The sequence below is a fragment of the Lepidochelys kempii genome, chromosome 8 (genome assembly GCF_965140285.1).
Source record: "Lepidochelys kempii isolate rLepKem1 chromosome 8, rLepKem1.hap1, whole genome shotgun sequence".
NCBI lineage: Eukaryota > Metazoa > Chordata > Testudines > Cheloniidae > Lepidochelys > Lepidochelys kempii.
Window position 1 is genome coordinate 92991400 of NC_136387.1, and position 72089 is coordinate 93063488.

The 72089-nt window shown below is 40.4% G+C and overlaps 3 protein-coding genes across 8 annotated transcripts; all 3 read left to right on the forward strand.

The window, feature by feature from the left end:
• The first annotated feature begins 9094 nt into the window (after positions 1-9094).
• Positions 9095-11362, forward strand: LOC140916638 (CARD- and ANK-domain containing inflammasome adapter protein). The gene has a single exon (XM_073358310.2). It carries the CDS (start codon positions 9095-9097, stop codon positions 11360-11362), a length of 2268 nt encoding a protein of 755 aa, XP_073214411.2.
• Positions 11363-14416: 3054 nt separating this feature from the next.
• Positions 14417-45670, forward strand: MYSM1 (Myb like, SWIRM and MPN domains 1). 5 transcript variants are annotated; one of them, XM_073357541.2, is made up of 21 exons: positions 14418-14533; positions 17834-17909; positions 18149-18219; positions 19498-19575; positions 19706-19732; positions 20271-20349; positions 23996-24094; positions 25001-25779; positions 27319-27449; positions 30304-30407; positions 31840-31917; positions 33841-33929; positions 34280-34334; positions 34421-34471; positions 35252-35326; positions 35680-35868; positions 36133-36265; positions 39032-39137; positions 39280-39337; positions 40388-40420; positions 44640-45670. In XM_073357541.2, the coding sequence occupies exons 1-21, from the start codon at positions 14457-14459 to the stop codon at positions 44667-44669; spliced, it is 2418 nt and encodes an 805-aa protein (XP_073213642.1). In that variant the 5' UTR covers positions 14418-14456; the 3' UTR covers positions 44670-45670. The 5 variants fall into 5 exon arrangements, with proteins under 5 accessions (XP_073213637.2, XP_073213642.1, XP_078710244.1 ...); XM_073357536.2 differs by lacking the exon at positions 44640-45670 and having other exon boundaries at positions 14417-14533; positions 39283-39337; positions 40388-44268; XM_078854118.1 differs by lacking the exon at positions 44640-45670 and having other exon boundaries at positions 40388-44268.
• Positions 45671-46596: 926 nt separating this feature from the next.
• TACSTD2 (tumor associated calcium signal transducer 2) lies at positions 46597-54445 on the forward strand. Of its 2 annotated transcripts, none has more exons than XM_073357543.2 (2): positions 46597-51977; positions 52891-54445. In XM_073357543.2, exons 1-2 carry the CDS (start codon positions 51972-51974, stop codon positions 53845-53847), a joined length of 963 nt encoding a protein of 320 aa, XP_073213644.1. In that variant the 5' UTR covers positions 46597-51971; the 3' UTR covers positions 53848-54445. The 2 variants fall into 2 exon arrangements, with proteins under 2 accessions (XP_073213644.1, XP_073213645.1); XM_073357544.2 differs by having other exon boundaries at positions 46598-51960.
• Positions 54446-72089: the final 17644 nt, after the last annotated feature.

Here is a 72089-nt window from a genome sequence, read left to right on the forward strand (position 1 = left end):
GGGGAATCTGAACTATGTATGCAACCAGGATGTGTTACAGATCAGGAGACTTACAGATCAGGAGACTAGAATGGTTTTGGAGATTTTATGTTGATGGATATTTTAATATAAAGAAAATATTAATTGAAGATAAGTGGGACACCTTTAAATATTATGATATCCATTTAACTTGAAAGGATGGTGCATATATACAGACTTCTCTAAGAATGGGAGTCTAGACAAAAATATAAGTCAAGCTACAACTACAGTTGCCACTGTTGAGCAGTCTCTCATTATTGAATTTCCTTGTTTCTCTATATTAAAGTAAAATTGAGTACCCAGTGATATTATATTGCCCAATGATATTATAAGTTGAGTTAAAAAACTAATGCCTGAGTTATCCTGATCAGAGGACTACAAATATTCTTGCAGAGAGTTCTTTTTTATAATAACTACTCTCCAAAAAGCACCTGTCAAATTAAGGTAATGAGTAACAAATTAAGAATCAACAATATGTATTAGCAATCAGTCAGGGCTCAGAGGGAGGGAAAGAACTTTGGACTTTATAAAGGTAAACAAATAGAGGCATGACATGAAGCTGAAATATTAGAAACTATTCATAAAACTTGTAGAGGCCTGAACAGGGGAGGGATTGACAGAAAATGGCAAGAAAAAATTAATTGTCTTTTTAGGAGGCCTAAGGGCATATAGTCACCATTTTGAGAGCTAGGGAAAAACAATTAAAGAAGTCAGTCAGTTCCAGTTGCTCTTTCCACCCCACTAATATGATTAGCTAGTAAGAAACAGTTGATTCTGTCTTTAATGTCTATTCACTCAGTTATGTAACTGAAGCATCTTTCTGCCTTGGTGGTGTTACTGGAACCTAATGCTACTATTATAATTGAAGAGTCAGTGACTTTTTTTAGACTAATTATGAAACCATATTTCTGACCAGAATGAATAATGATGTTGTGCTTGTCTACATTTAGTTCAGAAAGTCTTGCAACTGTATTTCTTCAGCTTCTGAAAAGAAAACCCAGCTGTGGAACTATAAAAATGCTTTCAAATTCTTCTGACAGAATAAATAAAACTCTCATACAATTTACTGTAAATGGATTTCCTCCAGAGAGAGGCAAAATCATCAGGGAGGTGGGGGAACTTGAGGTAGTTCTACTGTACTGGCAGGGCTTTGTTTAGGTGAATGCCTGCATTGCATCCAGTGCTTGACATCTAACTGTAATAACTTAATAAATAATAGTAATTACAACTGGTTTACAGTGTGACAGAACATTATTTCCTTTTAAAGTTACATTAGATTGGGTTAGATTTGTAAAATAGCTATGGGCATTTTATAAGACCAAAGGATCAAATTCTGCTTGCAAACTGGGGTAAACCCAGAACAACTCCATTCGTTTTGATGGAATTGCTCTAGTTTACAGAGCAGAATGTGACCAAAAACCTTTTATGCAAGTTGTCTTGCTTCATTTTGCTCCTCTTCTGGAATGAATACTTATAGAAATGTCAGTCTTAAGAACTCAAGAAATCGCAGAAGGAACCTGGTCTTACAGGATTAAAACAGGGAACTCTTATAAAATATTTCCTTCTGTAAAATTTCATTAACAAAGTGTATATTCCTTACACAAAATCACAAGAGTTTATTCAGTTTTAAAGGGGGAAAAAAAATCTGCCCCTTTTGAAAAAACTGGTGCTCTCTCCATTTGGTTCTGCTGATCCTTGAAGCTTCCTCAGCATTTAGTAAACTAATACTTTTGCATCATTTAAATTGTATGTTAATAGCTCAATGAAAAACATTTTGCTCTAGCTGCTTTATATTAAGATTTGCCTAAAAGGACACATTTAGACTGAAGAAGGCAATTGTTATTTACAGGTTTAGGCCTGATCTAATCACAAAATTGCATTGGTTTAATTAAAGGTATGATTTTATAACAAGCTTAAACTCTACGAGTAGGTACTCTTCAATTTAATCCTGATTTGTATCTGTTTAGCTTTGATACATAAATTTACAGGTGCAAGCTGAACCAATTGATCCAGTTTTAAATCAATATTAGTGTCCACATATAGGTTTGTACTAGTTTAACTAAATTATTTTTTAAACCACTTTAAGTTAAACCAGCGCAGCTTCTGGGTGTATAGAAGTCCTTAGTTCATAAATAACTATGAAAAACAAATTTAAGCAACATATATGCATAAAGTAATTGAAAATCATAATAAATTACCAGTTTTTGGTGATTATTTTTTCAGAATTTTTTGTATTATGCAAATTATTAATCAATTTCATTGTTGATAGTTACGAATAATGCTTTTTAAAAGCATTTTAGTACAAGTTTTCATTCCAGTTAAAATTTTTCCAATATACAGAATGCTGCCTTCTTAACTCAGGGCTGCAAAACTCAACTAGATAGCTTTTCTTTTTTTAAACCATTTATTATTTAGCTTCTCAGCAAAACATTTGGCAACACAATGTCACAGAAAACTTGAAAAGAGAATTTCAAAAATAGCAAAATCTTTTATGCATAGTCCTCACTTTTTAAGAAACAAAACTGTGAAGAATAGTTTCATAGTAGTTTGATAATTTCTCTTAATCAGTTCAACTGGAAATTCAGATGATAATATATTGTTTTTCAAATACACATTTATTTAGTATTCTGTTGATATTTAACTTTGGTCCTGCATTATCGTATGTGCAGACAGACTGTCCCATAACAGTCTTCAGTGGGACTCTGCGTGGAAACAGCAGTCTGTCTGTGAGGAACACTGTGCAGGATCAGAACCTTAAAGAGTTAATTTGGGATGGGAACCATTTTTTCACTATATGTAAGTGCAGTACCTAGTACAATGGGGCCCTGATCCCCATTTATTTATAATTAAATAAACTCGATAGTAAAGTAAAAGCTTTGTTATCCAGCATGTTGGCAGAATGGGGGGTGCTGGTTAGTCAAAAATTCCGGTTAACTAAGAGTTATACTTACCAATTTTCAAAGAATTAGAATAAAGTAAAATGAATAAACGTTCCTATTCTTTCCCTTTTCAAGATGGGTACAAATATCTATTTTCTGTTTTAATGTCAACATAACTCTCTTACGCTTCTCTCCTTTGCTTTTCGCTGGTATTTTGGATGCCATAATGGTAGGGTGGCATTGATATTTTATGATAAACACAGGACAATACCCCAAGTAATAAACCAACTGATCACAACGGCGGATGCAAACAGAAAGAACAGTATTCAGCTCTTCTCAGCTAACTCATGCGTAGTCTGACTGCTCTTGGAAATACTCGGGTCCCGAATAGCTTCAGCATCGGTCCTGTTACTAGACTGAAGATTTGTATTGGGAGATATCAGAAATGCTGGTTTCTAGAGCTTTCCAGTTGGTAAACTGCTGAATAATGCAGCTTTTATTGTATTCGGATATTATCATCAGCTATTCAAACAAGAACCGATAGAATAAAAGTATACCAGTTGTAACATTATATTTTATCATTAATACTCAAGAGTGCATATGCATTTTATAGAATAAACAGAAACTATCCCTGCTGCAATGAGCTTGCAATATACAGCCCCACTCCTGCACCAGGATTTGCTAGTCCATACCCCTGCAACACAGCAATCTACATTGCAGGTCTGGGATATTGGATCCCGTTGCAGGAACAGGACCTAAATTAAGACATGACATAGTAAGGGTGACCAATAGTAGAAAATGGGGCTGGGTGAAGAAAGAACAGAATTACAGCAATAACCATGCCAGTACAGACCTTCCAGTGCCTTCAGTGGCTTTGGGTCAGGCCCCTGGTACTGTGTATGCTCATGATGCCACAACAGCACTTGGAACACCAATTGATGTGGCAGTGTATTAATGGACACTGCTTATTCAAATACCAACTGGCCCCCACCTCTGGAATTCTTTCTTTGTGGAGATATGACTAAGCACAACACTGGACACATCCGATGAAGTGAGCTGTAGCTCATGAAAGCTTATGCTCAAATAAATTGGTTAGTCTCTAAGGTGCCACAAGTCCTCCTTTTCTTTTTGCGAATACAGACTAACACGGCTGCTACTCTGAAACACTGGACACTGGAAAACATCCCTCTTTGCCCTGACTTTCCCAACTGATTAAATTCTGATTTCCTACCTGAGTCATAAATCAGTATGTAAAAGGGGAGCATGGTCTCTCTGAGTGAGTAGTGAATAATACTCTTCAGATACTAGTGATGGAGCCAAATAAATTCTAATCCTAATTAACACTTCCAACACTGAGGCTATGCATTTTCTATATCTAGACATATTCCAACCTCAACTAGCCAAGCCTTAGTTAAACCCCTAGTTATTCAAAACAATGGTATATCCCCGATTTATGTCTATGAATTAATCCCCTTTATTATCTAACAGTATTCCATGTCCTTTGTGATGTTGAAATAATGGTGTGGGTGCTGTATCTATTATACACTGCTTATTCAACAAAAGATATGTTTTTAATAAACAGTTGGCATTTGTTTTGCTGAACTGAAATTAAAATGCACATTGGGAAACATTAATAACACAATTTCACTTACTGTTGATATTTTTATGTTTGGTGTTTCCAACAGTTTTATCAGGAAAATGCCCTAGAGAATATAAGAAGTTTTTGGAAGTCTTTTGGTTACATTACATTTAGTTTTAACAGAAGACAGTAACCACAGCTGGAGGTTCTGGGCCTTGGATGATTAATTATAGAACACCCTGCCAGGTTCTGCCCACCAAACATGATCAATAGAGACACAGTGTCCTCTGCTGGTCACTTCCAAGTGAAACAGCATTTGCCACAATGTTGATTTAACACATTGCACGGTGTAGATTTATTTGCTTTCATTAAAAACAAGAAGAATAAAATTAAATGTTTTATGATGACGTGGTATATTCTGCTGAGACAATGGGCCCTAGTGTTCTCTGAAGAAATAAAACTTCATCTTTGAAAAGTCAGAAAACAATAATACTTCAAAGCACAACTACCAGGTACCGTATAAATATTAAACAATTACTTATAACCATGCTTGTGAGGTAGATAAACATTTTTCTCTTATAACAGAAGAGGTAAATAAGGCACAGAGATTAATTAATTTACCCAAATTGTTACAAGTTAGTAGCAGAGCTGAGAATAGAATTCAGAAGTTACTTGCTCTAGGACCAGCTACACTTGGTTAAACAGACAAGATGGTTTAATGTGGTGATCAGAAGCTCCGAAAAGATAAATTAATCTAGCTCAGGCTACAACTAAAGACCTTTGCTGTTCATGGAGTCACCTCACCTTTTTAGGGCCTGCTCAATAAGATCTACAAGGTTGACCCCCGCCAACTGCCCACAGAGTCAATAATGGATTGCCCACATCCTACATTCAGATGTTACAGATACTTCATAGCCATGTCTCCACTAGGAAAATTTTGCAAAAATTTTACACTGTAGCTAACGCCAGTGGTGTTAGATCCACTGAGAGACGTAGTGTGTGTGGGCTGCTCACATTTTAAGTATTATGTTATCTAACCCTCAGCCTATATTTAATTGACATGTTGCTTAATATACCACCTGCAGCCCATCTTCACTAGGGCTCAGAAGACTGCTATCACTAATGAAGCTGAATTGGTATTAGCAATGGTAGGAAATTCCTCCAACATTTCCCAAATGTAAATAAACTATGCTGTTAAAGCCCCATGATGCCACACACAAAGGTCCTGACATGATATATAACAATGAGGGGTGGTAAGGGAGGAAGTCAGTCATTTACTTTTCTTTTTTAAAGTTATCTGAATGAGGAATTGTCCTCACAGGCATGGAACTACAGAAGCCTGTAGAGTTAAAGCTTCCCTTGAAAGGACTTTTTAAAAAATTGGGCTTATGTCTTTTATTTTGTATTTATTTGTTATATAAGGAAGGGCAGAAAAGTTGTCTCCCCCTCCTACTGGCTTCTTTCTTAGATATATCAGGAATATCAAGCTTGGTTTTCCCTGGTTTTGTTGAAGAGCCTTGTGGATGTCTTTAAGCACGTGGTCTCATGTTTAATTGAAAGGACAAGGATACTGAATTTTTAACATAGATCTCCATTCTCCAAATATCAGTAAGTTAAATAGATACCACTATATACATTAAAATTCTTTTTGTTAATATCCATTTAAATAGTCTAGGAATGCCTGTCCCTCTCAGTTTCTCAATAACTCAGTTTTTATGATCTTTTGTGATGTCGTCATTTCACTGAGGCTTTCAGGACAAAGAAAGACTTAATTTCCAGTAGAAAAAGAAGCAGAAAAAAATAATTAGGGGAAATATTTCAAGTCCTTTTCATACATCACGAAGAAAACACCAACAAAAAATGGCACAAGTTAACTTTTAAAGGGATTAACCTTCCTGACATCTGATGAATAGAAAACAATATATCCAGTCCCCATCAGAGACAATTGTGAAGACAACTTATTACAGTACAGGATTACTTTTTTTAAAAAAATGCAACCCTAAAATGTAATTCATAAAATAATATGGGTATTTCTAGTTATTTTCTTACTTTTCTTAGCAAACCTGTGGTTCTTGTCCTGATGGTGAATGCTAATATGATGGTAGCTAATATGGCCACAGATTCACATGCATGATACAGAAGTAATTGAAAGGTATTCGGTAATATGTAACAGATTATGATTTTCATCCAGTAGGTTGTATATTATTTTTTCCAAACTACATTTAATAGCCTTTCTCCCAACAGAAGCAGGGCATAAATTGTCCAAATGTTCCACCCAGAGGCCAGCTAGGTGTATTTCACCATAGATTCACTTAATATTCACAGTTGGAGGTTTAATTACTGTACTTACAGCAGATCTGAAGAGTATCACCACATTGATCAAACTACTAAAGATTTTTCTAATTTCCCTCTTTGGATTTTTTTCATGGATTCCTTCCAAGTAATTTTGTAGAGTATTTTATAACTATGAAGAGTCCGGTGGCACCTTAAAGACTAACAGATTTATTTGGGCATAAGCTTTCATGGGTGTGGTGTGTAGTCTTTAAGGTGCCACTGGACTCCTTGTTGTTTTTGTGGATACAGACTAACACAGCTAACCCTCTGATATTTTATAACTATAATACTTGGCATTTGCACCACACTTTCCCCATCTCTGACTCTCACAGGGCTTAACAAATGTGTGGAAGTATTATTACCCTGTTTTACAGATGGGATAACTAAGGCACAGAGGTCCCTATTCAGCAAGGTGGATATCAGTGGGACTATTCACATGCTTAAAAAGAGGCATCTTGCTAAATCGGGGCCAGAGGCCAAGTACTTTGCAGATTATAAAGGGAGTCATTGGTTGATTTAGGAGCAGAATTCAGGTCACCTGAATCCTAGGCCTGTGATTAGTTCACTAGACTACAGCTATTCCTATTATGTGGTAATACAATGATTAACTACTGCAAATGGTACAGGTTTCACTATCTGTGGTGTGTCAGCAGTTTTTGTAATTCAGGGGAATTATTGAGTTCTGAAACTGGCTGCTATACCTGCTGAATAGCTTGCTTGGCTTGTTGTCAAAATATATATTAAAAAACCTTTTAATGCATATTTCTTCCATAAACCATTTCCCTACTAAAATACCCTTTACAAACTTATTTATGAAAATTAAAAGAGATAGAGTTAAAAATTAGTAACAGGTCATACATACTCAGAAAATATTTCTTTTACAGGCAGCATAATCCAGTAGTTAGGGCACTGGACTGAAAGACAGGAGACATGGAGTGAAATCCTGCTGTCACTGAAGTCAATAACAAAACTCCCATTGGCTTTAATAAAGATTCTGTTTCCAACTCTGCTTTTGACCTGGTGTGTGACTTTGGGCATGTCATGTCATCTCTCAGCCTCAGTTTCCCAATCTTTAAAATTGGGATCATGGTACCCACCTTCCTCTGTAAAGTACTCTGAAATCTATGGATAAAAAGTATTAAATAAGAGCTAAATTCAATGGGACTACTCCTTAAATTAACCACTTTAAGTGTTTTCAGGTTTGGGGCCTTATTTACTTTTGTTCTAGACCCAACACAATGAATCACACCTTGATCCACCGCTGTTGGTCAAACACGTGACTAGAAAATTATCTGATGAGTACTGCAGGGTCATTAATTGTGGCTTCAATTAAAAGAAGGTAGAGCTAAAAGGTCTATATCAGGATGGGAAGCAGAAGGTAATCTCCCTTCCTGAAAAATCTGACACACCAATTTAGTGTCCTTTCAGGATGCCAAGGTGCAGAAGTCTAAGGAACTGATGAAGTCAGCACTACATATGGACCCAAATTTACTGATGAATAAAGTCCTATGAAATAAGTTGAGAAGACTTGAAGTTTAGTCATGAGTTAAACATAAGCTTATATTAAATGTGCATCATTATGTGATAAATGTAAAATATTTTAAATGTTTTATGATCTTGAAATTATAAAACAAATTTGGAATGGCTGTATCTTTTTTAATCGCTTGTTTTTTTGTTTAGTGTTTTGTTATTATTTGAATTCTTGTATGTTCTGGGGTTTCCCCCTACGTAGCTATCAGTGTGTACAATTTTATCTAACTTTACACAAAGGCTAATGTAATTATAGCAACAGTAACTATGCTGCTGATTTTCTTTTGTCACATTTGACAAATTGGTTACATTGCCGCCTACAAGAAGCAAACAAAAAAGTTTATACCTTAAGAGGAACCTGGTAAACAAAGATATGCTGCTTACCTACCAACTTCAGAAAAGCAGTTTTTCCTCTTTAATTTTATGAGCCATCTTTTGCCAAATAGCCGTAATTGGACAGAATACATTTATTATTTGGATTTGTGTTTTGTTTTGTTATGTTACTCAACTCTACTTGTTGCTAAGGAATAGCAAAGAGAATCAGAGAACTTCTAACAAAGATGGAAAACTAAAGGTGAGGCGTTTTGGATTTCTTTCCCAGTATTCTTCAGAGATTTCTAATTGAACTACAGTTGTTGGTATAGTTATTTATGAAAGAATTTGTGAAATAATGTGATCCTGCTCTGCTGTTCCACTGTCAAGCTCAACTTCAAATGATAGTTTAATCAATTTTTGAGAAGTTACTCATATCATCATGTATTTAAACAGCTTGTTTACAAATCCATATGCCATAGAAGTGCTAAAGACAAAAAAGGAAGAACTGGTAGAAGGCATAAACAACCCAGACCATATTCTTAACTGGATGATAGACAATGGTATTTTTACACCAGAGAAAAAAATAGTTATGTCCTACTACAGAACACGAATAGCAAAGAACTCCCGGGTTTTGGATATCCTGGTTTCTCAAGGTGAGCGAGCTTGCAGGCTGTTTTTTTATCCATGTCTAAAACAAGTGGAGCCAAATCTATATAACAGAGTAAAAAAGTATGTCAGTGATGTGAATGAAAGTATTGGAGATGCTAGAAGACAACTGGTAGGGTATCTACTTGAAAAGGACAAGGAATGGCTTGAAACGACCAGTGAACAACATCAAGAGAAGAAAGATATTCCTAGACAGATTTTATCAAAGCAAGAAAGAGCAACTAAAGAGAAAGTTAAACAAACACAAAATGTACCTGCAGCAAAGCCTAAGAAAGATGATTCTAATGCTGTTAGTATCTTTGATGCAGCTGCTAAAGGTGATCTTTCTGATCTAGCAAAAGTATTGAAGGAGAATGATATTAATGCAGTAAACGCCTCAAATAAAACACTTCTGCATATTGCAGCTGCTAATGGACATGTTGCAATAATTGAATATTTAATTAACAAAGGTGCTAAACTAGATGTAAAGGATAAAAAAGGAAGAACACCACTGCACAGGGCCGTTGAAAAATGCCAGGATGATGCAGTGAAAGTGCTTCTCCAAGCTGATGCCTACATATACAGTTTGGATAAAGAAGCCAAGACCCCACTTCATTTGGCTGCTCAGAACCACCACACTCACATACTGAAGAGGATCCTGAAAGAAGAAGCAAGATGCTACAAGAACCGGCAAAACTTCTTACACAAGGCAGCTCTCAAAGATGAGAGCAACCTGGCACAAATGCTTTTAAAGAATGGTGCCCCAGCTAATGCAAAGGACGAGAAGGGACAGACTGCTTTGGGTTATGCCATTTCCCAGGGATCTGAGAAAACTGTAAAGGTGTTGCTTGAAGCTGGAGCCAGCATTGACTCTAACATCATTGATGTAGCCTTCAATAATCACAAACAATCCATAGTCAGAATACTGCTGGAATATTCTAAAGGATTGTCCCCTGAAATGATGGTGTCAGCTCTTTTTAAAGCTGTCCAGAAGAACCTGCATGGCATTGTAGCAGCTTTAGTTGACAGAGGAACAGATATCAATGCCCACAATGAAATGCAGTCCACACCTTTACTCATGGCATGTGAAATGGGTAAAACAGAGACTGCAGAAGTTCTCATTGCAAAGGGGGCTAGTTTGGAGGAGAAGATGCCCAACTCAAACACGGTTTTACACGTGGCAGTTCAAGCGGGGGCAGTCTCCATCACAAACTTGCTTCTCCGCAAAGGGATGGATGCTAACATCACAAGCCAGGGAGAGCAAACCCCACTTCATGTTGCTGCATTTCATAATAAGGGGTCAATAGTTGACATTTTAATCAATGCTGGGGCCAAAATTAATGCTGTCACTAAGGAATTAGTCACTCCCTTGCATGTCGCAAGCCAAAGAGGGAATGTTGATTTTGCTCAACAGCTGCTGCATCACAAAGCCAACGTTAATGTAAAGGATAAGCAGTCAAAGACACCCTTACATCTTGCTGCTGAAAAGGGAGATTATGCAATGGTGGAGCTGCTTTTTAGTTTTAATGCTGATCCCAATGCAATGGACAAGGAGAAAAAGACCCCACTTCACACTGCAGCTATGGGAGGTCATCTCAATACAGTTAAAGTTCTGTTAGCCCAGAAGGCCAAAGTTGGAATTAAAGACATGGATGGCTGCACACCAATGCACTATGCAACCATCAAAGGCAATGCAGAGATTGTACAGATCCTTTTGACAGCAGCGAAGAATAAAAATATTGATGATAAAAATATCTGGAGAAAGACTCCACTGCATCTTGCAGCAGAACATGGACACAGTGACTTGATACATTTGTTGTTGAGCAATGGGTCAACCATTAATGCTTTAGACAACAACAAGGATACCCCATTGCATTGTGCTTGCAAGGCTGGTCATTTTAACGCCGTAAACTCACTTGTCAGCTGGTCTCAGGGAGAGAAAGCAAATTTACAAGCCACTAATAACCTCAAAAAGACTCCACTGCAAGTTGCAGAATTTAGTACAAGTGACAACCAAGCTCAGATTGTAACTCTTTTGAAAAAGAAAAAGTTAGTAAGATGAATTTGTGATGAGGAATACATTAAAAATGTTTATGTGCAAGATTATAATTTCATACAATCTGGATATATAGGATACCACTTCTTTACTTCAGACTTTAAAATCATATATACATGGCCACGGTTGATTGATATAGGGATAACTAAGAATGAAGCTGGGGCTAGTAAAAATAAGCTAATGATCAGAGATGGTAAATATATACATATACATAAAGATATAAAGCTCATTGTTGACCTACTGTGTGTTGCCAACTCTCTTGATTTTATTATGAATCTCATGATATTTGGTGACTTTCTTAGAGACCCAGCTTTAAGAGTCAAGTGAGCACGAAAGAATCTCATTTTTTAGGTTAAAAAATAAGTAGGTTTCTAGCCCTTGCTGAGGAGAAGTAAAGCTTGAAGATGTGAACAGTACAGGCTCAAAAATCAGAATAAAATAAGAATCCCAGATTTATTATTTTTTAAAATCTCATGACTTTTAAGATGATCTATCAAGATTTTCTGGAGCCTGGCTCAAGATTTTTGAATGGTTGGGGTTGGCCAATGATGGTTGGGGTTAGTCAAAAAGTGCTAAATATTTAAATACAATATTAACCAGTATATTTAAGTTTAATTAAAGTGTTACTGTTTGGTTAAAATCATGTTTGTTACACGAATTTCCTTTCCTATGTTACAAGCAGCAACTAAGATTATAAAAATAAATTTTTGTTTTACATGTCACTATGCCGTTTATTTACTTTTTGCTTTTCTCAGCATGGACAGTGAAAACACACTAGTTAGTTTCACAGTTGTTTGCAATGAGTTTCTTTCAAGCTCACATGTTCTAGCACAAAGCTGAAATGTTTAGACTGCGTATACTGAAGTGAAGTGTTCATTCATTTTAGTATTTCCTGTGGATTTTTCTTTAAATTGGACATATTTTTATTGGTCGGTAATTGTGTAAAAGCTTTTTAATAGAACCAAATCTGAAGTCATATTTTACCTGATAACGATCCTTACCCTTGCTGTATTTTGCCATCCCCATCATTATCCCTGTTGATCTAATTAGCACAAAGGGTAAAAGGTCTCTTATGGAGCTGAAAAACAGATCTGGAAAGCCAAGACCATCTGAAAAAAACAATTCCTCCAGGGTTCAAAACTAAAATAACCAGAGGAAAGAGGCTTCATGCAGCCAGAGCTCCCTAAATAAAAACAAAAAGCTTCTCACAGCCTCACTTCCAATGAAAGTGAAAGGGCTCCTTGTGCCAGAGTTTTATTCCAAGACAACAGGGGCATTTCATAGCCAAGGTTCATAGTCTCAGCCCAGGGTGAGTGGAGTCTTTGATCATCCTACAGCATAAGACTTATTAGAGATCACACTCCTTGGGATGTAATTTACTCTAGCCGAGACAACCCATGTTCCCCTTTTGGCAGGGCTCACTGGCAATCCCTACAATGAGGGCAGACAGTTGGAATGTTTTTTTATTTTCAATTCAGAGAAGACAATGCTAAATGTCCATTCACCCGGTCAGGAACTCCCATTATATTATAAGCTAATGCCTTCACAAATCCAAAGATGAACCTAATAGAATGGAGCACATTTTAACCAAGTATTCTCTATTTCATTTATTTATTTAGGTTAAATTTATAAAAAGGTTAGAAAGTGCACCTGTCCAAATGCTTTTTTTTTTTTTTTTTTTGCAGGATACATTGATATAGCTGCACAGATGGAAACCCTTACTGTAGATATGCTGCACTGATGTAAAAAGTTACACGCACTGGTATGGCTTACTACACTAAGGTCATGCTTGGGAGTAGCTATGTTAGCACATCTAGCTTCGGACAGGAATTCCTGACCTCCAGTTCTGTTTCTAATGTCCTCTATGCCCATGATCATTCACTTATGCTGTACATACACTACTGACTTGCATCACTCATTATTGAACCACTTAAAGCACAAACAATTCAGCAATCTACACTAGCCATGCTGAATCAGAACCTTTGCCTCATATCCACATTATCACCGTCCTAAACTGTCTCAGTTACAGTACTCTCTGGGTACCTGTCCCTTAGTTTTGAGAAGCACATGACTGAAGCAGTGGATTCTAGATTTCCATCCCCCTTTTGCGCACTGTTGGATAGCGATAGGAAGACCAGGGTCTTGCCTACATTGGGAAAATTTGCACCACTGCAACTATATTGATGTAGACCCTAACGTAGATAACTAGCGGAATAAACTGCATTGATATAAGCTCTGCTTTATATTGTTGCAGTCTTAGTCATACTGGAGTACAAGGAGGACAGAGATCAGGACCCCCTTGTGCTTGGCACTTTACAATGTCTACTTTAGAAGTTTGCGCTATTCTAACTACATCAGTAGGAAATAACCAGACCAGACCAGTTCCTAAACCTGCCAGGAGCCTAATCTACTTCCAAGTCTTTGACACTTTCATCTCCAGCCACAGTGACTCTGATTTAGGATTCAAACAGCTCCAAGTGGAGCAGAGAGGCGAACGGCACTGGACAGCCGCTGTTTCAATTGCACGGCACTTCTACCCTGCAGCCAGCAAGACGTGGCAGAGGTAGGGGGAACACTGGGCTGGTGCATTGGGCGGAGACCTATCCTGAAAGGAGGGTGCTGGATTTGAACATCTGGGGATGAACATCTGAGGGTGAGCTGGAGAAGACGGGGGGGGGGGGGGTTGCGGGGGAGAGGAGAGAATCAGCAACAAACCTGAACTTCTGCACCTTCCGCTGCCCCTCTCTTCTCCCCCTCCCCTGGGTATTTGCCCCTCTCTTCTCCCCCTCCCCTGGGTATTTGCCCCTCTCCTCCCCTTCCCTTAGGGCGTCGCTCCCCTTTCCCCCGGTGTTTGCCCCTCCCCCCTCTCCTCCGCCAGGCGAGGAGAGTCAGATACTGACTCAGGGAGCGAAGAGGGTAGAAAGAGAATCATGGAAGGGCACTGTGAGCATCGGGCACGGCTTCAAGCGTTGTCCTGCGCATGCTCAAAGTGTTGCGCCTGCTCAGTTGCATCGGGTGGGGGGGGGCGGACGTGCGGGAGAGGGGGTGGTCCTGTGGCCCCGCCTGTCTCGCGCGATCAGACGGCGGCCGCGGCGGAACCATGGCGGCCGCGGAGGAGGCGGATGTGGATGTCGAAGGGGATGCGGCGGCAGCCGCGGCCGGCGGGGCGCTGCGGGGGTGAGCGGTGGGGGAGGGGAGACTCCGCCCCCGGGAGAGCTCGGCTCTCGTCCCCTCCCCTCCCCCGAGACACCGCTCACCCGCGCGGGGAGACTCCCTCCGCGCCCTGCCCCCTGTGGGGAGATCGGGGCTCCCTCCTCTTCAGCCCCCTCGCGGCTGCAGGCCCCGGGCGCCCCTCGCTCCGAGGCGGGCTGGCTGGCTGGACAGCGCACGGGCGAGGGGATGCCCGGGTGGGAACTGGCCTCTCCCCCGGGACGGCAGGGCCACGGCATCCTCCCATGGCCCAGCCCGTCGGGGGGGGCCAGAGCGTCCCCCTCCCTCCCCGGGCCCTGCGCTTCGGTGTGTCAGTGGCCCCGGTGGAGAGCGCTTGGGGGCAGAAGGTGCCATAGAAACGCCATTGCCTGCCCCAGGCGTGTGAAAAGCCGGAGTCAGGCCTCAGACCCCATAGGTGTGAAAGTAACGATTTTGAAAAAGAACAATCCATTCTGGGCCAGTTGTGTTTACTGGCTGGTTTCTGAGCCTTCAGGGGGCCACTCAGGTCACGTTTTCGAGCTTTGGGCGCAACCATGAGGGTTAGAAACGTCCCCTCTGATTTCAAAGGGGAGGAGAGGTTTTGAGCTAAGCACGTGAATCCAGAAGCTGGGGCTTTATGAAAAAATATAGCAAGACGTGAGAGTTGGCAAAACTGAATATGACCTGCCCATTTGTAGCTCTGCTTCACTTGTCTCACCTTTCCTGTTTTAGACTTCTTAATTTTTCTCTTGCTCATATTAATAAGCTGCTTCTGCATCTATGCTGAACACTCCAGAGCAACTTTGGGATGAAGAGTATGTCTACACTACACCGGCATAACTATTGAGGCATAGTCCTGTAGTATAGAGATGACCTTTGCCAACACAAGTTTTTCTGTCTGCATAGAACACCACCTCCTGGAATAAAGTTAGCTATGTCAATAGAAGCCCTCCTTTGTCAACATGGCTGCATCCCTAGTGGGGTTTTGTTGGCATGGATACCTCAGTCAGGGGTGTGTTTTTTCACACCCCTAACTGAGACATCTATGCCAATATAACTTTTTAGTATAGACCAAGCCATAGTGTGTGTGACAGGTGCTTTATAAAATAAAACTGTTTTGTATAAGGAGCCCATGTGGGATGTTTGTAACCTGGGGTGTGTATTGCATGCATTGCCCATCTTCATGGTTCTCAAATTTTCTGATGCCTAAAATCACATTTTTTGTATATGTCCTGAAAAGATTGTCCTGGGTCAAATGTATTTTATGTAGGTAGTTGAATTTTTTTTTTAAAGTATGTACGAAGGGGACCTGTAATTAGAGCTTTCTCCACTCTAAGAAACTGATATATTGTCTGCATTGGGGTACCTGGAACTGGTGGGAGAAAAGAGTTTAGTCTTGTTTAGCAGTTAAACTGTTTTCAGCAGCACTTCAGGGGGGCATGTGGCTAATAATTGTTTTCAGGGAAGGGTGAGTTTCCTAGTAATTAGATGAAGTTGAACTAAGTAACTCTTATGCTGAATATCAGGGAACGTTTTTCAGCAGTAAAATATTAGTTTGTATGGTAATTTCCCCAGGGCGATAGTAATTGCCTCACTTAGGCCTGGTCTAGACGACAAACTTATTTCAGTATAACTATGTCACTCAGGGTGTGAAAAATCTACACCTCTGAGTGATGCAGTTGTACTGACCTAACCCCTGGCGTAGACAGCACTATGTTGACAGGAGAGCTTCTCCTATCAACATAGCTACTGCCTCTCAAGGAGGAGGATTACACCAACAGGAGAAGCATAATAGCATTCTCAAAAATGTGCTACATCAGTGCAGCTACGCTGCTGCTGCTTTTTATGTGTAGACCTGCCCTGAGAATGACAGGATTACACTGGACAAAGCAACGACAGATATAACAATCCTGGAGTGACAGGATGTTGGGGTAAATGAGCTAATAGTTTTTCACAGAATCATTGAAAGAGATGGAGAAGTTTAAAAAACTCTTTACTCGTTGTTACTTTTTATGATCATAAAGGAAGTCCAGGCACTTTAGGATTTTGCTTTCCCTTTATTGAAAGGATTTGCATGTGCATTGGGACCCCACAGTCCTCAGTCTCTTTCCCCTTTTGTAATCTCAGTGCAATTTTTTATGCTTAGCGGAAGGTGATGCTACTTTACCCTCATCATCAACCTCAAGTGATGGCTTCTAAGTGAATCAAATGCTGATGTGTTTATTTTTCATACAGCAGCAGCATCTTAAACTCAGAATACTTTCAGAAGATTTGTCCCTTTCTGAAGGGGAATGTAAAAGCTTTTAAGAATACATAATATTTTCCAAAACAGTTCTCTGAGGAATTGTCCTTTTTCCTCTCAATTACAGTAATATTTCTTACTTAATGCAGCTAAACCAAAAAAAAAAAAAAAGCTTATTAGTCGAAAGTGTTCCTTCCACTACCTTACTTAGCATACATATGCAGCATACTAAAATGAGAGCTTCTATAACCATAGGACTTGTTTCTGGATTTCTTAAAGTATTAATGCCATGAGGTATATCATTGTACAGCTGAGCCCTAAATACTAGTACATGTGAAGGTTATCAGTCTTGTTTATTTGTTTTTTATTAAAGACTGATATTTGATTTTCCTTAAGAATTACATTTTTCTAAAATAGCACCTTTCCTCCAGGGATCTTGCACCTTTACCAAGGGGGTTATTATTCCTATTTTACAGATGGGGAAATTGAGGGATAGAGAGGTTAAATGAGGATCACACAAGAAGGCAGTGACAGCTGAAAATAAAACTTCTGTCTTCTAGCAACTACGAGACTCTGTTGCCTGTGTTGTGTTTTTATACTTCACAGCTTTGCTCCCACTTTGTTTTCAGTCTTTTTTGGAAGAAAATTTTTAACTTTTCAGTAAAACAGAAATTGATTTTGCTGATACTTTATGCATAATTCTACAGCATGAAGGGAGAGATAGTAAGAGCCCTAACAGTTTGAAAAATATTGAAGAAAAGGTTAGGTCCCTTTCTGTGAGGGGGCCATTTACACTTTGCCCAATGGAAAACTTATGAAAGGCTAGCCCTACATAATATTTCTACAAAATATAAGTGACCCCTTTTAATTTTAGAATCTCTCTGTCATTCTTATGTTAATGAATACAAGTAACACTATAAAAGTCCAAATTTTTATGTCAGTTCTGACAAGGTTACCTGTTTTCTTTTAAAGTGTTTGCATTACTGACTATATGAACTTTCAAAACTTTTTTTCCTTCTTTAAAATGATTGAAAATTTTATTACAGAGACTATGAAAACATAGCTTCTGGCTTATTGCAAGATCACTACCTTGATTCATCTTGGAGAACAGATAACAGCCTTGTAAGTAGTTTATAGGAAATAGTCTTTTTGGTTTGTTTGTCTGTTTTAAATGAATGGTATATCTTTCACAGAGATTTTCAAAACTTTGTATTTCTTCCCCAGCCACTTGAGAACATAAATTAATGTTTTTATCTTTTCTAAAAAAAAAAAAAATCAACCTGTGATTGGTTTTGCTTTAGAGGAAGTATTAGATATTTGTGTGTCAAAGAAGATAATTGAAAAATGTCTGTCATTTCCAGCCATGGACACTGGATAGCAACATTAGTGAAGAGAACAGGGCCGTGATTGAGAAAATGTTGTTGGAAGAAGAGTATCCTTTTATCAAATTGCTTATATGTCTGTTCCTTTCTTAGGGCAAAATAAAATCCTCTGTCCTAGTAGGAAGCAGATATATAGTGGATTCTTTTTAAAGAGATTAGTGTTTACTGAACTTGAAGCATTGTGCTCCAGTAGTTAGAGCATGGAAGTATGAGATAGTACACCTGAATTCAGTACCCTGTTCAGCCACTCTGCAACCCTCAGCTTCCTCAGGCTTTGGCGAGTCTCATAGGGTACGTCCACACTGCAATGAAAGACCTGGAACACCGACTTTCAGAGCCTGGGTCAATTGACTCGGGCTCATGGAGCTCATGTTGCGGAGATAAAAATAGCAGTGTAGACGGTCCTACTTGGGCTGGAGCCCAGGCTCTGAGACCTCCCTCCTTACGGGTTGTGGGAAACTTCTACACTGCTATTTTTAGCCCCTCAGCCCTAGCTCCACAAGCCTGAGTCAATTAATCTGGGTTCTGAGACTTGGTGTCACAGGTTTTTCTTTTCAGCGTAGATGTACCCTTAGCCTTTTTGTGCCCATTTCCCATCTTTAAAATGGGTTTGGTAGTAATACCTCATATGGGTGTTGTGAGGATTATTAATGCATAAAAAGCACATTTCATTTCTCAGATGACAGAGTCTATATAACTGCAAAGTATTTTATTTCAAGGGAATTTTCATATACACATCCATAAAGTTCAGGTGCCCCAAACTTCATGAGTCTCCTGATTTTTTCACTTCACATTCACTCATATCTTGAGTGGTAAAAAATACCCATTCATTGCAAGAGCTCTTTTAATGCCACTTCTGAGAAACACTTCACGCTTCTTGACAATATGAGAGCTCCTAATGTTGCTGAGATACTTAATCCCAAATAGTTGGTGACCCTATTAACAAATGTGAGTTACCTCAGTTTTCCTGTCCTTTTTCCTTTGAAGTGAAGTACTTTACAGAGGAACAACAAAATGTCAGTACAGAATGTTTTTGCCATGGGAATAAATTATTCAGATTTGAATTGCAAAAAGGCTGTGGCGTTTGACATTGATGAGAAGAAAATGTCCTACTACTGTGTCAAAGTCATAAGGGAAAACAGGCTGTGGAGGAAGCAGAATGTCTAGTTTATTTGTAAACAACATACTCACATTATTTCTAAGTCAAACAGTCACTTCCTCCTTTGTTTAACTCAATAGTATTTTAAACCGGTGACAATTTTATCAGAATTTTTGTGTGTATATAGTTCTGTTCTGTGTATCCAAAAATTCCTTAGTAAAGATTACAGGTATTACTTATCTAATAAATCGCTTCCAGAAAAAATATGGCTTGATCAAAAGGAAGGTGACAAAAAATCTGTGAAAAGGTAAAATTGCTTTTGGGGAGGGTGGAAGAAATGATGAAATAGTAGAAATTTGGGGCAGGAATGAGACTTTCTTTAAAATATATATTTGCTTAGATGATCAGCAGTCACCGTTATTTTTTTTGTTTTACAGTCCACATAAGAAAACGGGAAAAGTCATGTAGGTACTTTTTGAATAATTGAGTTGTATTTTTAAGTGCTCTTTTTCATTTATGTTAAGTTACAGAACACTAGCATAAAAAGTCAGTTTTACCTCCCCTTTAACATTTAGTCTTGTTTCTTTACTTGTGTAAGATAGTTAAAGGGACATTGTCAACCTGACAGACATTGCCATTTGACCGTTAAATGGCCTGTATTAAATTAATTGGATTTCTGAAGGACACATGTCCACATCACAAAAAAGAACAATTACAGTTGGCTTCCTAGTGCTTGCAGTTTCCTTGTTGCATGTGTCCCCCACATTCTCCCCTCCATCCAACCTCTGCAAAATAAGTTGTGGATGGGTGTTGTGCTGCCTTGAATTAGCTTCTGTAATACAAAAACCTGGAAGAATTAGTTCTCTCATCAAGAGTATAAACGTTTAAAACAAATCCTATAAGTTTCCATTGAAGAAATATAATCCACATTTCAGAAATTGTTGCAATCTTTTGGAGATGCACATTCATTAAAAAGGCACTTCCATTTTCTTATTCTTTTAGGGTTCGCTCACCGACAAAATCAACTAGCTGCTCACTAAAGTGGACAATCGAAGAAAAAGAGCTATTTGAACAAGGACTGGTAAATATTGTATTTTTCAGTGTTCAGTTTTCTGTAAAAAACAAACCAAAAAAACTAGCTTAATTTAAAAAAAAATGCAATATTAACCCTTTTTCATAAAAAATGAATGGAGTTCTCATTGCAAAATAAAAATAATTGCAGCGCACTAAGTTGCTAATTTTTCATTTTTAACTTGTTAAAAATAATTTCCAATTGCTAACAGTGGAATAGTAAATCAGGCACACTCAGACCTTGGTCACACAGTCACATAGCTTGCGAATCTCCATCGAAATCAACACAGCTTGGTTTGTCCACAAGGGTCTGCCTGCCCAGATCCAGTTGCAGGATTTGGGCCTTAGACTGTCCCACGGGCTACTGATTTGTCTATTGCAGTGTTACAATAGCAGTGCTGTAGTTTACAAAGGAAGTGTCAAACGTGAAGGGGTGCCCTGAAATCTAGTAAACTGAAAAAAACTGATTTTTTTCCTCAGACGCTAATATACGCACTTTGGAGCTTTTTTTTATATGTTGGTAAAGAGTACAACACAGTGGTTCCCCAGCCTGGTTGTTGCCTCTAGACATTACTATAACATATGTAATAAATACACCAATCCCTGAATCGTCCTGCTAATTTTTGTGACTTCCAGTCAGATTTTCTAAAACTATTTTTCTCTTACCTATTGCTCTGCGAAAAAACGACAATAAACAGACACAGGCCCCTGACAATACGAGGAGATCCAGGTGGGTGAATCCCTGGACCTTCACAGTCTCATTGATTTTAACAAGGCTTTGCTAGCTCGTTGCTTGAAAACAGAGGGCTTTGCTGTTTTTTGGATGATATATCTAATCTGACATGTAAAACACGTCAGAATTAGTTTTAATTACTACTTGGATGGATGATTGCAAGTTGTGTCCTTGTAGTGTCATTGCAATGATTACGTCTAATGATTTTTGTAAGCATGCTTTTCTTTTGAAAGCTTGTATATATGTAATATAATAGAAGGTGCACTAACAGCAGCTAAAGTAAAGGCTGCTGTAGCATTTCTATTCTAATCTCATGTTGTTCATAACTTTAGCAAACATCAGCCTGACAGGTGAAAGTTTTTCAGCCCTGGTTTCTTCAAAACATTAATATTGTCTTGAAAGTTTGAGAAAAAATATTGAATCAATTTTTTCTTATAAAGACAATGTAAAAAATAAATTTTCGCCATTAAAAAAATTCTAACTCTTGTAACTTTCTTTTAAACATCTCCAACTAAAATAGCGGGGTATAGAAAGTTGTATTTTGTCAAGCAAACAGCCCTTTACAAGCAGTGCCTTTGAATGTTGTAGTGGACATGGCTTTTTAATGGGCCTACTTTGACTTTGAAAATCATATTGCTATAGAATATTGAAAGTAATACTACTTAAACAGTATTTAGATGGATGCAAAGTATTATGCCTCCCTACATGGGAACTTCAGACCCCAGACCTGCAACGGTGCCTGGGTCCTCTAATGGGGAGCTTCTTGAATAACTGGGGGCCTGTGTTCCCTGTAAGTTGTGCAGTTGGACATCTGCCCAGGAGAGATTCAAGTGCCATGCAGTTGATTAGCAGAGCCAGGCACTTCCAGCCAGCAGCTTGTATTCAGGTGCCCCTCCACCCCCACTGCTTTGCAGCCACATTGCTCCTGCAGCTGCTCCTGGGACCCTCCTGCTGGCTGTGCAGAGTGGGGGGGAAGGAAGGTGCTTATGTCAGGGTATCCCCCAGCCCCTGTACCCCATCTCCACAGAGCAGGGTAGAGGGGACAGGGCTCAGAACTTACAGCAGCTCTGAGGTCTGAACAAGCCTTCAGGTGAGTGAGTGCCTTAAAGAGACAGCACACGTCTCTCAGAGACTTCTGCAGCAGCCAGCACACACACACACTCACTTACTCACTCACACTCTCTCTCCCCCTGCCCATGTACCCCACTTCTGCAGAGTGGGGGAGGGGAGACATGGTTCAGGAGGAGGAGAGCTTTCAGTGAGTGCCTTAAAGAGAAACTGTGTACGGGAGTCTTTCAGAAACTTCCCTAGCAGTCAGCACGCACAGTCTGTGTCACACACCTGTTGTTGTTACTTCTTGGTACTTCCTGCAGTACACTTATATTCTCTGTAATTATAGTCTTTCAAAGTGTGTTATTTTAGTTTTTTGACTGGTCTGTGCATTTCATAATTTTTATTTCTCTCTTACACTTAAATTGAATTCTTTGAGTAGTGAATTCTAAAATGCCTGTCTTGTCCTGGCTGGAGTAGTTATCCCTATTGGTAACTTTTAAAAAATATATATATTATATCTAGGTTTTTTATTTCTACTGGTGGTGCACGTCCGCACATTACCTTGGTGCACATAACAAAATTTATTCCGTATATGGGTGGAAAAAATTAGAGGGAACGTTGTTGGGGACTTAGCTTCATAGTAAGCATTCACCTTTAACGTGAACCAATGCAGCCTTCCTGATTAGATTCACTCATCTGATATTATAACACCCTCAGTCTAGCACAGATACATATGTGTCAATTTGCATTTAGACTCAATGGAAGAATTTGGCATGGGCAGAATTAGGCCTGCTGTATATCTATCTGTTATAGGTGGTAATGTATGTAAAGGAAAGAACCGAGTTTGACTTTTAGAACCTGGGGTAAATGTGTTGGACTGGCAGTTAGGAAAAATAATCTTTTCACTTTAAAATGAGCACATTTGACATGGGGCCACAATAAATTTTGATTTCCCCCAATGCAGCTTTTAATCGTTTTCAAGTAGAACCATATTTTAAAGTTTGAAAAATCTTAATCTTGAGGTTGCATTAGCATTGCCTTTTGTGCATAATTAAAGACCCCGATCCTGCAGAAACTCAACGTATATTCTTAATTCTGTGAGTAGTTCCATTGACTTTGGTGGGACACTAAGTGCATAAAATTAAGCATGTGCATAAATCTTTGCGAGATCAGAGTCTAAATCTGGTCTTTTATTCATTCAGAGGATTTGGAATGGATGTCACATACATGAACTTTTGGGTTTTTACTTTTTATATACAGTGTAGTTAAGAAATGGCATGAGGTGGGTATGTTCAACTATGGACCTGTTTGGAAGGAGCAGGACCAGAGTTCCAAAAGGCTTATTTAAATTTAGAGTAGTGTTTTAATTTAATGAGACTTCTATAATTCAGTATTTAACTCTTAAAAGGGAAAAAGGTCAGTTGATTTTGTAGCAAGCTATTGTATGCTGTGAACGCCTCTCTGAGGAAACTTTTAATTTAAGCAACTTAGATGCAGATTTAAGTTGTGGTTCAGACTTCGAGTAAGTTGAGCTCTTTTGTGTGCAAGAGTGGAATGCAGAATACTACAGTATTACACAAATGCATGACCCAGTCCTGCAAATGCTTAATTAGCTTCAGTGGGACTCCTCAAGGTAGTAAGCATTATGTTTTTTAGTGCTTTCAAGATCGGGGCAGTGAATTAATAACACTTACTGCTTAAACATAATTTCTGGCTGTCCAGTGTCTAGGTAATGGGACTTTTCGCAAGGATCGAGTAGTATTTTTTATTTCTAATAAATAATTACTTCTGTAAAACTTTCTTCTTACATAAAGAATGATACCTAGATGTAGAAAAGATTGGTTGATTTTAATTCGTTTTGTCACACTAGGCTAAATTTGGCCGAAGATGGACAAAAATTGCCAAGTTGATTGGAAGTCGCACTGTTCTACAAGTAAAGAGCTATGCCAGGCAATACTTTAAGAACAAGGTAAACATGAAATGTCATTTTCTGTTAGTAAAAAAGGCAGTGAGGCAAGTATGCTCCTATCATATATTTTGAATGCAAACATGCATTTATGGGATATTATCATTGAAATATTGCTTATCTGCTGATTTTTAAATCTGAAATTTGACTTGGTTTGGAATTATTCTAATCTTGTTGGGAATTTTAAATGCTCTAACAAGCAATAAACAATATGGTTTGTTTTATTGGACACCCACATACTTGGAGTATATTGCTAGACTGAAAACAGATTGGCCTCTGACTACTTAGAAGTTGCAACTGTCCAGTGTAATGTAATTTCCGACTGCCAGTTGAACTCTTCTGGGACCTTTTTTTAAAAGACAATTGTGTGTACTTTAGCTACTAATAAATACATACATTAATATCCTTTGGACCGGTCTTATTTTGAATATAAAGTGTCATGCACATCTATAATGCTGCATAAGTTCCTTAAAGTCTGCATTTTTTCAATGTTTTACTTTTTAAAACAAAAATCAGTAAGAAAAACCTGAAGATGATTTCCTTAATGTATAGTTTCTTATAAGTAAAATGAGCTGAGAGAAGATGAATTAGCCGATGAATGCTAACTGTAATGCTAGATGTCCACAATTCTGGAAGCTTTGCCAGTCAGTCCTGTCTTAATCCCTTTTTTATATATATAAGTATAAAATAATGAAATATAGGACTGCCCTTTGAAGGAGAACATCATGAAAATTGAACGTTGAACCCAATTTGACAAAGGCAAGCTTTGTAAATTAATACATAAAACTTAATGATCCCTCTAGACTGAACCAAATTGATTATGCCATTGATTTTAATAGTGTTCTTTTACATTTAAACTTCATTATTGGGGTATGCTTAATTTTTCTTATAATCCATTTATACTTTAAGGCAAAAACTGATGACTCTGAAAAAGAGGAACAAAGTCAGTATAGCAGCAATAGTCTTCCTGTTGAGGATGAAGGAGAGAAGGTGGTGGCATGGGCACCGGCAAACCTGAGGGGCCGTGCAGACCCCAACCTGAATGTAGTGAAAATTGAAAAGCTATCGGATGATGAAGAAGTAGATATCACGGATGAAATGGATGAGCTGCTTTCTCATGCACCCCCACCGGAACCTGGCAAATCTAAATTAACTGATATTCCGAAGAGTCCAATTCAAGAAACCAGAGGAAGAGAACACACTTTTTGGTCTGCTGGATACAATTTTGCAATTCCCCAGTTTGCAGAAGACAACTTTCAAAAGGCCGAGCAAGGCAAGGTAGAAGCACTGGAGTTTCCAGACATTGCAGCCACATGCTCTGAGAAACAGAGCGTGAATGGTGATGAATCTGTGAAATCAGTTTATCTGCAATTTAATGAATTTACAGAGAAAAGTGAGCAAGACAGGAAAGGGACCTTTGATGACACCAAGCAATTAGTTGATCAAGAACTTAATGAAGAGCAGAAGGACTTAGTTAATAATGAAATGCTTTTCCATCCTTCTTGCCAATTGGATGAAGAAAATCAAGAAGAAGCAGAGGAGCTTAAGCCACCTGATCAAGAAGTGGAAATTGATAGAAATATCATTCTGGGAGAAGAAAAGCAAGCTATTCCAGAATTTTTTGAGGGACGTCAGGCCAAAACACCAGAGCGCTATCTGAAAATTAGAAATTACATTTTAGATCAGTGGTAAGATAAATTGATTTCATTTTATAACATATGTGATTAAGGCTGCTGATGTGCTGTTTTGATGCAGTTAGAACAGTCATGGAATTAATGGCCTAGCTCAGAATGCTGCCAAAATGCTGATATTTTAGCTGTTTTCACAAGATTGAGAAGTAACAGCATTGGCTGTGGATGGGGTATCCCTCCCCTCTTCCCTTTTTTCTTAAATATAAAGGAACATTCTACATTTCAACAATTAAAAAGTTTTGAAGCATTATGAAAATGGGTGTCCATTTTCAAAACACATGGCTAGAATTTATTCTAGAATTCTTTCTCCAGTTTTGTCAATTTAGCGTATTACACCAAAAGAGGAAAGAGAAAATAGAGTAATACTGGTTAGTGCACTACTTTGCAGTTATTATCACACAGTAATGGTATGTAGATGGGATGCATATCACAATATATTCATGGGTCTGGTATATGTCTTCTATATTCTGGATCCTGTCCTTCAGACCTTACATAAAATTCCCACGCAAGTTGTTCTCTAGTGATGTCGGTAATGTGTGTCTGTTCTTCAGTCTGGGACAGGTAGGAGACTGAATTTATAGAATTTATAGAAATAGAAACTCTTTAGTGGCTATGTTAGAGCAAAAAGTGATAATCAAAACCATTTTTAAAATGGGTTCTTCTCAACAGGGAGCACTATTCAGAGTCTTGAATATTGTACAGTATATCTTCATGAAACCATTTTAAGGAACCCATGTTTTTACTATGACAGGCTAATTTGCCGTGCAATTTGTTCTCCTGTAGCTTTGTTTTCTGAGTTTAACTGTACTCACTTTAAAAATATTACAATATTCTCTCAGCTCTAGTTTAATTGCCTTATAAATTGATAACCTATTCACTAGTTCTGGAGTAGTTGTAAGCTCCCATTTTTCTAGGGAAATTTTTGACAGACTTCAAAGCAGTAAATGTGCATGAAAGATAAAAAACAGGATTATCCCACATTAACCTACAAGTTGTTTATGCAGTTACTAAAATAATTGTTTAATACAGTAGAACATGTGACACGGAATGGACACAAGTATTTTATTTTAACAAGATCATTTCATTTCAATAACTTGCTGCTCCCTGGCACCATTCATTTCCAGGGCTTATATTTTATGCTGTGTGGGGATATCTTTTTCCCTATGCATGTATTTGAATAAATCTGCACAGCCTCAAACACCATCATAAATTTGCATTTTTTTATTAAACTTAGATATCTGTATGAATACTCTGACTATTCCATATTTTGTTTTTCATAGAATGTACTTTAGAAAACAACCACTCAAACAGTACAATCCTACTTCATGAGTAGCTTTTTGGGGGTGATTATAAGCCTGATACCACTAGCATTCTTTGTCAGAGTGCTACACATGTTAAATAGTCAGAATCTTCCAATAATTCCTGTAGAAAAAATACAAGGAAATTCAAATGGCTTCACAGGACAATTAAGCTATCTTTTTTCTTTTTACTGATCCATTTTCTTTTTGTTTGAAAATGTTCTATGGTTTATTTTAGGGAGCGATGTAAACCTAAATACCTGAATAAGACTTCAGTACGGCCAGGCCTTAAGAACTGTGGTGATGTTAACTGTATTGGACGGATACACACGTACCTGGAGTTAATAGGAGCAATTAACTTTGGTTGTGGTAAAAAAAAACATTTTAATCTGCATCCATTCAAATTATAACCACGATGTTAACAATATCTGTAATTGGTCAGAAACCATTTTGATAAGCTGTGTATGTTACATGAGATATAAAAATCAAGGGAGAGAAAAAATTGTATTTTTCAAAAGAATTTTTCGAGTTAAATTCATTGCTGAGTACCTTCTGCATTCAGTCCAATCAAAACTATACATGTGGGTAGTCTTCATTCCATCTCCCTTTTTCTCTGAAGTCTCCAGTCACCCTTGTTTCATGTAAGCTCTTTGGGGCAGATACCTCACATAATGGCATTGTGACCTGTTTGACCTCCCAACCCTGTCATCATGTAAATCCTAATGGGCTACTTGTAAGAGTAGGTACTAGTAGGTATCAAGGTTGCAGACTCTGGCTCTAAGATTATAGACCTTCTGAAAGAAAATAAATTGTGCTTTTGATTTGCTTTTAAATTTTCAAAATACTTGGTATCTTCAAGTACGGATTTTATTTATTGACTGCACTTTCTCATAAGATGGGAGAAGCATAACTTATTGAAAACTAGCAGTTTAACCTGTTTCTTTAGCTAACCTGGTATATAGTTTGAAGGAACCACAGGTGTCTTGTGCGTGAACGTACATAATTCTCAGAGCCCCTCCTCATGTCCTACAGTCTGTACCATGCAATGTTCCTCCTCACTCTGTTGGTTGATGGCAGAACAAAGATTGACAGCCAGCCTGGGGCCAGGACAGCCTCTTTGTGGATAACTTGAGTTCTCTGCCTCCACTCCTGGGCAAACATGGGGTCTCCTTGTTGTAGCAAAGCCTTCAGGATTGGACTAGCAAAAACGTCTTGAATTTGACTAACTGGAGACTCCTAGAACTATGGGTTTCTAAGCAAGGTTTGCTTCAGACCATGTCTGGGGCCCCACTTCCAAGAAGACCTCTTAACTTGGGAAGAGGCTTCAGAAATTTACCCAGATATGGGAGACATGTACTTTGGACAAATGGATGCTACAGGCAATTCTACAGGGTTATGCCATCAAACTTAGCAGTTCCCCAGAGATACATTCAAATTTCCCAGATCAAACAACTTAACCAAACACCAAAAAGTAAAAGCCTTCTTGGCATTAGGGCGGTATAGCTGGAACCAACAAGACAGATTTTATGGGGTGTACTTGGTACTCTAGTGACCCTAAAGAATGGGGACATGAGCCATCTTAGATCTCAAATCCTTCAGCAAATCCACCGGGTCTCTGAAGTTCTGATTGAAAACACTAAAGTCTATCATTACAACTCTATCACTCCAGTATTTAATGACTTCAGTAAATCTCAAGGAGGCTTACCTTCATGTGATAATCAGGGCGAGTCACTGGAAATTTCTGCCCTTCTGTTATAATGGGAAGCATTTTCAGTACAGGGCTCCCCCCATTCTTACTAATGTCAGCCCCACGAGTCTTCACAAAGATCCTGGTGGTCTTGCATTCTCAGAGAAAGGGGGTATATGTTTCTCCCTGCTTTGGACAAGTACCTGAAAAGGAGACTATCAGATCGCCCTTCAGCATCTACAGGAGATTGTAATCTGCATCTGGGACGATGGGTTTCTGATGAACATGCAGAAGACTCTTCTCTAGCTATTTCAGTGACTTTTGCTTTTAGGAGTGATCATAGACACCATTTCAGAGGAGAGACAACAGGAGACCTCTTTAATTCACCAAGTGTCATGTGGTCATCAGACATCCCTAGAAGTCCTTGATACAGCTCCTCAGTATGCTAGTTCCATGTGTAGATACTCTACAGCAGACCAGATTTCATCTAAGGAAGCTTAGATGATTTTCTCTTATCATAGGAAGAAATTGCAATCAATCAGAAACAGAGAATCACAGTTCCAAAGTGAATCACTTCCTCCCTCAAGTGGTGGACTGAATCATCCTTAAAGATTCCAACAGTGTGTCCAGTATCAGAACTGGTGAAATTCATGATCACCATCACAGCAAACTTTCATACATGGGGAGCATTCCTCAACAGGACAGTGGCTCACGGGACTTTGTCCAGTTTGGAGAAGAAGAGGTATGTAAATGAGCTAGAGCTCAGGATCATCAGGCTAACCCTCCTCTACTTTCAAAAGCCAGTGCACCAGCCTCGTGTATCTCACAGCTGATGACACCACTACAGTTGCATACATCAGCCAACAAGGAACTAAATCTTTGTCCGTCCACAAGGAAGTGATACATTTTTTGACTTTCTCAGAGAGTTATCTTCCCCCCTCTAAGCTATCCACATAAAGGCTCAGCAGGAAGGACCTGGAGCTTGAATCTTTCTCTATTTCAGGAGGTGTAGAAAAAGTTCAGGGCTCCAATCACAGATCTTTGCCTCAAGGGAAGGAATCAATGTTCCGTCTCAAAGGTGGCCCTAATGCTTACTTTATGGCTTTCTCCACGTACCTCTACTGGCAAGGATGAGAAAAAAGATAGTAAAGGAAAAGACCCCCATACTCTTGATTGACTCATATTGGCCCCACAGCTAGTAATTTTCAGCTTTGGAAGCCATCATTCTGGGATTCTCCCCAGGTGGTGATCTTGGCCCCTAGCTGTGCGTGAATCTTTGTTCTGCCTCCAACCGTTGGAGGAGGGAGAATGCCGCACCGTACAGACTGCTGGACACGGTGGGTCTTAGAAAGAAAAATCACAGATAAGAACAAAGTTTTCCTTTCTTAAAGTTGGTATGCTGCTGAGTGAGGACCAGATGACTATACTATTGCTTTATCATAGAGTAATACCTCCTCGTTGAGATTTTTATTAAATATGGAATTTTTATTTACCAGGATTAGTGGGAAATAACATGTGCGCTCTGCATTCCTATAGAACAGGCTGTGTATAACAGACCACAACCCGCTGACAAAACACGATCCAAAGAAGGCAAAGACACCATAGAAGCATACCAGCTTGCTCAGCGTTTGCAGTCCATGGTAAGATGAAAATAAAAAGTTGCATGTGTCAGTGATAGGGCCTCTTCAGCTTTCACTTTCGATACAGGGCATCTCTCTGAATTTCTTCTTAACCCATTCAGCTTCAATCACTTTCCTGAGCGTTCTTTGAGTCAAGTGTCTGCTTTAGCACCAGTGTTACTCTTTGTCAGACCTGTCCTAATTACTATTCTATTGACAGAAAAGAAAATCCATATATGAAATAAAAAATGTTATGCAGAAAGCATGAGCCATACTCAATACTGTTTGCATCACGATTTGCAATTATTTACCAGTATACTTAGTCTTGGCAGTATTCGATTTAAATTGATGTCCATAAATGTTGATTTCAGCTGACACACTGAAACTGATAAAAAAATATCCATAAGTAACAGCTGATGCAAGTGCAGCCTCCCGCTCCTGCACCTTGTGCTTGCAGGGATTGGGTAGTATTGGGTCTGTGGCACCATAGATTGAGCCTTCTGCAGTGGTGCTGTTATGGGAGTGAGCGGGTCTTGACAGCGAAGCTGCAGAGAGCTTCTTGCATGGCTGATGATGCTTGATCCCTGCAGGTGCAGGGAAGGCTGAAGTCCTGCTTGGGGGCAGGGCCGTTTGGCAACAGTATGGTTTCCTTGTAGCTGGCAGCTCATCTTCCACCTCCCCTTGTGGTTCTGTCTGGGTGTGTCTGCTCTGCCCTGCCATGATCGCAGCCTTCCCCACACCATGCGCCTGCAGGGAATGGGTGTCACCTGTAATGTGGCAGCACAGGGAGTCACCTACAGCTCTGTTGTCACGGCCCTGCTCACTCATTCACTCAGCAACCAGGAGTGCGGGGGCTGTTCTGGCAGGAATTGTGGCCTTCCCTGCAGCCAGGGGCTCGTCATTGTCCTTGGAGCCTTAGCTAAGGGTCTTTGTTTCTCCAGGCCTCCCTGGTACCTAGCGCCTCAGTATCTTGGGCCCCTCGGCCACACAAGGAGCCCCATGTAGACGTAGTGTCAGTGCTGGCCTAACTCCAACTCTATCCTCCCACCGCCCAATTTCCCATAACTGTAAAAATAAAAACTCTTAAAAATTTAAAAATAAAAATCAATATTTCTTGAAATTGGAAAAAAAGAGAGAAATCTTCCAAGTCCACATATAATAAACCATGCTGTTTGTACTAGCTGGATGGATCCATGGATCTTTACTCAGGTATTTACTGTACCGCTTAAGGAAAACCTTTCCGGATTTATTTCTAGAAAGGTTGCCAACTGTTGAGTATAAACCAAAGTAAAGAGTTCTGTGTTATTCAGTGGGATTGTTGTGGGAGTCATAATGCTTATGAGCCACTGGCCATTTGGATGTCATTTTATGGCTGATTAAATTCAGCAAATGTCAGTGCTTTGACGTGCATGGATTGATGATGTTTGACTAGTATTTTATCTTCTTCCTACAGCGTACAAGAAGACGGCGTGTGCGAGACCCCTGGGGAAACTGGTGTGATGCCAAGGATTTAGAAGGACAGACATTTGAGGTAACTCTTGTATTTTTAAACTGTTCTGGTAGATACGGTTCTTGCTAACCATTTATCAGATGGTATCTCATCAAAGGCAGTAGAAAAATGATTGCATAATAAGCATTAAAATTACATTTGTTCTTTTTGAAACCATGATTTGAAAATAATATTGGAGCAACTGTTAGGCAACTGTGCTAATATCATGGGGAATGTACTTTTGAGTATGCATGTCCCAAACTCGTACAGCTATACTATAAAGCATACACTATGTCATGGCATGGCCATAATGTTTCTTATTTTAATTTGCAGATTTCATCAGTCTTACTCTCATTCAGTGAAAAGTTGCTCTTCATTTCACATCATATAAATCTTTTGTTTATAAAAAATGTAGCTTTAATTCAACATTAAGGTTGAAATATCAAGCATTCATAAATCTGGAAAAGCAGAGTTAAGGCTGGGAGCTGAGTTTGTGCTCTTTTGTGCTTATACCTTACAATATGGTGGCTCTTTATTCCAAATTGTCAACAATAAGAGTATGAGTTTATCTTAAAAAAAAAAAAATAAATAAATAAATTTTCAGATTGCTTATTTTAAACATTCTTCGTAACAAATAAAACTTATTTGATGCTTGCCTTGCTTTGTAGATCTTTTATAGTGACTTCAAAAATAAACCAACCTGAAGACTATGTACTATGTTACACAGTTTTTTTACATCACGTACTGAGTTTTATATGTTGCACAAGAAAGAGAGAGGTGATAGATGTGTGACTGACCAGTTCCCACCTTTACCCTGGGTTTTTAGCTCTAAGACAGTGGAGGCTTTATAACAGTTTCAGTGAGTGGTTATCTTGGGGAAAAAATAGAGCGTTTGTGATGTACCTCGGAAGAACTGTTTTAGTTGACTAGACCTAGCAGTCATGGTTTCAGTCCTGATTCTTACACTGTTTACTGTGACTTTATTAAGGCTAGCTGAGGTGGAAAGAAAATTTAGGCCTTTTAGGTTTCCAGCCCTGTATTTATTCCTCTAGGGATAGAGTTCAGGAAATGTGAACAGTGCCATCCCCGCCATTCCCCTCCCCAAAATTGTATGATATCCCAAACTGTAAGATTTTCCAGAGTTTTTTGAAGTGTTTGCAAGTTTAGATGACACTGAAGTACTTCGCAGAGCCATCAACATTCAAAGTCAATTTAGACTAAACAGAAAATTGTCTACTGTGCATCCACACTCCTCGTGTTCTAAACCTTAGAATGAGCAGAGAAAATTAACAGATAATCCTACTCTTTCTGTGTGGAGAAAAATGTGTGACATTAATGACATCAAAATTATTGAACTACTTTCTTTCAAACTCAATTTGTTTATTAGATCTCATTGAAACCTAGAGAACACATGCAGTTTAAACAAAATCCACTTTTCTGCCATTGAGTTATGTATGTACAAAATGTCACTCACAAGACAGCCACACTTCATGATTGAGGCAAGCATGGGCTCTAATAACTAAAATGTTTCAATGGCTTTGGCTGCTGCATCTACCATTTCCTGCAAAGAATGATCTTTAGGTTGAGACAATGTGGAAAATTTCAGCACCAAAGAGGAACTGCTTTGAGAAAGTTTTGACCAGCTGATTATAATGGAGGTGGTACTTGCACATACATTTGACAGTGAAGGCTTGTGTGAGATGTGGATGCCATTACTTGAACTCTGACTAGATCAAGCCTTGGGGGATGATAGGAAGAGTCTCTTCCATCTTCCTGCAAAAACAGATCTATGTCCTAATGTCTCTGTCACTATTTTCACACTGCACGGTATATTCTGGCTGCTTCAGTGCATGATGAGTGATCCAATAACAAAAGCTGCTAGCATGGCAGGGTGCAAATTAGTGCCCAGAATCTAGGTATTTTGAAGGAGCTTGGCAATCATTACTGATAAAATTTGTTTTTTAGCATCTCTCTGCTGAGGAGCTAGCAAGAAGGAGAGTGGAGGAGAAACTTAAACCTGCGAAACCTTCTAAAGGATCAAGACAAATAAAAAGGTTTTCTTCTTGTGTGCTGTTTGCTCTACAATATCTCTTTTGGAAATAGAGATAATAATTGGCTTGCATAAATTCAAACCTAAATGTTGTGAATCATTACTATGTAGACATATGTGCTTTGCAATCTAGATTTTTTAAAAGTCTGACATCACAGTTGTAAATTACAAAACTTTACCGTTGAAATTCATGGGTGTAAATCGCAAAATTCCAGTAATTGGGGAGCAGTCACTGGAGTGGGGGAATGAGCAATTCCAACAAAAAAGGAGCTGTTGGGAGAAAATGTGATTTATTTAAAGACTTTTTTTCATTGATTGTCCTTATCTTTAGAGAAATTTTCTTTCATTTTGTAGTTCCTTTGATCCCTTTCAGCTGATACCTTGCTGTTTCTTTACTGAAGAAAAACGAGTAAGTACATATTCATGAATAATCAAGAACATTCATTTATTTACTTACAGGATGTCTCTGGTACTCATTATTGTTTGTCATTTCAGGAACCATTTCAGGTGAAAGTGGCTTCAGAAGCACTTTTAATAATGGACTTGGTAAGGATTAAGCATTGTTTTATAATGGACTGAAGTATATATTTTGATATAGCCCCACTTTTCTCATTAGTTTCCTTCCCATTGAGAACTAAAAGTAAGAGTCTACTACAGGAGAAATCCCAAACTGCTGCATCTCTTTAGGGTTGTGTCTATATATTTTACTGTAATAATAACCATAGTTTATGAAAGTTGTCTACCAACATGAATGGCTGTTAATGCCTATTCTTGTTCCAGATGAAGTCACTGGAGAGTTGTCACTGACTTAAATAAGAGTAGTATCAGATCCGTACGCAGTTCCATTTCTCCCAGGATATCCATCTTCTGTGATAGCAGTTGCTCCAAAAGAAACATCTCTTCAGTGTGCATGTTGCCACTTTGGAATCCATTGGGATCATTACTCTATTTGCCTAGCAGTCCAGAAGATGATTCAGTATTTGTGTATTCCCTTTATAATAACAAAGTATGCCAGGCCAGGCCAAAGTCTTCTCAGTTTTGACACAGCGTTCCTGGTGTTAAATGGTGACAGTTTCTCCAACTAAGAGCACCTCACACAGACTTAATACTTAGATGGGTGGCAAAGATAATCTTTATTTATTTACTTTAAATTGAAACACAAAGTATTTCAGAGTCTTTATTGTTCTCTGTTTTCCTTCTAAACCTTACTGTGAAAGAACCTGTGAAGACAGTGTTTTATAATGTAAATCCAAGATTAGCAGCAGTTCTGAAAATGGATATTTTAACAAATATTTTAAGTAATGTGTTCATATTATATATCTTTAGCATGCTCATGTTTCTATGGCAGAAGTAATAGGCCTGTTAGGGGGAAGATACTCTGAAGCTGATAGAATTGTTGAAGTAAGTTGTTGGGTTTTTTTGTTATTTTTTTTTTTGGGTGGTGGGGGGAGTCAGTGTTCATTCTGCATTTCACTAAAAGTATTGGTTAAATGCCTTATATTAAAAAACATGTATTCAAGAGTTAATGTCCTACAGATTATTGAATTAGTTGTTCTTTAATATTAAAAAGTTGAAATTTGAAAAGTTAATTATTGTAATCTTGACATTACAAAATTTAAGATCTTGTAAAAATATCTGGCTGTCATATCTCTTCTACGTTTGCATAAAATAATTTAGTATTTAACATTGATTTATGATTGGTTTAAATGTTTTCACTCTGTTTCCATTTCTACATATGGGGATGTTATTTACAGATTTGTGCAGCAGAACCATGCAATAGTCTCAGTACAGGACTACAGTGTGAGATGGATCCAGTGTCTCAAACTCAGGCCTCAGAAACCTTGGCTGTTAGAGGGTACAGTGTTATTGGATGGTACCACTCTCACCCTGCATTTGACCCCAACCCTTCGATACGAGATATTGACACGCAGGCTAAATATCAGGTACTCTTTGTGTGTATGTTAAAAAAACTTTTCATTTCTAGTATTTATAATTTAATATGTTTAATGCAGTAATGGTTCTGGGTTTCACAATTGAAAATCATTTTGGTTGTAAATTGATTTTTAGCTTTACAGTGTCTTACAGTGGTTAATTTAGAGATTGTTTAATTATTTACCTTCTGTTTTTTAATATAAAAGATAGTCGGAAGAGGAGTTTGTATTGCACTTAGAAAATATATTAACTATTTTATTTTTTCCTTCATTTAGAGTTATTTCTCCAGAGGTGGGGCAATGTTCATTGGAATGATCATAAGTCCTTATAACCGAAATAATCCTCTTCCATATTCCCAGATTACTTGTCTGGTTATTAGTGATGAAATTAGTTCTGATGGCTCATACCGTAAGTATCTGAACTAATTACTTTTACCCCACTCCTCTTGATCCTCCAGGATTTTAGATGGAACATTTATATTCTCAACATTTGAACAAGGGTTTGAAGGATTCTCTCATCTCTGAAGTTGGGCAGCTTTCCCTCGCAAATGGAGGGGCTCAAACCATCAGTTCCTGCATAATCTCACTTTCACTTTAAAAAACCATTAGTATTTTGTGACCTCATGACTGTAAAGAAATACTTCTAAGTATACAGAGATCTAGTGTTGTCCTCTTGGCTGCATACAGATATGTATTGTCTCTGTTGCTGCTCATAGGTTTCCCAAATCACAGCCAAGTGAAGTTATCAAGACTGGTCAGTTTCTCTCTTGGTATTCAGAACTCTGTGGACACCAGTGAAACCCTTAAGAATTATGTCACTTTCACTCTGCTGCTTCAGAAAACTATGAGCAGACATAGTGTGGTCCTCCTCCCTCCATGCCTATCACAGAGATCTAGAAAGAGGGGTGGAGAAGCAAGGAAGAGAGATTGATGAAGGGGTAGAATAACATGAGGCTCCTTTTCAGCAGTTGGGAATTTGGTGTGCAAAGGGGGTTCACGCTAATCATACCTATCAGCCAGAGGTTAATATGAAAAGATGTAGTCCTAAACAGATTCCGGGATTGATAACTTGGCAGGAATCCCAGCTCTCTTCCCCTTTCCAGCAGTACAGAATGGGCTACTTATAAGGATGTTGCCCATAGACCTTGCAGGTTTGCTCCAGTCCACCCAGTCTCACATATCAACTCTGATTGGTAGGTTTATTCTTTTGGCTAGGAAGTATCCCTTAAATTTATCAATTCTTGACTTGGATATTTTGATAACTAATAAATAGCATGTAGGGAGGCAAAATGTTGATGGAAAAACCCACTAACACCTCACAGAAGAATCTGAATCCCATTCCATGAAGACACCTTTCATTTAGCCTTTCATTTATTTTCATCTCATGTCCCTTTTTAAAAAAATTACTAGAGACACTTTGTAAAAAAAAAAAAAATTACAAGGACTATAAGAATTGATCTGTTTCCTGTGTTTACTCCCTTGCTGATCTGAGGCAAAGTCACAGGATAGCAGTCCATTAGTAGAATTAATTTTTCCTGTTCCACAGTTCATAAATGCTGCCCCCTAACTCAGCCTTTGCCTCCAAACATCAGGGACTTGAATCTTGCAGTGTTGGGGAAGATAGATAGATCTGACACTTCCCTCATGTTTTATAATGGCCTGTAGTGAGGACAGACCAACCACCTGGAATGTGCTTCCCAGTGCTGTGGGCAGAGTGTAGATGACCTTTTTGTGGTACTCCTTGATTATCATACTGACAGCGTCACTTAGAGTAACCCTGGTCCTGCCATCTTGACTTTCCTATGACTTAGAGCTAAAGTGCCTGTGACTGATACCTGGCCTTAGTTGTTGTCGTCTTTTTGTTACCATAAATTGTGGAGACGACTTGTTTTCAGGTGGCAAATAGATATAGTACAAGGAGTAAATACATTTTTCTTAAATGTAACCTTTTGGAAATCAAACACTGGCATCTTATATGGAATATTAACTATGTGGCCACCTTCCCAGTTTGTACATATAGAAACATAATTCATACACAGGTCTTAAAAAACAAATCTGTTTCTTTCTGTACAATTGTTCCTGTTAATTAAATAAATCACAATATTAGATACATAGTATATTTTTCTGTGTCTTTCATGATGCCTCAGTGATTCCGTAAGGGTTTGCGAAGCACTCTAATAATTGCATTATTCATTGGGGTTTTTTTTTCATATTTAACTCTGGTGCAGCTATGTTCTGTTGTGGCAAAAATATGTGAGTTCATGGGAAATGGACAGAAATTGAAGTTTCACATCAGTGATAACTATTTGAGTGGATGAACATTCTTGCTCTTGAAAGTCCATTTTGCACTGACTGAACATTTTTTCAAATCTGAGGTGTTTTCACATAGTAAATTGTAGGTATTGCCTTCTTTTTCTTTGAGGTTTTGAATGAAGGTGTGCGAATCAGTTCATCATATTCTTGTGGTCCTGAAAAGGCTTATTTTTAATGTTTACTAGAATTTACTGTCTTCACTCAGGTTATCTGGTAACTGATTTGTGGGCTAGTAGTCATCCTCTTGCATTCTATGTATATTGCTTTTTAGGTTGGTTCATCTGTGCCCATCCTCAGTAATGTAACTAGAAGTTTTAAAACTGAATTTCTTGCTTAGAAACTTAACTTTCCTTACTCTCTCTTACCCTCCCCCCAAACTCAGGTAACAGTCCGTCACCATAGTATCAGCCACCACACCTTACTTGTGAATAAAAAAGAATACATATTACCCATGTGGTTTAATCCACAGGGAACACTGGGACACTAGCCAAGAGATGAGAAATGTGACCTTAAAAATAAAAAAAAAGGGGAGATAAATTATAAAATGTTTAGTTTTGCTGTTTTACTATTCTTTTGCAGAGATATTTTGTTTCGAAAGTTTAACCCCAAACAAAAATGTGGTATAATTTAATGAAAAAAACTGTTTTTCTACCAAACTTAAATTTGAAGCCTTAAACTAGCTGACAGTGTCACTTCAACCTGCTTAGTTTTGGTAAGTAATAGGTTTGCAAGTTATTGTTGCTGCAACAAGCATAAGTAAATTATGAACAGTTGCAAGGAAGGAAGGAGATTGCTTCCAGATTTGAAGAGGAGTGGCAGGTATAAGGGAACCAGGGAGTAATCATGTTTTAATGATTTACAGGCCTGCCTTACAAGTTTGAAGTACATCAGATGTTGGAAGAACCTCAGTGGGAATTAGTGTTTGAAAAAACAAGATGGATAATCGAAAAATACAGGCTCTCTCCTAGGTATGTGTGTGTGTTTGCTTGCAATATACTTGTTTTTAAGATAAGCCAATTTACAATTTTTATGTATTTATTATTAGTATTTCAATAGAAAACAGATTTGTCCATTTCATCCAACCAAGACTTTTTATATTTCTTCCAATAGCAGTGTCCCCATGGATAAAATCTTTCACAGGGATTCTGACCTGACCTGTTTGCAAAAAGTAAGCATTTAAATTTTTAAAATGTCATTTCTTTTGGAGTAATCTGAAACATCTATAATCTTAGCTATGAAAATCACAATTTTAGGTCAGTTGCAATAAATATCTTTTATATTGCAGCTCATAATTTTATTTACCATAACTATGAAAATAAGGTTGTGTTATGTTTCCAAACTTGCTGTTGACTTCATTTTTGGAGTTGAGGCCAATGATTAAAGCAATATTTGAAGTTTTAACCTTAATTAAAAGGGGGAAAAAAGCAAATTATTTCCTCTTCTCTGCTTGTTTGACTGCTATTAATGTCAACAAGAGTTGTTGCACATTGAGAGAATTAGTCTCCTAAGTCCTTTATCCTATTCTTAAAATGGTGTTGCACCATATTTGTCGTGCATATGTGAGAATTTGTTTTCCAATCAGTGTAATCATTTTTATGAAGTTCTAAATAATTTAATATGTAACATTAATTGTATAAACAAGACAGAAAATTTGCTCAAAGCAAAAGTCATATAAACAGAAGACATGCAATAATTACTCTCATTTATTTTTTTCTCTCAACATGACTGTTCATAAACAATTTAAATCTAAAATTGAATTGGCAGAAAGATCTTTTGAATTTAACTATTGTATGATTTATGGTGAAGAATCCTGTGCATAATTGTCTATAGAATAATGCAAGTCCTGTGTTGCAAAGATTATTATTTCATAGCCAATTATTGAACACAAACTGATCACCAGCTAATGTCAGAAATAATTGTTCCCTTAAGCACAGTTGATCCAGTTGTGCTTGGCTTTCCTCTGAAGCAGTTGGTATAGGGAACTATCTGAGTCAGGGCCCCAGACTAAAAGGGATCACTGATCTGTTTCTTTATGGTAATCTCTGTATACACTTTTTATATTAACGGTTTCTGCAAACTTGCCAAATGAATCAAGGTTTACTTTTACAGCATTTATCAGCTAGAAAGACAAAACAGTTTCTTCAGTTTTTTCTACTGAAACTTCTAAGTTGAGCAGTTATGTGTTTCTGAATTTAATAATAATTTTCTTTTATACTAGCTTTTGGAGTGTATGAGGAAGACTCTGGGCAAGGTAACGAACTGCTTCATTGCTGAAGAATTCTTGACTCAGATAGAAAACTTATTCCTTTCTAGCTACAAAAGTGAGAAGCAGAATAATACAACTGAAGAAAATAAGAACATGTCCCCAAATGAATTGCCAGTGTGATGGCTTTTTCAGTGTTGAAATTTCAGTTGTATGGACTAATATCCATTGTTCCTCTTTCAAAGTTATTGTCTCAGTTGACAACAATAGGGACATAATCCAGTATTTCAAATAGTGTAATGGTTCTAAAAGACATTTAGAAAACCTCTAACAAATGTTTTCTGATTACATATGAAATTTTTATTTTTTACATTCTGAAAATTTATCGAATAGTATCACAAACTTTGGGTTATCAGTTGGCCAGCAACCTATCATTGGGAAGGACAAGCTGAAATACAGAACACTGGTTTTGTGCCTAAAGGAGAGGGTCCCTCCTCTAAGTCTTTGAAAATGGAATTTTGGCCTTCATTCTGTCCTCAGATACACATTGTATTGAGAGTTAGATGTGTACATCAGAGGGAAGAATTTGTCCCGTAGTGCTTTGTGTCATCTGTGTTTGCATAATTCTGCAGATGAGATGTATACCACTCTATCACTGCAAAGATTATAGTCTAGTTGATACTAATTTTCCTGGTATCTACTCTATACTTTTTCTCTGCTCAGTTTAATCCATTCTGTTTCTTTCTGACCCACTACAGACAATTTTTTTCTGGCATATCCTTCCCCACCTTCCAGAATACATGGAAATAAGGGTAGCAGGTCATACTTATTTGTCACTTCTTGTTGTCACTGTTTTCAGTGGAAACAATAAGTTCTGGTTATTGCATGTTGCACTCTTTCCTTTCTATCTTCCATGTTACAGAGACACAGTGCTATCTTGTTCTATCAGATCATCATGATTTGTCATTTTCAGTTGCCATTGTTTCGAATGGAAACAATAGCTTCTGGTTCTCACAGGTTAATGCGATATGGCAAAATCTAGCGCTGTATTGTAGCCGCCAGAAAAATGTTTGTCGCAACTGCATAACAGAAAAGAAAATGAAGTGCACATGTGTCTCTTTACAATAGCAATTTAACAAGTAACTACAATGTTCATATTGGCTTCTGATACAATTATACATTCATACAATTATATATTCAGATAAATTAGTGCCAGGTAAGCAGAATGATTTGTAATTGAATCTCAAGAGAAATACTGTTATCGGAAATCGTAACTTCTAAACATATTATTGGCTGTATCACGGTGTGTAAATTGTTGTAGAAGGATATGCAGTGGTGGATTTCTTCCTGAATCATGGGCAAACTGTTGATGAGTGTACACTTACCACTGTATGTGAAGAATATCTTGGCCAAAATGTCTGAGATGTTTGAAAACAGAGAGTAACCAAGAACTTTGATTATCCCTGTGTTTATGGGATCTAGTCACCCTATAAAATGTACATTTTAATTTTCTATCTGGCCCTGTGTAACAAAAATGCAATTTAAAGTATTTCAGATTTACATCTTAACTTCATCTTGTTCTGTGCACTTAGGGGAAAAAAAAACTATTTTAACAATTAAAAGTGAGGATTGCAAAACTTTAATATTGTGGGATCACATCCCAAGTAGATACCTGTTTCCAAGAAGGTAAAATCAGCTGTTGTTGTGTTTTCTAAAATGGAGTTTAGTCCCTTTTCATTTCAAAATGGACAATGCAGAACCTAATTTTAGAAAAAACATGGACATACATAACTAGAAACTCTTTCCAGGCTGTATTCAAGACCTATTGTCTTAATAATATTAGAGAACTTTTTGCACTGTGTAAATCTGCAGATAAGAGGCTTTGGATTCTAGTGTGATATGTAAAGTCTATCAGTTTAAAAGCAGTGCAATCCTTATATACGTATACACGCACACATTGATCCAATCTGTGGACCTTTTATTTCCCCTAGATTGCATGTAATGTGAAATGCCATCTCTCTCCTCTTTCTTAAATGAAAGTATTGCATGGCTCTCAGTATTTCTAGCTGTAGACTACACATCTTGCTCACAAAAGAGATTTCCCATCTCCCTCAGTTTAAATTTTGGAGTATTCCTTTATCAAGTATTGTTGCAGTTTTCAGTGGTTTTATACGTTACTCTATAAAAAAGTCATATTGTATATATCTGTACTAAAATACGTTGTAAATAGTTATTTGTAGAAACAAAATCATTTGTCAAAATACTTGAACCACAAGTATAACTGCAGTACGTGGTAGACGTCGTGTCTTTGTTCTGGGTGTTATGTTTCCCGTCACTTAAAAAAAAAAAAAAAAATACTGTGAGACAGTACTGCTAAAATAATGGAAACTAAGTTTGCTGGTTGCGCTGCCCCCTTTTGAATGATTAAAGTGAGCAAAAAACATTAAAAATGATGTACACTTGATTTAAAAGAGTCATATATACAGTGTCAACTAAGACGTTTTGGGTACAGGATGTTTTAAATTGTAGAGTCTGAGTCGCTCTGACTTGCACATCAACACTCCGATCCTGCAATCCCATTCTCATGAGTGGACTCTTGTGCGTGCCCAGAGACCTGTTCACTCAGTTTATAAGTAGAATTAGGGTCCAAATTTGCTCAGTATACTTGTAGAAAAAATGGTTTTAACTGCTATTGGTGCACACTTAATCCTGGATCTAAAATCCAAGCTGTTTTTTTTCTGGTTCGTGCATTGTAGCCAGTAATAAATGTATTTTGTTTCACGGGCAGTAATTGGTCCAGTAAAAGTTATTACTTTGCCCATCTTCTCCCTGTCATATCCTGGGACCATAAGGCTACAACAACACTGCAAACAAGTAATAAGTGCAGCATTTGTAGTAATAGTTAACAGTTGTATGTATGTGAACTAGAAGAGAACGCAGTTCACTCTTCCTTAGTGTTGTCAGCTATGCAGTGCTAATATGACTTTAAAAAATAGTAAAAACATATCTTTCTCATTCTGACTTGAAACACGGATAGGGAATAATTTCTTTTTACTAAGAAATCTCTATTTTTTTACCCAGACATTTTTCTGACAAGCACCATGTTTTCAGTATGACTGTGCTAGAGTGTGCTATTTAATCTTTTATAACCTGTCCTATTTTGCCATGATCACTTGCTCAGAAGAGAGAAGAAATTAGTAAGCAACATCTTAGAAGACCCAATTTAAACTGAAATACTCAACAACTAAAACCAAGTTGACCGAAGTACTTTAAATTGAATCTGTCTTGATGCTATGATCAGCTGAGCTCACTGCAATATTATGAAACACCTCTCCTTTGGGAAATGAAAATGACAAGCTCTCTTCATCCACTGTATATGTTGTAACTACCATGAATCCTGTGTGTGCGCACTGAGTACATATATACTTACATGTGTATTTGGCTGTTGTTCTAAGTTTTAAAGACCCAATTGTTTGCAGTATTTATTCACAGGGCTTTATACCATGTACTTCACTTGTACATCAATATCTTAAAAACCCCAAAATAAATAAGAAGTTAATTTCCTAGGAAAACTGTTTAAGTTGAAGGAATTCATGCACAGTACTGTCATTGCCCATGAGAAGTTATACACGTTTACATGTTGCTCAGACATGGTTAGTATTCCTGGTAGCTATTTTTAGAATGTTCTTTCACTGAAAGATTGTGTATCAAGTAACCCTAGAGCTGTATTATGTGTTTGTAATAGTTCCCTTTCTCTTGAAATAACTTAAGAATTGGCAATGAAGCACAAATTAGCACTAAAAATGATGTGATTCACATAAGTTTGATAAGCACCAGTAGATGGAGCTCTGTTACACTGATATATTTAACTAAAAATATAATACTTTAATATAGCATTTCCCACCTGAAGATATTAGTGTTTTTGGAATGTTAGTTAGGCCTGATTGTTCCTTCTTTCCACCAATCCCTTCCCATAAAATCTTTGAAGTTTTTGTACTACATTAAAAACTGAGTGTGAGAGAAGGGGAATCAGAAACACACTTGGTTCTAATATGCTATCACCCTGATTGCTTTGTTTCGATAGTGTATCAATTCTCTCCACCTTCTATTTACTTTTTGTCTTTTTAGAATATAAGGTAATTGGGGCATGGGCTGTCTTTTGTATAGCGCCTAGCACAGTGGGACCCTGATTCTGATCAGGGCTTATTATGGGTGCTACTGCAATGTAAATAATTACGGTAATGATGGAAGTGTTCCCATTTTATAGATGGCACAGAGATCGTGGAGACTTGCCTAGGGTCTAAGAAGTCGATCTTTGGTATTTATATGACCCCTATCACCGTAGTATCTGAGCACCTCACAGTCTTTTTAATGGATTTATCCTAACACCCTTGTGAGGTAAGAAAATGCTATTATCATCATTTAACAGATGGGAACTGAGGAACAGAGAGGCTAAGTGATTTGCTCAAGGTCACATAAGAAGTCTGTGGTAAAGCAAGTGATTGAACTGCAATCTCCCAAGTCCTAGGCTAATGCTCAAACCATCGGACCATCCTTCCTCAAGCATGTAATAGAGGCAGGAACCGAACCCTGTTCTCAAGACTCCCAGTCCTGGGTGGGAATTCATTAAATGAAATTGAGCTGATCTGAAATAAGAGTTTTGTCCCAAGCTGGGTGAGACGATATCAAGAAATCATTCTATCCAGTGTGTATAAGACAAATTATTAACTGGTTATTAGTTTTTATGGGCTGTAGATTGGGATAGTTTTGCTTCTTTCATTTAGTCTTTCATTCTTTTGACTGTCTTCTTTGGAAAGTTATCCTGTAATCCTTTAGGGCAGGTCTGATTGGGGTGATAGATAATAGATACATTTTCTATGATGGTCTTTTTTCACCAGGAAGTAATCCTGGCATAAATTCGGCTGATCTAACTGGGAACTGGATCAGAGAAGAAGGTATAGGAGTTGTGGAATGGAAAGAGACGAAGATAGAAGGAAAGCCGCACTGGGAGAGGGCAAAGCATACCACAAGAAGGAATGTAGAGGCAATGATGCACCAATGGGTCTGAAAAGGGAAAGGGAAGCCTACTGTGCTCTTGCCGCTGATTGCCGAATAAGCCAGGAAAGGAAATATGTTTGCAGGGTGTTTTCATATAGTTCCATAGATTCAGCGCTATGGCAGTAGGTGGTTGTGAACTCTGAAATTCTGTTTGATGCTGAACAAAGTATTTAGTGGCCTAGATTAAAATATTCTGGTCATTTGTATTGGAAGTGTCTTGCTGTTTAATATAGACCCTAGTGCCCTATGTCTGAGATTTAGAAGCAGGAAGAGAAAGTGTTCCCATGGAAGCAGAAAACATTGCAGAAATAATTCTGTGTACATTTCCTACAAGATTAGTTAGTTAGTTAATTAGCGTTTGCTGAACTAAATGGTTGATTCTTTTAGTACCTGGGCTTATTCTAGTATGGGTCCAAAAGAGGAAACTTGGATGGTTTTATGACAGAGAGAAGGCACATCAGATACTGATTTTTTTTTTTTTGAGATAAAAATCTTAAATGAAGCAGTTTTTCTGTCCCCTCTTCTATCCCCACTTACATGCAGCAAAATTTTGTGCAGTGGTCTGATTATTTTGGTACGTTATGTAAATCTATCATGAAAGTTAAAAATAGAATTCTCCCCTTCCCCAGACTGTTTTGCATCTCAAGGAGTTTGGCTGATGTGTCCGTCACTGATTACCTCTTCTGTCCCATAATGTTACGGGGCAAAATATTTCTGCACCTGGCCACCTACTGATGGGGGAGGCAACAAATGTAATTTTCAATATAATAAATGACAAAGGCAATAAAGATCTTCCCACAGGTAGGGGGCTAGACTATCAGTAGTTCCACCACTGCTGTACTCCTCCAGTATCAGGCATCTTTTCCAGTTATCTGTAGCTCTCCTGTCTATGTGACCTTGGGCAAACCACTTAACTTCTTTGTGTTTCAGTTTCCTTACCTGTAAAATGGGGATAATACCTACCAATAAAATCTGGCATAAGGGTAAGTCCATTAAGGTTTCTACACAGCAGCTAGACACCCATAGCTGGCCCGGGCTAGCCGACTCGGGCTTGGGCTGTGGAGCTGTTTCATTGCTGTGTAGACTTCCGGACTCAGGCTGGAGCCCTTGCTCTAGGACACTGCAAGGTGGGAGGGTTCCAGAACCTGAGCTCCAGCCCGAGCCCTGAAGTCTATACAGCAATGAAACAGCCCTGAGGCCCAAGCCCTCCAGGCCTGAGTTGGTGGGTATGGGCCAGCCGTGAGTTTTTCTTTGCTGTGAAGACATACCCTTTGAGATCATTAGATGATATGTATGAGCAAAGTATTATTAAAAAGTGGCAGAACGCTACATTTATACGGCACTTTACAAACTCATAAGAGCAGCCATACTGGGTCAGACCAAAAGATCATCTAGCCCAGTATTCTGTCTTCCGACAGTGGCCAATTCTAGGTGCCCCAGAGGGAATGAACAGAACCAGTAATCAAGTGATCCTTTCCCTGTTGCCCATTCCCAGCTTCTGGCAAACAGACACCATCCCTGCCCGTCCTGGCTAATAGCCATTAGTGGAGCTATCCTCCGTGAACTTATCTAGTTCTTTTTTGAACCTGGTTATAGTCTTGGCCTTCACAACATCCTCTGGCAAAGAGTTCCACAGACTGACTGTGTGTTGTGTGAAAGTATACTTCCTTTTGTTTGTTTTGTCAACTATCAAACTTGTCAACTATCTTGAGTAGTTTTGTATCATCTGCAAATTTTGCCACCTCACTGTTTACCCCCTTTTCCAGATCATTTATGAATACGTTAAATAGGACTGGGCCCAGTACAGACCTGTGTGGGATACCACTATTTCCCCCCCTCGATTCTGAAAACTCAGCATTTATTCCTACCCTTTGTTTCCTATCTTTTAACCAGTTACTAGTCCATGGGAGGACCTTTCCTCTTATCCCATGACAGCTTACTTTGCTTAAGATCCTTTGATGAGGAACCTTGTCAAAGGCTTTCTGAAAATCTAAGTACACTATATCCACTGGATTACTCCTTGTCCACATGCTTTTTGACCCCCTCAGAGAATTCTAGTAGATTGTTGAGGCATGATTTCCCTTTACAAAAACCATGTTGACTACCCCCAACAAATTACATTCATCTATGTGTCTGACGTTTTTGTTCTTTATTATAGTTTCAACCATTAAACTGGTACTGAAGTCAGGCTTACTGGCCTGTAATTGCCAGGATCACCCCTGGAGCCCTTTTTAAAAGTTGGTGTCATATTAACTATCCTCCAGTCATTTGGTACAGAAGCTGATTTAAATGATAGGTTGCAGACTAGTTAGTATTTCTGCAGTTTCACGTGAGAGTTCTTTCGGAATTCTTTGGTAAATACCATCTGGTCCTGGTGACTTATGACTGTTTAGTTTATCAATTTGTTCTAAAACCTCCTCTAATGACACCTCAATGTAGGACAGTTCCTCAGATTTGTCACCTAAAAAGAACGGCTCAGGTTTGGGAATCTCCCTCATATCCTCAGCCGTGAAGACTGATGCAAATAATTCATTTAGTTTCTCCGCAATGGCCTTATCATCCTCGAGAGCTCCTTTAGCATCTCAATCATCCAGTGTCTCCACTGGTTGTTTAGCAGGCTTCCTGCTTCTGATATACTTTAAAAAAAAAATTCTATTACTTTTTGAGTCTTTGGCTAGCTGTTCTTCAAATTCTTTTTTGACTTTCCTAATTATATTTTTACACTTGTGGGCAGATTCTCAACTCATGTACATTATAGCTCCATTGAAGTCAAGGGCTGACAGTTTACACCAGTTGAGGAGATCTCGGAGTTAAAAAACTCCAGAATGAAAACAAAAAAACCGGAGTTTATAACATAAAAGAAACAAGACAAGTGGAAGACAAGACATGGCTAAGAAAGGAAGGGTGAGGAGAGAGGGTCGGCGAGGCTAAAGAAGGAAATGCACCTAAAAGAACTGGTCACGGAGGTGGTGCACTGAGTTGACTGGGAGACTCTTCCAAGGTGGCCGGGTAAAAGAGTCAAAGGTGAGAGGCTGGGGAGGAGTGTGGAGTGCAAGTAGAGGTGTTTGAGGAAATGAGAGCAGAGATGCAGGCAGGGCGAGTGAAGGTGCTGTAGTAAGAGACAGGAAGCTAGCTAAGGGATGGATTTGAGGAGATGGGTGATAAGTTTGGAGTGGCTGGAGAGGAGGATGGCTTCATTTGCAGTATTTTCAATGGACTGAAGATGGAAGGCTGTGAAGGAGGTTACAGTAATCACGGACACATGACCAAACCATGGGCAACAGCTTTAGTAATGTGGGAGGGGAGTGAAAAGAAGGTAGATATCAGTGATATTAAAGAGGAAGAAGCAACATGGCTTAGCAAGAGACTGAATACCAGGAGAGAAGAACTGGAACAAACCACACTACATATATTATAAAAAAAATATATGAAATTAGAGTTGGAAATACTACTACTTAGCAATTTCACATGTAGGTCTCAAAGTTCTTTCCAAAGGCGTGTAGATACTATTTTCATTTTACAGAGGGAAAAACTGAGACACAGAGCAGTGCAGTGACTTGCTCAAGGTCACAAAATGAGCCAGTACAGGAAACAGGAGTAAATCTAGGAATTTACCTACTTCATCTGCCTGGCAATGAAGGATTATTCTCTACACTGTATTTTATAACAATTGTTCTTATTCAATTCCAGATAGAGAGAGGGCTAAGCCACCAATTTCAGCTCCAGGTCTGAGTTTCCTTAAAGGTTAAGGGTATTTGGAACTGCTGGTTTGGTTTAGGCCCATATTTGGTTGTAAATATGAATTGGCAACCACTGTAGCTTCCTAATAATTCATCCACTATTTACAATGCCTTAAATTAAATAAAGGGCAGGCTCTGGGAAAACCCCTGTGGAGGTAGAGTTTGAATATGGGTTTTTTCCAGGACCCATTCCTGTGAGTTACGGAGTGCCTGAGGGTGCTCAGCATCTTGCACAAGCTGCTCAGCATATCTCAGTTTCAGGCATTTGTGCTTAATCAACTCTGCGGGCAATGAGCAAGTCGAACGTCTGACCTCTACTGGCAGCAGTAGGAAGATGTGAAAACAGTGACTCGTGTAGGGTGGATTGTTAAGTAATTTGGAACATTGCCCACAGAGCAATTACCCCACCATCAGAAATTTGAGTATCTCCAGAAACTGCCATGACAATATCAACCACTCTATAAGGTAACAGAACAAGTGTGAAAGTTTTTGTATGTTTTATTGGCTTGGGCTAAATAGTATATCAAAGGGAAGTAGGAGGGGCAGAAACCATCCTTGCTAGAAGGAAGGAATGCCCCAGCTGTTTTAGAAATGAAAGTATAATCTGCAACTGCAGAAACTGTCAACCCAGCATCGATTTGACATTGCAGCTGCTCTGGGATTTTGTTGGAGCAGAGTAAAAGGAACTTTTGGTATAGCAAAACAAAACTGAAATCCCCAAGCAATAAGAAACCAGACAATACAACTGCACGGGAGCTGCAAGACAGAGGATTGGGAAACGATGGCCGCATTACTGCTTTGTGCTCCCTTCAGAGGAGGAGCAGATTGTGTGATCATGGAGGAGACAGTGGAGTCCAGGGATCCAAGAGAAAAGGAAGCATTAGTCAGACCTATCTCTCTGTGGTTCTGCCAGCCTAGCCCTGTCCTTGGCAGCACAGCTCCTTTTGGAGCCATACTGCTCCTCACTCCATTGTTCATTCCTGGGGCTAGTACCCCATCACCAAAGACAGCGTAAGCATGGGAGCTGATGTTCCTAGGAGCAGTATTATCCAAATGGTATTTGCCATGCCAAGGAGACTGAGGGCTGGTCCACCCATCCGCTTCTCCTGCCTGCGGTATCATCGCCCCGACACAGATCCTAATGAGCACCCCTTCCTAGCTGCCGATCAGGACTGCTCTGAGGGGAATCCAAGCCTCTGTGCTCTGAATGCCCTGGGGTGCATTAAGCTCCTGGAACCTCAACGGAGTCCTGCCGCTGCCCCAACCTTGTGGTCCCTAGTCACGCGCTCAGGCCGTAGACCTTCTAACCGGCACCCCCTCTGAGTGCTTTAGCCTGCCATCCAACTGCCTAGCCCTCCTAGGTCCAGCGCTAACCCTTCAGTACTCCCCTCTCTCAGACCTCCACCAAAAAGGTGTGAAGCTTCTGGTTTACAGTTTAACTCCCTCAGGGGCACCCAGCAGTTGTAAACGGTCAACGCACACACTTTGTTCAGTTACTCGACTTTATGCTCTTTACTTAACAGATAAAGCACAGGAGAGTACCTCTCGTACAAAACAATGACACCTTCCTACATGCAGTGTCTCAGTAGCTCACCCTTCCCGTGCGTGTTCTTGAGGGATCAGATGTGTTTTGTCAGGCAGGCAGCGTCCTCTGGCCCCTTGCCTACCTTGCAGCCGCAGCCTCCCTCATCTTAAACTAGTGCAAAATGGTTCTCTTTCTCTTCTCTCTTATATTAGCACTGGTGCTCCTGGTCTGCTACCTCTTGATCCCAGTCTTCTAGCGGCTGTGTTTCTTCTCCAGCTGCAGCTTCTGCTCTAGCTGTTGAGCTGTCCACGGTTCCTGTTGCCGTGGTGTGCTCAGTCTGGACGGAATGTGGTGCTGCCTCTGTCAGGCTCTTCCTTGTTTGTCAGGGTGGGGAACCTCAACCCATAGTTGGGGCAGCAAATCCTTTGGGAGACAAAGAGACACCACACACACTCCCTAGAAATCAGATGAGAGTGAGAGAACCCCATCTCAAACTTACACCCACAGGTTGAGGGGTGAGAAGGGCCATGTGAGAGTTCAGCCCCAGAGGCTCTAAAGAGGGAAATTGTACAGACTGGTGGACGAGTGACACTATGGAATTTTGAAGGACGTATGCTGGCTTGCTTGCAAAATATTTACTATATGAAATTATAAAAGGTAAGGGCAAAAATGCCATTTACAGACTCAGCCTGTCCAGGAATTAAGACAGTGCACTCCCCTAGGCTGCTGTCAGGCACCTTAGTTGTACCCACTTCTTTAGGGGGAGATGTGACAGCGAAGGCAATTTTGTGCAATATCCTGGACAAACCATATTGAATTAAGTTTATGCATCGTTGTGGGCCAAGGATTGTATGTAATTCCATGGGGGAGGGAGATCACAGCCCTCCAAAAACTAAGAAGAGTGGGGGTGGGTAAGCAAATTCATTCAGGTTGTAACATCTCCAGAGAGCTACCACCACCTGGAGGGAGGCTTGCATACACCAGTTCACACTGGATTCTGCAGGGACCAACAAAGAAAGGAGTTTTGAGTAAATAGCTGAGTTAAAACTGACTCAAGGCCTTCATTCTGATTCAGCAAATGGGCAAGACCTTTGGTCTAAGGCGTGCTGCCAATCCTTCCTGAGAAGGGCTGGAAAGACTTGTCTGTTCTGTGTTCTGGTTCTGAGCTGTAGGGGTTATGAACTTGTAACCACAAGAAAACCCCTTGGTGTGGTTTGAAGGACTGTTCACCTGCCAGAGTCCTTGGAGTCAGGGGGTGATCACTGGTAAGCTTAGAATGCAGGTAGGTTTTTTTATTGTTTTTAATGTTTTCTCTGTCATGCTTTTTCCTTAAGAGTAAATATGCTTGCGTAGGAAGAGCTGTCTGTTAACTGTGGCAATTACACTGTTTACTGTTTCTGAGGAGAAAAGTAAAGCAGGCCTGCTTAGGCTGTCTGACTTTGCTGGACTATAGGCAGGGAGCTGTATAGCCTGAAAATACCTCAGTCAGGAGTGGGAGAGATGCGTGTCTCAGCCCAAGAGAAGCAACAGCTGGGGATCCAGAAACCTATGAGTTGATGCCTTTGCTGGACCATAGAAGGGAAATACATGTGCTGTTGCCCTGAATTGTGACATCCCTCATCCCATCTCTAATTATGGCACTTCTCCCCCATAATATCAGGGCAGTGAGGCTTCCACAAACACCAGCGTGGGTTGCTGTCCTCCCTTTTGTGTGTTTCCTTGATCCAGTTCCCATCTGCACAGGGCCCTAACTGAGTTTATACATTTAGGAGATGGAAACAGAGACAGAAAGAAGGGGTTCAGGCACACTCACATTATCTTAAAAAACTGTGTTTGTGTTTTCTGACCCACAGGGCAGGCCCAATGGCATTTCTGTGTTTGGATGAGCCACGTTTTATATTGGGGTGTGTGTTGTTTGCCTGTCGTGTTTCCTTGTTCAGCAGGAGGGAGGGAGGCAGGGTGGAATGGTGGGGAGTAACTGCCACTCCCTGAAGGTATAATTGAAGAAGGTGCAGCTCGCTGACTTCTCTGTGGGTTTTCTGTATTGCCAGAGACCAGTTGTTTGTGAGCAGAACCTGTCCAGCAGGTCTGATTTGGGTTGAGTAATAGGGAGTGGCTCACCAGTACACAAAAACGAAGAGACTGGCTGTCAGTGGGCTTAGTTTTCAGACAGCCCTTGCCATTTCTTCCCACAGGCTTCTTCCTCTCTTTCTCCCTTGAACATGGAATCTAGATTTGGAGTTGTGCTGGTTTTGATCTTGGCAGCTGCATCATCATCTACCCAGAAGAACTGTATCTGTGCAACCAACAGACGGGCTGTATGCACTGAAGACACATCTGGGAACTGCTTCTGCACATTGGTGGGTTCAAGTCAAAGAGTGAATTGTTCAGTGTTGACTTCAAAATGCCTACTGATGAAGGCAGAAATGAGCTCCGCAAAGGGCAGGCGCTTCTCTAAACCTGAGCATGGCTTTTTAGACAATGATGGAGTTTACAATCCAGACTGTGAGAACAGTGGTATCTTCAAAGCCAGGCAGTGCAATCAGACCGACACCTGCTGGTGCGTGAACTCTGCTGGGGTGAGAAGAACTGATAAGGGTGACAAAAACCTAAAATGCAATGAACTAGTCAGAACTAACTGGATCTTCATCAAACTGAAACACAAGGAGAGGTCTAAAGCTTTCCATGCTTCTGAAGTGGCAAATGGTCTGAGACAAATCATTCAGAACAGATACAAGCTGCATCCAAAGTACATCACTACCATTGAGTATGAATACCCATTCATCCATATTGACCTGAAGCAAAATGCTTCCCAGAAATCCAACGGAGATGTCGATATAGCTGATGTGGCTTATTACTTTGAAAAAGATGTTAAACTTGACTCCATATTTCACCGCAGTAATGCGTTTAACCTCTCCGTTAACGGAGAGCCTTTGGATGTGGAAGGAATTTTAATTTACTATGTGGATGAAAAGCCACCAGAGTTTTCTATGAAACGTCTGACTGCTGGCGTTATTGCTGTGTTAGCAGTAGTGATATTGACTATTATTGCTGGGATTACTGTACTGGTTATTACCAGGAGGCGGACCGGGAAGTATGAGAAGGTCGAGATCAAGGAGATGGGTGAAATGAGACGAGGACAGAACTCATAGCTGCCTTAATCTGAAGACAGAAATTAAGACTTTGATGAGAAGGAAGCAGAAATGGCAAGATTATTCAATGTTTGTGTGGGGAGGCTGGGGTATTTTTTATTTCTAGTTTTAAAACAATCGTTTTCTAAAATCCTAAATGAGCTTAGATTAGTAAAGTGGTATTAACTAGTATAAATTAATTTGAGAGTTGATTATCAAAATCACCTGAAAAGAAAAGATGAGCACCTTAGCCCAAAGTTTTCCAATTGTATAGTTGTATTTTTAAGGGGACAAGAAAGTTATTTGTACTTCCTAACCTAGCTATTTAGCGTAATTTATAATACCTACATTTGTATTACTAAAGAGCCTGTTAAACTTGTTTAAACATTTTATGAGGACTTTTTTTTTTTTGCACAGTCAGGTGCTGAAGCTTGAATATGTGCTGTCTGACTCACTTGTATAATTAGGGTTGGCTTTCTGTTTTCAATGACATTTTTAAAGTTACTATCTTTGATGAAGTTGCTGGAACTTTTTTGTTTTCACCAACTTTAAACTTAATAAATTCCACCAAAAACAAAACAAAACAAAATTTGTGATCTCTTCCAGACTAACACGGCTGCTACTCTGAAACCTTCCAGACTTACGGTATCACAGCCTTCTGTGCTGACTCATTTGTCGAAGGAATATAAAACATAATTTTCCAGGTGCAAATATTCTGAAATTCAAAGTTGATCAGACAACCTTGTGCTCTAATCCCGCACATGCTTTCCAATGAGGGTCTTACCACTTGTAGTCATTACAGATTCACTGGCACTTTTTCTAAGAGTGGGAGAGCTAACCTTGCTTTCCTGGCCAAATTCCAACTCTGGTCATTGGTTTCTCTCTATCCAAACGTCCCTTGCAGTTCCAATAGGAAAAGGTATTCTTCACTGTTTAACAGCCCACAGCAATACCACACAATGTTTTAGGACAAGGTGTGAAGAGACCTTTACCTCATTCAAGCTGTAGGGGAAACTGAGGTAAGCAGAACGTAATTACCCAACCCGGAACTTGGCCAAGACATCAGAATTGGACACTAGTCACCTACCACTATACAAAATCTTTTGCTATGTAGCATCATCACCTTAAAGGACAAAGGGAAAGAAGGGAAAAAATGGGGGTGGGGAGGGAATAATGGTAGTTCTTAAATGTTGGAATACTGGCAGAATTGGTGCATTCTCTGGGCTGCTGATGGACATCTAAAGTTCTATCAGCCTAATTAGATTTCTTTCAAAACATGATCACTTCAAGCAGGCGTTCCAACAGGGTCAGCCATCTGATTCACATAATCTGCCCTCAATTTCACTGTTTTGCAAACCAAATAACCATCCATTGTTGTGTGGCTCCTGTGGATAATTGTTTACTAAAGACACATGAAAAGTCCAATGCCCAGGAAAAAAATGATGGTACTTAGTGTGGCCATGGGATTGGATACTCGAATGGGCATCAGGGACTGGGTTCTATTTCCAGCTTTGCCAGTGACCTGCTGTGTGACATAGGACAAGTTACTACACCTTTCTGTTCCTCAGTTTCCCCATCTGTGATGGAGATGATACTGACCCTTCCCTACTTTGAAACTGCTTTGAGATATATGGATAAAAATTGCTATATAGGAGCTAAATGCTGTTGTTTTTCACTTATTTGTAAGAACCAACTGGGCTTTATTACAGAAAGACCAACTGACTGCAATTGTTGTAATACAGTAAAGCTTGAAAGCAGATGCATATTATTTAGAATCATAGAATATCAGGGTTGGAAGGGACCCCAGAAGGTCATCTAGTCCAACCCCCTGCTCGAAGCAGGACCAATTCCCAGTTAAATCATCCCAGCCAGGGCTTTGTCAAGCCTGACCTTAAAAACCTCTAAGGAAGAAGATTCTACCACCTCCCTAGGTAACGCATTCCAGTTTCCATATTTATTTCACGTTTTTCCACCAATATGACATTAGATTTTGTATCATCCTGCCAGAAACATCAACACACAATTCAAATATTAAGAATTTTGGGGCTGGGACTATCATTTATTAATATGCTTGTGCACTGCCTCGCACGGCAGAGTCCAACCTGTTTGTGGTCTTTAAATACCACTGCAGTATAAATGTTAAATAATAACCAGAGATGGGCCTGAACTAAATCCCCAGATCAGAATTCCCCCACACTATAGGTAAGTTCTGAGACTAGCCTCGCTCCATACCCAAACTTTGTGATTGGCCTTGCTCTGTATAATGAGCTGAACTAAAAATCTGAACCTGAGCATCCCTTAACTTTGGAGATACTTGATATCTCTTGGAGTCCTCCTTTCTTCCACAGAAAATGTGCAACACGGGCAGGGGCAAAGCAGTCCTGGCATTGCCTTACCAAGGGGTCGCAGCCAGGAGGACCGTCTTACGGGATGATGAAGTTGTGCAGTCTCCATGCCCGTTTGATCTTCGACTTCTTTTCTGACATTTCCCCCAAGGGTGCCAGTTGTAGCAGTTTTTTCTTTTTTATGACAGAGAGACCGGTTCACTTGGAACTGGATTGCCATCACCAAACCCATTTCTAGTACAGGCCAAAGCATAGCCACTAGATGTGAACCCCACCAATCACTACGAGAATGGATTTGACCTAGAAAATCAGAGATAAAAGACCTATATTCTAGTAGTAGTTGCCTGAACCACATCCGTTACTACTATAACATTATATCTGGGCTGTTCGTATGATGCAGATTAAACTCTCTCTCTTATGCGCGCACAGCCTTAGTAATGCAGGAATTGGGAGTGCAATAACAGCCACTTCTTCAGCCTGTGAGCTGAAAAATAGGGGTTACAAACCCCAAGCATCCCTTGTATGAGGATTTGTGGCCACTGCAGGTGATTGTGAATCCAATGGCCACCCCGCCAACTCTCCATAGGCACATCCACACTGGTTTATGTGGATTCCATCTCTGCCACATGCAAGTGTTTCAGAGTTTCCTTGCAGGTTCACTCCATGTTGCCCACTCCGATGAAGCCACAGTAGTTCTGTTGCATTAGGGACCTTTGGTAGCCCAAAGCAGCTGGGTAAATTTCACGGTGGGTGAATTTAGTGGCATTATTTACATTACAACTCCAGTTTACTGGAGTTTGGCTATTATTTTTCTTGCATCTATATACATACTCTATGCCTAAGAATATCAGCCCAACTGGCAGGCTGGATGGCTTTAAAGGGGTGGAATTTCAACTAGTGCAACCCCTTTACACCCACTGATCTGGGCTGGATGTTGACTTTTTAAAAAAATTTGGCCATCAGCATCAGGGCTGTTTTTATGAAAAATCTGGCCCCCATTGTGAATGTTGAGCACTTGAAAATCTGTTCTTGGATTATTTCTTCCACAAGAATATAACAAAGGAAGATGCAACACTATTAAAATCCTGAGGAAATTATTGGATTCATATCAAATTGTTTAACTTACTGTGGGAATTTCGTACAGTTTTATCAACTGGATTCCAACAGTTTATACCAACCACCAGAATTTCACCAAAGTGAGCCAGTGGAAATCTGAGACTGTTAGGGCTTGATCCCGCTCTTTTTTAGTACCTGAATGGCTCCTTAATGCTTGGGGCCCTAGGGATGTTCCAGTTGGGAGTAGAAATTGGTGACAGTCAGGTATTTCTTTTGATACAGTTTTGTATATTTACAAAGAATGTACAAAGTCCTTTGTCTCTGAACACAGAAGGAATCAAGTAGCAGGAAGAGGCTTCTTTTGCTTACAGCACCAAGAACACCGTATTCGGCCTGCACCACTGATCCAAAAACCTCTCTTTAGGTTTCTTCCAGGGTCAGACGCCATGTTTTCAGCTGCTCCTTCTGGCTGTTTGGCTGTCCCTCGGTCTCCCAATTTTGTCTGTTCTGCCTTCTCTCACACACACCTGCTCAGACCAGTACCAAGGGCAACCCTCCACCCACTAGCTAGTGCTTGTTTCTGGGCAGACTCTATTAGACCTTGTTTTAGGTGTAGCCCTTTAACTGTTTCTACAACTACCTTAAGTGTAGGGTGTGTTCACACAAATTTTAACTCAATGCACAACAAGGTTTCACCCAGCTCCTAATAATATCAAAATTCTCAGGATTGGGCCTTACTTGAAGCTTTGTAGCACTCAGAACACGTGTACTCCCTTACTACTAGAGGAGCTGCATTTCTTCAAAGGGATCAAATCCTGAAATGCACCTGTCCCAGGGTTTTTTGGACTCTGCTTCATGTTATGCCAGTGACGTTTTCCATTACTAGCGTGTAGCCAGACAGACAGCCCCCCCCCCCCAGACCAGCATTGCTGGAAACACAGGAGGAAGCAGGAACAGGGCACTTAACATATATTCCAGCACAGCCTTTGAAGCTGTGAAAGCACAGGTGTGCTGCTACAATGTGCCTCTGGGAACAGATACAACGATTAAGCTCACAGCAGGCAGAGGCCCTGTGACAGACATGGCTCTTAGCCCCTACTAAATAGCGTGATGCACACACACCAACATCCTAGGTGGGAAAATATTTACCCTGATAAAAGAAATGTCCAGTAGTCGAAACTTATTGTTTCTCTCCCTTGCAAGTGTAAACTACTCTTGCAAAAGCTGGCGTCACCCCGACAGACCAGCCTCAATTTGGCATAAGAAAGGAGAAAGAGAATAAAGGAGTACAGAGGTATAAGTAGGGGACCTACAGCACCATGATTTTTGAGTGCTTTCACTATCTATCTGCTGGTCAGATAAGTGACAGCCTCCCAAGGCTTCTGCAGCTAAGAGGGTCCCTACGCCTTGTCCCTTATTCGTCTTTCCGCGGAATTGAGTGACCGATCCTGGCTTGGCACCGCTGGAATCGAGAGATGCAAGGAGGGTAAGAAGCACCCACACCTGATCTCCTATCTTTAGTGTACACATATTTTGAAATAGAGCTCTATATTTTGTTTTCTTTCTTTGGGATTGTGGCTTCAGTTTTGTAACTTGTTTGTGTGTGTAACATCTCTACATTTAAATAAGTAGGCCACTAGCAATTTTGTAACCACATGATTAGAATCTAGCTTAATAAATTTTGGTAACCATTTATGCATAAGCCTGACTTGTTTTCTCTGGTTTACTGTAAAGCAGCCAACACAATTAAAGAACCTCAGCCATTTTGGCTCTAAAGCCTGGCCATTAGGTGAGAGTACTAAGAGCCTAGCGTTGAGTTGTGCCGCCTCCACGGGGCAAACTCTTGGGGCACCTGTCAGTCAATCCTGGCTGCCCGCTGCGAAGGAGCTCTGAGCTCTAGCAGTTAAAGTCACGGGTGTGGAGAGGCTCTTAGTGCTGCCATTGGGGCACCTGTCAGTCAGTATTGACTGCCCGCTGCGAAGGAGCTCTGAGCTCTAGCAGTTAAAGTCACGGGTGGTTAGGACCTTGGGGCATCCGTCAGCCTAGCCCGGGCTGCCCGCCGCGAAGGGACAGTGTGTCCTAGCGGTTAAAGTCACGGATGGTATAAACGGGCATAGCTGGCACCTCACCAAACATCCTTGGCCGTCGGCTAACAGAAATTGGCGTCACGAACAGGATTGTGATATAGGCTGCACTACAGTAACACAATGAAACCAGTCATGATAAACACCACAGAATTCTCTGAGCTAGAGAAAAGTTTGACCCAAGAGGGATGGGGAAATCCTCTGTGGAGCAAAGAACTGCTGGAGAAATATTGGGGAAAACCAGCAGAGATCTGGCAGCATTTCTGTAAGTGGAGAACTGCCTGCAAGATGAAGAAAGGGAAAGGAAAAGGTGCTTGTATATGGCTGCTTACTAACATTTGGCAAGCTGCCTGTAAGGATTATCATAGTCTGGCAATAGAATTTAATAGGCTGCAACAGGAAAGGGACACACTGCGCCAGGAATGCCAGAATTTAGATACCAGAGTAAGAACACTGAATAGGGATATGGAACATCTTCAGAAAAGATTACTTCCCTTAATTGAGAAAGAAGGGATAGAACGAAGGGAAAAGCTGGAGACTAAAACACGCAGTATCAACCGGGCTAAAGTTGAGACTGCTCTCTGGCTAGACCCTGAGGAATGGGATGGAGACATTTGGGATTCAGCAAATGAGTCCCCCTCCTCTGAGGAGGAAGGTCCCTCTGTAAAATTAAGACCAGCTATCACACATCACAAATCAGAAGAACATGAGGAAAATTTGAGTGGGGCAGAGCTGGATGAAGAAGGGGATGACAATTATCCATCCACCTCTTCAAAAACAAAGAAGGGAGGTAAAAAGGGAAAAGGGAGTAAAGCTCCAACACACTTTACCAAAATTACCACCCGCCAATATACTCCCATGGAGTTAAAAACAATCCAGGGAGATTTTGCTAAAAAGCCTGAGGAAGGTATAATAGAGTGGCTGGTCTGCCTCTGGGACACTGGGGGTGGATATATACGCCTGACAGCCCAAGAAACTGAGCGCCTTAACTTAGGTGCAGGAATATTCCTGGAACATTCAGAGGGGAACACCCCTAAAACACTTTGGTCTCTGGCTTGTCAATGGGCAAGAGGAATTTACCCAGCAGACCGAGATGAACCCACAGTAATGCACTGGACCAACATAGATGAGGTAAAAACAGCTCTATTAACTGTGGCTGTCATTAGCATGCTTGGCCAAAACCCTCAAGAGTTAGCCTATGAAAGCCCATGGGAGGGTCAGGTAGATGTAGATGATCTCAGACCCCTGCTTAAGGGAGTTCCGAGTAACCACAGGGCTATGGCACTGTCCCTTAGATCAGAAGCTGCAGCACATAACAGTACCTTTCGGGCACTGCTAAACCTTCTGGTGTCATACTTTAGAGAATTCGGAGACATCAGAGCACTGACAGGCAAAGCTAAGATGCGTTCCCTTCAGGGAAACAAGGGGGCACCATCTAAAGGACATAAAAACAAGCGAGAGCCAACCCAGGAGGAAAAGGAGCTTAGAGCCAAGTTGTGGAGACAATGTCTGGCTTTAGGTTATCCCAGAGATGTGATAAATGGACTGCCCACAGAGCGGCTAAAATTATTAACCACCTTTAAAAGAGCTGACTGGGAGACAACTAATGCTACTCCCAGTGCATCTCTGCAGCTCTCTCCTCTTTCCCCACCTGCAGACACCCGGTATACTCCATTGCTGCAGCAACTACAAGAGTTACCAGAGCAGGGAAACTAGCTTGCGGGGGTCAATCTCCTCTCCTAATAAACCAGCTTAAATCCAAAGAGGAGAAAACAACAGCAAAAGACCCCCGGATACATGTAACTGTAAATGACAAACACATTATTCCTTTCTTAATGGACACAGGGGCTCAAAGGTCCATGATTAAGCGAGAAAGTTTTCAGGGCTCGCCACCTACTGGCGGAAAACAGGTACTTGTTACAGGGGTAAATGGCAGTACCATAACTTACCCATTAGTTAAGATAAAACTGGATATCCCATTGCAACCCCACCATCAGCCCCGAAAATATGAGGTGATTTTGGGCAATGCCAACATACTGGGCATGGACGTTTTAAGAGGAAAGAAGGGAAGGATTAATGGGGAAAGATGGGCTTTTGGAGTCAGTTCTGTTCCTCATGCCACCCACCTGGAAGAGGAAAGCCCTCCCCACTATTCTGTAAACTTACTTAGCAGTACGCCTGCTCTCCCGCCCTCAACAGTAACAAACACAAAGCAGTATAATGTCCCAGCTGAGGCCATAAGCCCTGTTACTGACCTGATCAAAGATTTGGAACAGCGAGGAATTTTAATTCGTACCCACTCTCGCTTTAATTCTCCTGTGTGGCCCATCAAGAAACCAAATGGCAAATGGAGACTTACTATAGACTATAGGAAGCTAAACAGTAACACTGGACCATTAACTGCAGCAGTCCCTAGCATAACAGATATTGTAAACACCATACAAACCTGGGATAAACCCTGGCTAGCAGTATTAGATGTAAAGGACATGTTCTTCATGGTCCCTTTGCAACCAGCTGACCAGGAAAGATTTGCTTTTACTTGGAAAGGTGTACAATACACTTTTACCCAAATGCCACAAGGGTTTAAACACTCACCCACTATTTGCCATGGGGCACTGGCAAAGGTCCTAGATGACCTTATCCTGCCACCCAATGTACAAACTGTGCAATACATTGATGACATCTTAATAGGTGGGAAAACCCCAGAAGAGGTACAGGAGGCTATGAATCAAATCAAAGGAGCACTAGAAGCCCTTAATTTAGAGTTACCAGCTGAGAAATGCCAAGGTCCCTCCCAAGAGATAAAATTCTTAGGTACTGTATGGATGGGAGGTAGGAGGTCTGTGCCTAATGACACTGTGCAAGAGCTAAATCAGGCACCCTCCCCTGAAAGTAAAGATCAATTGAGACAGATTTTGGGAACCCTGGGGTTTTGGAGAAAACATGTACCTGGCTTTGCCATTATAGCCAGACCATTGTACAATTTGTTAAAGAAAAGTGCTGCCTGGGAATGGGCTCCTGCCCATGAGGAAACCCTCAGGCAACTGATAGGGGAGATACACACCTATCAGGCTCTGTGTCCCATACATCCTGAAGCCCCATTCCATTTGTACCTAACTGTGGGAGCCACTGGAATCTCTTATGCTCTCTGGCAAGACAGTGACACTGCTCCCAGACGACCAATTCAGTTTGGTTCCAAGTCATGGCAAGGGTCACAGGCTAACTACACACCTTATGAGAAGGTGCTTCTGGCAGCTTACACAGCCTTGAGAGAAACTGAGGAATTAACTCAGGATAAGGACATCACAATTCACACTCCTCTTCCAATCATTAAACCTATATTGGAAGGGAAAGAGTTACCACCTGGTGTAGCACAAAAGATGACTATCCAAAGATGGGCACTTTACATACACCACAGGGTAGGGAGTGCAGACACTGCACAAAACCCCACTATGATTCAGGAATCCCTATGGAAAGTAGGAATGCCTGATGAATACCGCCTACCTCCACAGCATTCTCCCATTAAGGATGCTGCCCCATTTGATCCTTCTAAGCCTGAGGGAGTATGGTTCACTGATGGCAGTGCCAGGCTGGTAAAAGGAAAATGGAAGGGAAAAGCTGCAGCAGTGCCTGCAGACACCTCTGCAGCACCCCTAACTGCTGAAATTGATGGGTCAGCACAACTTGCAGAATTGGCTGCAATTAAACTGGCCTGTGAAGCAGGAGCCACCGCAGTATATACGGACTCCTATGCGGTATGGGCAGGTGCCACTCAGTGGATCACTAACTGGAAAAATAACCACTGGGAAATAGGAGGTAAACCAGTCTGGGGACTGGAATACTGGAAGTGGTTATATCAGCATGCCCTGCAACAACCCCTGTCTATAGGACATGTCTCAGCTCATCAGAGGAATAATACCCCAGCTGCACAGTTAAACAATTTAGCCGATGCAGCTGCCCAGCTCTTTACCACACAAGTAGAATGGGAACGCTTATATTCATGGTTACATGATAATTTAGGACACACAGGAAGTGATGAGTTAGTGCGGCAAGCACATATCAGGGGGTGGCCTATCACCCACAGACAGGCTAGAGACCTGGTGCAAGCCTGCACTATTTGTGCTGAGACTAGAAAACATATAGCAGAAGGACAAAGGTTTGCCAGGCTAAGAGATGGAAAAACACTATGGGCAACCTGGCAGGTCGAATATGTCGGACCACTGCCCACTACAAGGCAGAGGTGGAAATACATCTTGACTGGAGTAGAAATTGTTTCAGGGATTGGTTTTGCATATCCAACCCGATTGGCAACAGGGTTGTCCACAGTTATGGGACTAAACCGCTTAACAGCAATTGTCCCAATGCCTCAAGAAATCCAATCAGATAATGGTTCGCATTTTAAGAATAAACTTGAAAGGGAATGGACCCTTAACCATGGAGTCCAATGGACCTTCCACCTTCCATATCGACCTCAATCTAATGGCATGGTCGAGCGATGGAATGGGTTGCTAAAGAATCACTTGAAGCCTACTGATGGCACATGGGGAGACAGACTGGACGAAGTGGTGCAGAGATTAAACAACAGACAGACTCCTACAGGAAGTCCAATCAGCAGGGGATTCTTCCCTACAGGGAAAGCTATCTCCCCTGCCAGAACACCACTGCACAGTTCCAAGTATGCTCCCGGAGATACTGTTGTGATTAAACACCCAGCCCTGGGAACCTTTACCTGCGTTTTGCATGCCTATAAAGAGAAAGGTGTATGGAGTGCCTTAAATGCTGATAAAAGGCTAATAACCATTACAGAGGCTTGGATCGCATCCAAGACCGGCTGACCATGTGATTTATTGCAGGAATGGTCCCATGGTTCCGAGCAACCTGCCAGCTAACCTGTCAGCAAAATGGACCATGCAGCAGACCTGTTTGATCACTAGAGCCTACTATGGACTGTTGATATATTTGCCATTACTTATAATAGCAGGTGTAATTTTTGCTTTTGGTTTTAAAATAAGTTTTTTAGCTAGAACACGACCCACCAGAGATATGTTCCTGCAAGCCCTCATGATCCTTCTGTTGGCTCCAGTCACCTTGGCAATACCAGAACATCCTCTTCGGGGAGCAATCCAAACCATCGCCTCAGCTGCTGGTGCTACAAATTGCTGGATGTGCACCTTGCTAGATTCAACCAATGGACTGGGAATTGAATTTGTACCACTACATGCAGTGGCTGAGAATGGACAAACCTCATGGATGCAATGGTTAGCTCAACACTTGGGATTCTCCCTCTCCCCGTTTTTACATTCGGTTGTGAATACTGTTTTAACCATTTTAATTATTGTAATTGTTTTTTGTGTAACTTTATGTATTATGAAGCGTTTGATTCAAACTGCTCTTTCCTCCACACAAATCAGATACCTAGAGCTAAAAAGGGATCCTACCCAATTCCGCGAACCCTCATCCTCTAATTTGGTTGTTGGGTATTTCTAGATTTCCCCAAGGAGGGCAAGAGGTGCTGGCATCACCGCCACCTTGCAATCTGGGATGTAGTGTGGTGCATCAGGGGGTGGAATGTAGCCAGACAGCCAGCCCCACCCCCCCCCTCAGACCAGCATTGCTGGAAACACAGGAGGAAGCAGGAACAGGGCACTTAACATATATTCCAGCACAGCCTTTGAAGCTGTGAAAGCACAGGTGTGCTGCTACAATGTGCCTCTGGGAACAGATACAACGATTAAGTTCACAGCAGGCAGAGGCCCTGTGACAGACATGGCTCTTAGCCCCTACTAAATAGCGTGATGCACACACACCAACATCCTAGGTGGGAAAATATTTACCCTGATAAAAGAAATGTCCAGTAGTCGAAACTTATTGTTTCTCTCCCTTGCAAGTGTAAACTACTCTTGCAAAAGCTGGCGTCACCCCGACAGACCAGCCTCAATTTGGCATAAGAAAGGAGAAAGAGAATAAAGGAGTACAGAGGTATAAGTAGGGGACCTACAGCACCATGATTTTTGAGTGCTTTCACTATCTATCTGCTGGTCAGATAAGTGACAGCCTCCCAAGGCTTCTGCAGCTAAGAGGGTCCCTACGCCTTGTCCCTTATTCGTCTTTCCGCGGAATTGAGTGACCGATCCTGGCTTGGCACCGCTGGAATCGAGAGATGCAAGGAGGGTAAGAAGCACCCACACCTGATCTCCTATCTTTAGTGTACACATATTTTGAAATAGAGCTCTATATTTTGTTTTCTTTCTTTGGGATTGTGGCTTCAGTTTTGTAACTTGTTTGTGTGTGTAACATCTCTACATTTAAATAAGTAGGCCACTAGCAATTTTGTAACCACATGATTAGAATCTAGCTTAATAAATTTTGGTAACCATTTATGCATAAGCCTGACTTGTTTTCTCTGGTTTACTGTAAAGCAGCCAACACAATTAAAGAACCTCAGCCATTTTGGCTCTAAAGCCTGGCCATTAGGTGAGAGTACTAAGAGCCTAGCGTTGAGTTGTGCCGCCTCCACGGGGCAAACTCTTGGGGCACCTGTCAGTCAATCCTGGCTGCCCGCTGCGAAGGAGCTCTGAGCTCTAGCAGTTAAAGTCACGGGTGTGGAGAGGCTCTTAGTGCTGCCATTGGGGCACCTGTCAGTCAGTATTGACTGCCCGCTGCGAAGGAGCTCTGAGCTCTAGCAGTTAAAGTCACGGGTGGTTAGGACCTTGGGGCATCCGTCAGCCTAGCCCGGGCTGCCCGCCGCGAAGGGACAGTGCGTCCTAGCGGTTAAAGTCACGGATGGTATAAACGGGCATAGCTGGCACCTCACCAAACATCCTTGGCCGTCGGCTAACATAGAGTTTGGCTTATTACAAAGGAATTGGGGGCAATTTTCCGAATGAGGGAGAGGAATAAATCAGACCAATGATCAGTTAAATATTAGGGCCCAAATTCTGCTCTCAATTCTATCCATGCGATTATACCCAGTTTTTTTCAATAGGGTTGCATGGGTATAGTTAGGAACAGAATTTCTAAAAAGCGAGGCCGTTTTCACTATTGTTTGGGGCTGAGAATTAGGAGTTTGGGATTTTCTTCCTACCCCTGTAACTGGCTTGCTGAGTAATTTTTGGTGAATCAGTTTTTAACCTTTGTGTTCTGAGTCCTCATATGTAGCATGGGGGGACAGCACCAAACCACATTTCCTTAGTGATCTGATTTCCACTGATGAATGATTAGTATCAGTAATAAAAACAGTATGAACAACAATTAGCCATGGCAATGGCTGAGTAGAAGCATACAGCTGACCAAGTTGTATCACGTGGAAGATCCTAGCAGATAAAACAAAATATTTTGAGCAACTCTAGTGGTATTTTGGGAGCTTTCGTCTTTTTTAGGGTAGAGACAAGACATTCATACAGTATCATCCATGCTATTATAAATTAGCAAAGAACCACTGACTAAAACATATGGGTTGTGGTCAGTTATTTCTTTATATGTCATTGTGGACCAATGGTCTCTGTGTGGCGCTCCATGACAGGAAAAGCGCTAAGGTACTCAAGTGGGGGTGATGCCATATATGTCACCAATTATTCAAAAGAACAGAGAGATTAATTGTAGCACAGAGAACACCTCTGTGAATTATGTCATTCTAATTGGAGTAAAGCCATGTAAAGCTACCAGAGGAAGAGGACTTTAATAAACTCAACATACTTCCCAAATGCCCTTGCTAAGTTCTCATTCCTCTCCTGCTGCTCCAGTCACATTGCCTCTCAGGCTGTATATTATCTTTTCCACATATGGCAGATTGAATATTTCACTGTAATGGTCCTTGATGTTCAATTTGCTTGACCTTCTGCCTACTGCTGATGTTCCTGCCTGAAACTCTTTCTAAGGATAATATAAACTCTTGATAAGTTTCAGATCTTGCAGAGTAAAGACCCTGTGTGAATAAAAAGAATATGCATTCTTTTCAGTGGCAGAAAAGGTCCAAATATAATTGGATCAACATTTATCCTCTATTTTCTTCTCAATAGTTGACAATGCCACCCCTACTCTAATTCACTACACTGGCTTCCTCTTTCCTTCTGCATCAAATTCAAGGTTGTGCCCAACCACACAACTATTTACGCCTCTGCTTTCACTTCAGCCTGCACAGCTTTCTTGACCTTTGCATCCTTTTCTTCTTAATGCACCCTTCCATCCTTGGTTTTCACCTTCTTTTAGGCTGCCTCCTACACTGGGTGTAGTCTCTGTTTTCTTGTGCACCAGCCACGTTCTCTGTCTTCCTTCAAACTCACTTTTCCATTACCTTGCTATATCACTCTCTCATTGACTATGTTTCCATGTCTTCTTGTTTTTAAACTGCTCTCCCTTATTGTACTTGCCTGGTTTGGCTGTAAGCTTTTCTGGGGAGGGGTCTCAGGTTCAGACTCTTGGGTGCAGCCAAAGTGCTCAGAGGGCAAAATGGGTCACTGCAAAGGTGACTTAAAACAGTGGGCTCTCAACATTTCGAGAGTACGGTACCCCTTTCAGGAGTCTGATTTGTTTTGCATACCCCAAGTTTCACATCACTTAAAAACTTCTTGTTACAAAATCAGACATAAAAATTCAAAAGTGTCACAGCACACTATTCCTGAAAAATTGCTGACTTTCTCATTTTGACCATATAATTATAAAATAAACCAACTGGAATATAAATATTGTACTTACATTTCAGTGTATAGTATACAGATCAGTATAAACAAGTCATTGTCTGTATGAAATTTTAGTTTGTACTGACTTCGCTAGTGCTTTTTATGTAGTCTGTTGTAAAAGTAGGCAAATATCTAGATGAGTTTATGTACCCCCTGGAAGACCTCTGCATACTCCCAAGGGTACGTGTACTGCTGGGTGAGAACCACTAACTTAAACTTCTCCTTAGCTCTACCCTGACCCTTGTGCTCCTCTGTACACTCTCTTCTATTCAGGCTCTCTCTTAAACCGGGCTTAGGAGCTGGTTTGTTGACTCTTCCAACCAAGCAGGTGGAGTCGCCAAGCAGGCAGCATACTTCAGGCCAGCTGCGCTTGTTAGTCTGCCTGGAGACTGACTCTGCTGCAGCCCCAGCTTCCTGACAAGGTCAAAGAAAGGTAACTTGCACTTGGAGCAGAAGACGCTGAGGTTTGTGATGGTCTTTAGTTCCCGTGGAATTTCATTCCCCAGTCCTGGATTGGCCCCTGAGAAAGCTCTGTCTTGGCCCTTGAGCCTACATTGTGGTCAGGCAGGCTGCCCCAATGTACACCAGGCTGCTGTGCTACAGAGTGCTGCCATCCTCTGGGACAAATGGCACAGGAGAATCCTAGCCAGGCCTCCTTTTTTCCCACCGTGTTCCCTGGCGCTGAGGGCATGTCTACACTGCCCCACAGTTCAGACTCCAGCACACCAAAGTGCTGCACTGTAGTTCCCCTGTGTGGTTTCAGAGTAACAGCCGTGGTAGTCGGTATTCGCAAAAAGAAAAGGAGGACTTGTGGCACCTTAGAGACTAACCAATTTATTTGAGCATAAGCTTTCGTGAGCTACAGCTCACTTCATCGGATGCATTCAGTGGAAAATACAGTGAGGAGTTTTATATACACACAGAACATGAAAAATGGGTACTCCTCCCCTGTGTGGTCACTGTGGGCATGAATGTAAAGGCTCCTAGTTTGCGCTAATGTAGAAATATTCATTAGTGCTAACTAGGTACCTTTATGTTCAAGCCTTCAGGGTCTACACGGGGGGGGGGGGGGGAATTACAGCCCAGCACTTTGGTGTGAGTGGTTATTCACACCTCTAAACTGTGGGGCAATGTAGATTGGCCCTGTGGTGATCTCCTCTGAGCTATTTAAACTGGGTTTATGGCCAGATTAAGCCTACAATGTGATGCAAAGCAGTCACAACACCCTGGAGAATCTTCCCCCTCATCTCATTACATGTGAGATAGAGCACTAATACACCTAGATGTATTTTATAATAGTAATAAATAATGAGGTATAGGCCCTCCACAAAGTAGTTAATACTCAGGAATTTATACTGATAAAAACAAAATAATTTATATCACATAGGTATTTAAACCACTTCTTTACAAGATAAGTGAAGAACTAACAAATGGGCCCATACTCCCTTTCTCCTTAATTGGTCTGGTTAATGCTATTAAACTGATAATCCTCCTCATGCAGGTATAAGTATCCTTTTCAAAGCATTCCCATTGATCTGCCTCAGGGTTTTTATAAATCTTTAACTATTGCAATTACCTCTTTTTTATGCAAAAATTAATCTTGAGTCATTACAAATGCCTGTCAGAGCAGGAAAACTCAACTTCCCCAATTTTTACAATTATTATTTGCCAGCCCAAGCAGAATTCCTCAGCCCATGGTTTGTCTGGATAAAATGTTGCACACACTGAATAGCTTGACAAGATCCACATCTCATTTTCATGAAAGTCCTCTCTCTCCCTGCGGGGTTAGCACTCATGCAGTCTTACTCCAGCACACTTCAGTACCACAGAAACAATTGTGGAGAGAGATATCGCTATTATCTAAATGAAAGATTGAACAAGAATGAATTTGTAATCTCCCACAGACATTTTATATAGGGACCCTACAGAACTGGTGACATTTGCACCCATTATTTCTCAGACACATTTTATTTGAAATAAATGTCTGTCCCCACAAGACTTGAAATGAGAAATCTCTGCATTTTTGCTGAGCTAGTTGCCCCCAGAGGAGCAATGTAGAACAACTGGAAGGTAATTGGATCAGTTCTGACAGAACACTTATTTGAATGAAGACTCCAGTACACCTGGGATTTGAAATTACCCATCTCTCCTTCCTTTAATACTTGAAAATATATTATGCATTTTATGGACCTTAGTGTATAAGGATGTTAAGATGGTTACTGCTTCCACTGAGAAAGTCTTAATAACCAACTCCACTATTTTGAAAAAGATCTATACGCTACAAGCAAGAATCAGAAACTGGACAATAAAAACATTTAGGGCCATATCCTCAGCTGATATAAATTGGCATAACACCATTTTCATGTCATTAGAGATACACCGATTTACAACATCTGAGGATTTGGCTCTTAATATACAGTGATCATCAGATCTGGATATTCAGCTGTCTGATGATTTGTGCTAAATTGCCTGTAAGCAACATTCGATGCTGGACTTCATCTTACTTACTTTTTCCCATCACCTCACTTCAAACATAAGGCTAGGATTTTGTCACGGATAGTTTTAGTCAAAGTCTCGGACAGGTCACGAGCAAAAAAGAAAAATTCACAGAAGCCGTGACCTGTCTGTGACTTTGACTAAAACTATCCATGACAAAATAAGGATCTGTGGGTCCCCATACCTGCAGCTCAGGGGTCCCCCACTGCCAATGGGGGCCAGGATTTGTGGGGTGCCCCTGTCTCCTGTGTCAGCCAGAAGCTGTGGGGTACACCCAGCCTGCAGCTCCAGGGGCCCACGGCAGCTGGGAGCTCAGGGATTCTCCTGTGGCCATGGCGGTTGGGAGTGCCCCTGCCACCCCTGGGGGGCATGAGCTGCAGGTTACCCCTGCCACCCGCAGCTCTGGGGGCCCGTGGCTACCGGGAGCTCAGGGGTTCCCCCACGGTGGCTGGGAGCTGTGAGGTTCCCCCATCACTGGCAGCTCTGGGGGTTCCCTGCCACCCACAGTGGCTGGGAGCTCAGGGGTTCCTGCACCGCCTGCGGCAGCCGGGAGCTGCAGGGTACCCTGCCACCCGCAGCGGTTTGGAGCTCCAAGAGCCACCAGAGGCAGCGGAGGTAGCCCACAGCTCCCTACCCCTGCAGGTGGCAGGGGACCCTGCAGCTCCTGACCACTGCAGGCTGAAGTCATGGAGGTCACTGGAAGCCATGGATTCTGTGACTTCTGCAACCTCCATGACTAAATTGTAGCCTTACCCATAGGTCATGGATCTCTCAAAGTATCTCCCTACAGATATGATGGAAACAAAAGTACTGTATTCAATTGTATGACACATTTTACAAGGAATACTTTTTGGAACCTAGTTGTTTTGGGTGGATGGAGCTCTGTGACAAACTTCATCTTTATATTAACTCCAGGGATTTTGATTTTACTTTCTTCTTTCCAGTATAGAAGACTCAGATAATAATTAATTATTAATAACTCATATAATAAATAATAAACCAACTAAATACCTAACAACCCCCTTGAAATATGGCCATCTCTTCATTAGAGGATAACAGCCAGGATGGCAGCTGGTGTACAATAAATTGCACAGGTGTGTCAGGAGAGGATATGTTGGGAAATCTTTACACCTACGAAAGGTGCCATGGGAGCTTTAAGGTCCACATGAAATACACAGGACTTCCATTTCTAAAAGGCTTGACCAAATGACAGGAAGCTTAAGTCTTCACTGCACAGTAAACCTGGGTTATTACTCAAGTTTTAGCCCAACCCCACCTATTAGCCACACAGAAAAACCCTCTGACCTGGGTAGGGAAGTGCTTTAAGCTTGGGCTGGTTTACTTGGCATGTGGGCACAGGTTACAGACCAGGCTCCATTTTAACTCAGGCTGGAACCCATCCACTTTGCAGCAATGAGGATGCAGACAAAATTACTTAAGCATTTATAATCCTCTGCTACCCTTCCCACCATCTACCCCTGGAGGAGGGAGGGCAGGGCCTGAAGTGTCTCCGCACTCAGGTCCATGTCTTCCGCCTCCAGGCCCTGCAGAGGTTCCTTTATGGTGCAGGTAGTCTGGCGTGAAGCGTACCGGCACACGCCTTC

Coding starts and splice junctions, on each gene's coding strand:
- LOC140916638 (XM_073358310.2), top strand. CDS start 9,095: ATGTATTTAAACAGCTTGTTTACAAATCCATATGCCATAGAAGTGCTA.
- MYSM1 (XM_078854118.1), top strand. CDS start 14,457: ATGGCGGCCGCGGAGGAGGCGGATGTGGATGTCGAAGGGGATGCGGCG. Junction 17,910..18,148: donor GGAGAACAGATAACAGCCTT/GTAAGTAGTTTA, acceptor TGTCATTTCCAG/CCATGGACACTGGATAGCAA. Junction 33,930..34,279: donor GGATCAAGACAAATAAAAAG/GTTTTCTTCTTG, acceptor TTCATTTTGTAG/TTCCTTTGATCCCTTTCAGC.